The following is a 72089-nucleotide window of genomic DNA, read 5'->3' on the forward strand; positions in this document are numbered from 1 at the left end:
GATCTTCAACAACCAATGATTGTCGTAAGAGGCGACTAACGGGGTCGGGTGGTCAGGCTGGTTGATGCCTATGATGTCCATCACTGGATGGTCTGGTCGAGACTCGATTATTTACAGACCGCAGTCATATATCCGGAATATTGCTTAATGCGGCGTTAAACAACAAACATAAACAAACAAAACCAGAAGTCCCAAAATACAAAGAAGCACCAATGTATATTGGCCCACGATTTCTGCTCTCAGTGGTATTCTTGTACATACATAAATAAGAAACCATTGATTAATATTGTGGATGGAGTCTCGATATGATGTCTTAGCACATGATTACCTTTGGAGATTCATGCTGAGGCTTCACGTTTAGGAATTCTTAAGATACCAGGAATATCTCTGAACGCAGCATTAATCAATAGATTTTCTGGTCCAGCGATGAAGGCAGCCTTAATGCCCTCCAATATTGCTTGTTCCGAAAGTACATGACCGAGGACATGACCGATAGCTTTTCGGGATATTGAGGACTATAATGACTATTGGTATATGATACGCCCACATTAGCATAGGAGAAAGTAGGCGTCCGGACGCCTTCCAGTTAACCTCCTGATCCATAACCAGCCTCCAAATTGATTTGTAATTTTCACGTTCAATTTAGCAATACTAAATATTTACATTCCTTTGAAATGAATGCGGTCCAGAAGTTTTTCAAATCCAAAATGGTAAGGTATACGAAAATCTCACTTTATATGCATGCTGTGCCACACGAATATATCCCAGAGATATTGCCAAAAGTTGCTAAAACCAAATATCCACTCACTCCTTTTCCCAGACATTTGGAATTTCATCAATGATCATATGTAGATTTACAAAATATTTTTTTCCATTTTTTTCAGCCTATGGAATTGATTTACTTCAAGGAAATTGGCCTATACCTGATCTATAACAATGGCAACAGAATATTTAACGAGGCAGAATATTACTGTTCGAAGACATACAATTCCTCCCTATTCCAAGTTGACGATCAGAAGAAACAGGACATCGCAAAGAGACTAGTGGAACACTCTGGTATTAACAACAACAATTAAAGAGTGAGTGAGTGAGTTGGGTTTGACGCCACTTTGAACAGTAGATCAGTCATGTCATGGCGTATCAGCTTGATGTGGGAAGAAAGCCCGAAGGTCTAACATATTTACCCTGGCCACTTGGGTGACACACGATCACAGGTATGGTGCTGACAGACGCAGAAACATAATCAGGGCGAGTCTGCGATTCGAACTCCCTGCCGTATGTTTCTGGCACGCTTAAGGGGCACACTCTTCACATGCAATTGCGGGGCAGTAGAGGTTGCAGGTAGATGTTGTAGGACCTGTATGAAATACCAATCATAACTAGGACACAACTCTTGCTCAAAAGCTTTTTAGTCAGGGTTACAACATTCAAGGTCTGAAGCTTTCAAAACGTTTCATGACAGACATGTTGAGGACATTCCTAATTTGAGGCACCACTGACAAAAATCAATTCCCAATTAACTTGTACCATGTGTTCCCATGTGTTTTCAGTGAACATCTGTCTAGCCTTTGCATGTGTTTATGACGGGTGCCACCGGTGTCTCAGGATATACTCACCATTTCGCGAAAACCTGGTATCATCAATGTTTGAAAGAGGGCAAAAGAAAGTATACACCCATGTTTGATGGTCTATGAAATGAGTAAAAACAAGAGTATGTTATTTAATGATAATGTATTCGCTAATAGGGTCACATGCGATAGTCCATGCACAATTTTAGTGCGAAACTGAAAACAGGTGACTTGTACATGACGTTTACATGAACTTGGGGGTAGGCAGATCACAGTTCACAGGAATGATTAGAGTCAACCAGGTACTGTCTTGATAAGTTCGTGGTCTTTAACGGATACCTGATACGCTCAGTAACGAGTATGACCAACCTGAGCACCAATGCACGCCCAGACTTGCCGCCTCATTGATGTTGTCAGCCGCCTGATGACGTAATCGGGAATCCGATTCCATTCAGTTCTTACAGCGTCGGCAAGCTGTTGCTGGATTGCTGGTGGGTGTGGACGTCATCGGATCTGACGCTTCAGATGATCCCACAAGTGTTCAATTGGGTTCAAGTGAGGGTGCTGGCAACGGAAGAACGTTGACGTTGTTCGTATTCAAGAAGTCCTGGACGAGCCTTGCAGTGTGTGATCTAGCGTTGTCATGCTGCAGGAGTGTTCCCTGTTGCTGTTGGCGAAGAAATGGAACATCATCTCTGTATCGCTGGCCGTTCAGGTTGCCACGGATGATGACAAGTTTCGTCCGTTGGCTGCCACAAATTCCAACCCAAACCATCACACCAGCTCCGCCATAGGGATGAACTTAATGAATGCAATCTGGCGCCAAACGTTCTGCCCCTGCGACGGTATACTCGAGCTCGAGCATCTTTGTGAAACAGCTGAAACCTGCTTTCGTCAGAGAAAAGGACTTTCTGCCATTCACGGACATGCTAACGTCCCACTGTCCTGGCTCATTGCAGTCTTCAACGTCGATGTTCCCGGGTCAATGACATTCCACGGAAGCGACGGTGAGCACTAATACCTGCGTCACGTAGACGTCGTAGCACCGTGCGTCGACTGATAAGGTGTCTTAACGCCTTTTGCTACCATTTCCGTCGTCATGACGTGGCCTGTTAGGTGTCCTGTCTGTATTCAGTTTAGGCTTCTAGCAATCTGCAACTGTTGCTCACTTTGATAGTTTACTGACAAAATCAATCTAAAAGGGAATACTTTCTTTTGTCGGAATTGTACAACGGACCTGCTTTAAGCAGACATATTTTGTTATGATTATGGAAATGGTTTTCGCCATTATTTAATATTATTTAATTATGTAATTTTGACTGACGTTTGTTATTTACGCAATATTCCAGCTGTGTGACGGCTGTTGTAATTTTGAATATGTGTTTTGTGATTATTACAATAACGTTATTTTAATCTACTTTCAAGCACAAGAAAAGATTTTCATTGGTGTGTATAAGAAATTTGGTTCTGGATGGATGTACATGGATAAGTCTCATGTCAACTACACAAATTGGGCGCCCAAGGAACCTCAAATACTTGGATATTATGCGCTACTTGCGAAAACGAGTGGTTACAAGTGGAAGACAGTGGGTATAACTGCAAGAGGAGGTTGGATTTGTCAAAAAAAGAGACTGGACTAACCTGATGTTACCGACAGAGGATGATTGGCTTTGTATGAAGCGACAAACGTTCTAAGATCAGGGTCTTTAGCTGTGCTCCAAATATATAAATATGATACACCCATGTCAACAGGGCAGGTACTCGTGTATGCTCTGAGAATTCCTCGCTAATGTTATTGTATCAAGGTAGTAAAGTGGGCATAATTCATTTGTTGAGTACAGTTGTGGTGTTAAAAATGTTATTTCCCCCAATGTGTTCATCTTAGAAGGTCAAATGCCGGTTCAAATATCTTTTATCAAAGGACTAAATGGTTCTATTTCTTAGGGACCGATCATTTGATATGATGTGGTGGTGGTGGGTGCTGTAATAACTGGAATAAAGTTATTATTATTATCATTATTATTATTGTTATTATTATTATTTACAGATTAAAATAAAAAATGCAGCATAGAGGGTTTGGGGGATCCTGGCACCGTCAGGCTGGTCAGGCTCATCATCAGCCCAGGGCCCTTGCCCCCTCTACACGCAGCCCAGACCACGAATGGGACTTCTCCCAGGAAGAGCTGCCTAGTCAAACCCACCCATAACTTTTCGGAGAATGTGAAGACTCCCCAATACGACAGCTTTCTGCATTACCCAGATTGTCAGAAGGGCTGTATTCCTGGTAGTAAACCCGGGTACTCTCCCGATGTCAGTCAACAGATTGGGAGGTACCAAACCTAAGGCACCGAGAACAATGGGGAGTCGGACAACTTGATACTTGGGATGCAAGCGTGACATTTCGAAAGCGATGTCCGCATATGTGCCATGTTTTTCCTCTATCTTGTCAATCACATCAGTGTCAAATCGGACAGAAAATTCAATGATATAAATGATTTCATTGGATTTATCAAAAAGGACAAGATCAGGTTTGATGGCCTGGATACGTCTAAGGCTGTACCCCATCATGTCGCTTAAAATGCTGTGGCTGTGCCAAAGCTGGGCATCCACTGACAATGTGTTGGACAGTCTCATTAAATTCATTACATAATCTACATTTCATATTCACATTTTGATGTAAAATCACACATTGACGGTTCCGTGGTGGAAGTGGCTGGTCCTGAGCAGCAAACAGAAAGCCTTCTGTTTCACTTCATCCAAGTCTTCTCAACACACTTCACATAAACTCGATGCAGTGGTCGTTCAGAAAGCCTCTCCTTGAAAAACTGAGTCTAAGCCGATTTGATATGGCACTTCGCTTGGTTGACACTCATTTCTGTACCGTCCAGCAGTACAGAACCATCAACAAAATCCCATCCGACATTGAGATTAGTGAGTGAGTGAGTGAGTTATTATTTAAAGTCACATCGGCAATATTGCAGCCATATCGTGACTTGAACAAGTTATGCATTTTTATTGTATATTAAAAACTATCATCGAAGGACAGTATAACAACCAGCAATATATCACAGATATTAATTTTAAAACTAGTTTTAGAACAATAAAAAGATCAGATTATGACAGACGACACCAAATAAAAACAGGCTATATGTCACCAATAACTAAAGTTAGGCCACCATACCAGGGACCATGGGGACTTACAGTACCTTTGCTACCTGCATGGTTCCCCAGTAGGATTTACACCATCCCTCCAGTCATTGGCGATTGTTGATGAGATTAGCCGAAAATTAAAATATACAAATATTCTGCGTTTAAAAACAGTGATAGATAAATTATTTTGAATGAAGCGGTCTTACATACCATCTCAGGGGGACAATAATTTTACACTACTTTAACCCCCCTTCGAGGATATAGCCACTTACAATCTCAGTTAATGATTCAAACTACAAATTTTAAAAGTTATTTATTTATTTACAATACATAGTCATCAAAATTTATCAATCAATTCAATTTCCTTTAAAAAAGCAAGTATAAAATGAGAACTTATCTGATTAAAAAGATCTTTAATGGATGATACTTTGAAATACTTATCCCTTGAGATGGAAAAATCAATACAGTCAAGCAGGACATGCTTGACCGTGATTCTTTCATCACAAGGGATACAGAACGGAGGATCTTCTCCTTTCAAAAGATAATCATGTGTATATCTCGAGTGGCCAATACGACATTGCCGCAAAATGACCTCTTCAAATCTGGACTGACAACCCAAGTAGGTGTAGCCAATAGTTGGTTTAGTTTCATGTAATCTATTGACACCTACTTGGGTGTCCCACTTCTTTTGTATAAAATCCTTGATGTAAGATCTTATAACAGGTTTATAATCAGTGTACGGGATCAGAAGTGGTGTCACAGATTTGTTGAGTGCTGATTTTGCAGCAGCAACTGCCATTGTGTTACCTAACATCCCAACATGGCTCGGTAACCAACAGAAAACGATGTCGTATTGGCCAGTAGCAAGATTATTAAACAATTCAACAATTTCAATTAAAAGTGGATGTGTGCTTGACAAGTTTTTAATAGCCTGAAGGCAAGAAAGAGAATCTGAAAAAAATATGTACTGTTTATGTTTATTTTGGCTGTTTATTTAAGTGATGTTAAAAAAGCATTTGCTTCGGCTGTGAAAATAGAACAGTTATCAGGTAGTCCAGATGACATAGTCCTGGATCCAATGACAGTGGCGTTTGCAACAGTGTCACCATCCTTGGATCCATCTATAAAATATAGATTTGTAAGTGTCATATTTGCTTCGTAATTCATTATATTGCTGTTGATAAATTATTTGATTTGTGTCAGATTTCTTTAGTTTAGTTAAGGTTAGGTCCACCTCTGGCTGTACTAACTGCCATGGTGGAGAAGAGAAAAGCTGAGTAGGTGCTATATTTCCAAGATTTATTTTAGCAGCAGAAATATGAGATTGTATTCTTATTCCTAGAGGTGGAATAAGTGATGATGTTCTATTGTAAAGTTCTTCATAAAATGGATTAAAAACACAGTTGTAAACTTGATTGGATTTTGAAGAATGTAATTTAGAAATGTACTGTAACGACAATTTAATGCAGCCTTGCGTAAGGGACGGCTCATCAGCCTCCACATACAGACTCTGTTGGGTTTTTTTAATTGCTTTTACATGCTCCACCATATATGATGGAGCCATAATCCAATTTTGAGCGTATGAGCGCTCTGTAAAGTTGGAGGAGGATTTTCTGATCTCCTCCCCACTTTGAATTTGAAACGACTTTCAAGAGATCAAGTGCCTTCAGACATTTAGTTTTTAAGTAATTAATATGTGGTAGACAGGTCAAGTGATGGTCAAATATATTACCAAGGAACTTGGCTTCTTTTACTATTTTGATAGGAGATCCATCTAAAACTAAATCGGGGTCCCTATGTGGCTTATATTTTCTACAAAAAATGAATGCAATTCGTTTTTGATTTAGAAAACTTAAAACCATTTTCGAGTGACCATTTATGAATTTTATTTAAACATAACTGGAGTTGCCTTTCAATTGTATGCATGTTTTTACCACGACAGGAAATTAATTTAAAACTTTCGATAAACTATTGATCTTTATGCTGAATAATGTGACAGACAAAATACAGCCCTGTGGGACGCCATTATAATGATCAGACAGGGTAGTACCCACGCGGACTTGAAATTGTCTGTCTGTTAAAAAGTTGGATATAAACTGAGGCAAACGACCTCGCAATCCAAAGTTATGTAAATCTTTTAAAATACCATGCTTCCATGTAGTGTCATATGTTTTTTCGAGATCGAAAAAGATAGACACTGCATGTTGTTTGTTTATTATAGCATTTTTTACAAATGATTCTTTACGTACTAAATGATCGATTGTACTTCTGTTTTTACGGACACCACATTGTTTATTTGTAATGAGATTATTGGTTTCTAAGTACCAAACAAGTCGATTATTTATCATGCGTTCCATGGTTTTGCAAACTCAGCTTGTCAATGAAATTGGTCGATAATTTGATGGATCTGTGTGATCACGTCCTGGTTTAGGTATTGGCACAACAATGGCATCACGCCAAGACGGTGGAAATCGTCCTGACGTCCAAATTTCATCAAAAATATTTAACAGTGATTGTAAACATGATTCTGGTAAGTGCTTCAGGAGTTGATAATGTATGTTATCAGCTCAAGCAGCAGTATCGTGAGATTGTCCGAGGGCAGTATGTAGTTCATGAATAGAAAAGATTTCATTGTAATCTTCCCCATTATCTGAATTAAAATTAATGTTTCTTTTCCTGTTGTTTTTGGTATTTTTGAAATTGAGGCACATAATTGGAAGAGGAAGAATGTTTGGCCAAAATTTCACCCAGTTTATTTGCAATATCAGATTTATCAGTTAACAACTCATTCTCATTCTTAAGATGGTGAATGCCAGATTTAGATTCCTTACCTTTGATTTTCTGGATCATGTTCCATACCTTGGACATCGGCGTTCGTGAATTGATTTTTGAAACGTAAGCTTGCCAAGTCTTGTGTTTATTTTGTTTAAACGTAAGCCGTGCTTTAGCATTTGCAATTTTGAATTTATTTAAATTATGGACCATAGGATGGCGACGGAAAAAATGTTCAGCTTTCTTCCGTGCATGCCTTCCTAGCTTGTTTGCAAGTATCATTAAACCATGGTTTACGGATGTGTGGATTTGCAGAGGACTTGGGAATGCATTCATCAGCTATTTTGTTAAGTTCATCAGAAAACAGTTTTATTGAATCAGAAACATCAATAAAACGATCAGGATTTAATTTGCTCGTACAAAGTAACTCGTACAATGACCAGTTAGCTTTAGTGAAATTCCATCTTGATGATGGGGGAACATCAGATGGAGTTATTGTTTGAAGAATAGTTGGAAAATGGTCACTTCCACACAGGTCGTCGTGGACTGATCATTCGAATTCATTTAGAAGCTCAGAGTTGGTAAGTGACAGATCTAGAGATGAATAGGTGCCTGTACCTGGATGTAAAAAGGTTTTAGAGTTATCATTAAAAATGCATAGAGCGTTGTCAGAAATGGAATCTTCTAATGTCTTCCCTTTGCGGTTTGAATCAGCACTACCCCAAAATGGATTATGTCCATTTAAATCGCCCATAATGATACAAGGCTTGGGGAGCTGGTCATAGAGCGCCTGAAGATCTGTCTGTTGAAGAGTAGAAGATGGCGGGACATAAAGTGAACATAATGTCAATACAAAGTTTAGAGTTAATCGTACAGCAACAGCTTGAAGTGGCGTATTTAGTAGAACAGGGCTATTTATAACACCCTGCCTCAGAAGATCCTCCAGTGGCTTTAGGTCCTGGAGGAGAGAAGTAGTTATATGCATTATATTGTTTTATCTGGATTTGGTCAGTATCTTTATAATACGTTTCCTGTAAACAAATAGCCGATGGTTTAAAATCCTGGATTAATAATTGCAAATCATTGAAATTGTTCCTTAGTCCTCTGCAATTCCACTGGATAATAGTAGAAGAGCAACTCATGGCGGCTCAACTGGAGATCGAGTGCGAGGAGGAGGTCCATTCCCTTGGAATGGGAGTCAGGGACTTACTTCCATTTCCAGAGGTCCAAATGTATTATGTACCTCTACAGGAGTTGTAGTAGGAGAAGGCGCCTCCAAGTGCTGGACAGCCCTGGCCCTTCTCCTCATTTGTTTTTTGTTTGTTTGTTGGACATGTGACCTTTACCTTGAAAATCTTCAATTCTGCTGCTGTGGGTTCAGATGAAGGATTCTCTGTTTGGGAAGCAGATGTAGCTAGTAAGGGGCTATTTTGAGACATCTGGGTGGAATTGTCTAGTGTAATCTGAGTATCCTTTACCCAAGAGATAATAGTTTGAGTGCAGGATGTTGATACTTTTACAACTGGAGATGGAGCAGACACGGCAGCTGAAAATGTTTTGGTGAAGGGTATTTGGGATGGAAGAAATCATTTTTGGGCTTCTGTATACGAAATATTGTTGGTACATTTGATTTTTAATACCTTTGATTCACGATCAAAGACAGGGCAGGATTTTGATGAGGACAAGTGCTGTCCGTCACTGTTAGCACATTTAATGTCATTTGTGCAAACAACTGAACTCTCGTGAGTTCCACCGCAACCTTTCACATTTGTAACACCAGAGTGGATTGGGGACATACACCTCCACTCCGATGTTAAAATTTCCAGCTTTAATGTTTTTTGGGATAGCAGATAGGGAAAAAGTAAAAAGGTAAGTTTGAGTGTTGACAATACTTCCATCCTGTGTTTTTCTGGTAAAGCGTTTTACTGAGGCAACACCTTGGTTGGACTATTCATGAGCTATTTCATCCTCTGTCATGTCTGCGAGACAGCGAGCACGATCTCGTAAAATACCTTTGCTTGAATTAAGTGATTTGTGTGCAGAAACAATAACCTTTGTGTTAACAAATTGCTGGATACTCAGCAGATTAACAGATTGCTGCTTCCGATCACACTCAACAAGGATTGAACCAGAACAAAGACGGGTCACGTTCTTTACTTCCCCACAGATGCTTTGAATTCCCTTAGAAATAACGAAAGGATTGAGTTTGAGAGGAATGTCATCAGCGGATGCGATGACAATGAACCTTGGCCAAGAATCAGTGACATTTGGAAATACTTCTTCATCAGATGATAAAGCATCAACATGACGACGTTTATTCTTTGAAGAACCAGAAGAAGTGATGTGAGACATGGTTGAATTAATTTGATTCGGCACCCCTGCTCCCCACCCGCCATCGAGTGTCAACATGGACGACGTTGCAGCGGAAGCCAGCCTACAACACAGGGTTACAGGGATGATATACTCCAGAAATAAAGACATGAAAAGCTATGATGACTAAAAGAAGAAGTGACAGGCTGGTTCGGCCCATGCCACTTTTCCTAAGAAACACAGAATTCAGAGGTCTGTATACCCAGATTGGCCCATGAGCCACCGCCTTCTGGCATTGGACTCTAGGCAAATTTATAACACAAAAATCATTGATTATAAACAGTGTGAAATAGAATTGTCAGGAATAATTGTCCCAAACTTCACGTTGTCCATGCTCAGGGCATGGCGTGACCAGCCGATTGATAGAATCGGGCCCATTCTACCACCCGTCTAGGTGAAGTAAGGGTCAAAGTGGTGTGTTGGGCAAAAGGAACACTGTTCCTGACTCCAGTGCCCCGCCTTTTACGACCATTTTCGGTCGCCTTTAACGACCAGCAATGGGATGCTGTGGACAATTTCTACCCCGAGTCCACACGGGGGAAGAGCTATTCGCGCTACCGAGCGCTCACCACGAGGAGGTTGCTCTTCACGAGTGCCCATTGAGATTATGTCTCACGTCATTGGCTCGTTTTAGAAAACTGTGGAATGCCTGGTTTTCATCTGAGTCTTGACATGCTTCACAAGAGGAGCATCAGAGGAGCATCAGACAAATAAATGTGTGCAAAAGTGCACAAAGCAATTCTATCATGAAGAGCCCCAACGTTAATCAAACCACGTCCTCCCATAATGATTGGTAAATATAAGCGATTGAGGGAAGAGTGAGTGAGTGAGTATGGTTTTACGCCGCTTTTAGCAATATTCCAGCAATATCACGGCGGGGGACACCCAAAATGGGCTTCACACATTGTGCCCATGTCGGGAATCATCATCATCATCATCAGTTATTGTATTCTGGCCATAGGCCCATATACATATAGTAACATTATATATATACAATTTTGTACATGTAGAAGTATAAACATGCAGACTTATATGCACAGAGATGTGCACGTGTACAATTTTGTGAAAAATAAGTCGCAACACAACACAACAAGAAGAGATAAAAGCATTTGATTAATGAAGGCAAATAACCTAAAGAATAATTAAACATCATTTGTACAAAGACGGTTGCGAAGTCGTAAACCATAATTAATGTATAGGATAGTATTCTTTTGTTGCTCTTTAGATATTTCATCAAAACGGAGGAGCTTGATTAGTGTATTGATGTTTTGGGGTAAACCTTGGAAATATTTTGTTCTGAGCGATTCATAACATGGACAGATAAGCATAAAATGGTATTCGTTTTCAATAAATGTGGGGCAAAAAGGACAAAAACGCATATTTTTTTAAACAGGAAAAACGACCTGTATTACTTACTAAATTGTTCAAACCTAATCTAAAACGTGTAAAACACACTCTAAGTTTTCTGTCTGTTATTTCTGTTAAGTACTGTTCTTGAGATAAGCAGGATTTAAATGTTTTATAAAGGTCGTATCTTGAACTATTTTCCAATGTAGCTCTCCATTCTTGGATAAACATATCAGATGCAACTTGTTTAAATACACTAAGAAATGCTGTCTTATCTCCAACACCTTGGTAAATCCAAACATATCCAAATCCATGAAGAAATAAAAGTTGTCTGATTTTAGTGACCCATGTTATATAACCAACATTGTCGCGGTATTTCAGCATTTCATAACATTTACGTGGAATACGATCAGGTGACATTTCTATAATCTTTAACCAATATTTTAGACCGCGTACATAAGAACAGATATATAAGGGATGTTTTCCACATTCACTATACACCATACACTTTGGGGTAGATTTGCCAACATTTAAGAATCGTTTACAAGCAGTTAAGTGATTTTTTTCCAAGATGTGATATTTTTCGAGACCCCAAATCTCTGAACCATATAACAGAATTGGTTTAACTTGAGAATCAAAAGGTTTGAAGAAAACAGACGGGGAAGACACACCGAGTTAATCAAGAACAACAAATAAGGTAATGAGGGCTCTCTTAGCTCGTAGCGCAAGATCGTTGACGAGGTGATTTAGTTTCAGATTAAAAGGAAAAATGACACCAAGGTATTTATTAGTTTTTTCAACATTAATTTTTTGCCCATTTATATACCATTTTTCCATGGATGCAAGAGGATCATTTTATACATTTTACCCCCAACGCCCGTTTTTCTCAAACAATCCCAAAGTTAACAACGATTAACGCTATCAAAAGCTTTTTTGAAGTACACAAATGCAACATACAGTTTTCGTTTCCGGCATCCAATATATTTTTGTACAATAGAATAAAGTGTAAAAATATGGTCGAGAGGTGAATATGATCGTCTGAAGCCTGCCTGATTTTCTGGAATTTTATCATAAACATTAGACCAGAGCGTTAAACGCTTGTTTAAAACTATAGCAAAAACTTTACCTAAAATACTTGTCAATGAAATTGCTCTATAATTATCAGGATCGCTTGTATCGCCCTTCTTAAATAGAGGAACAATGATAGATTTTGACCAAATTGACGGAAATATACCTTTGTTGAATATGTCGTTAAAGAGAGAATGCAAAAATGGAACAAGAATGTGTTTGGAACTCTTCAGCATATCCGCTAAGATATTGTCAGGGCCTGGAGATTTTCCATGTTTAGGTGAGTCAATAGCATCGAGAATTTCCTTTCTTGTTATTTCGGACTCAAGAATGTCAAACTCAACATCTGATGGGTTATAAACAGCAATATCGTCATGCTCATTTTCAATAACATCATGGAATATAAGATCATTGCCAAACACATGCTTAAAATGCGTCAGCCACTCTGTGCCTGTGATATTATTCTGAACAGATGATGGACTGTGTAGAGAATTAATTTCTCTCCAGAACCGTTTTGGGTTTGATAATGAGGCATTTAGACGATTTAATTTGGTAAGTTTAAGGGATTTTAAATAGCTTTTACATTTTGTTTTATATTTGTTGCGTAACTGACAATAAGTTTTCCTATTAGATTCAGATCTATTTTTACGGAACTTTCTTAGCGCTCGTCTTGCTGATCTCCTATGTTCTCTACACTCGCGTGGTTTATTTCCAAGAACTGGTTTTTTCATACACTGCCCTGACTCAAGTAGTAGATTTACAAAAAGATCAACTGCATCGTTTATGTGTGTGTTTAGCGTAGTCAGAAGAGTCTGTGAAGTTTCAGCCAAACGATCACTAAGACAGTGTACAAATTCATCTTTATGCAATTCATTCCATACAAATCTATCTGCCGAGTTAGTGCTATTACATTGTGCAAATCTATTTGTGTTCTCTCTCGGAAATGAACATCTCAGTTCAAGAGGGCAGTGGTCCGAGTCAAGACTCTCGCCAACTGTAAGATTATAAACAAACTCGTAGAAATCAGATGAGGGAATAAAATAATCAATAGTACTACTACCATTACCACTAATGAATGTATATTCACCATTCATGTCGCCATTAACTCTGCCATTTAGTATGAACAAGTTGAAAACATAACAGAAATTGATTAGAAATCGTCCAAACTTATTAATAACATTGTCAAGCAAAGACCGTCGTGATATACATGCATCTACAATGTCAACTTCAGGGAAAATATCGGGATCATTTGTGGTCGATTCTTGATCAACTAAATTATTTTCACAACCTGTTCTAGAGTTAAAATCTCCGCAAAGAAGCACAGTGTAATCAGAGAGACGGTCTGCTCTATCAAGAAAGAATTCATCGAGTTTATCATATATGTTTATATTTTGATGTTTGTCATAGTATGTAGAATTTTCTGATGGTATGTACAAGGGGCAAAACAATACATCTTTTGGCGTTCCAAAGAGGTTTTCCTTCAATATAATTGACAAGAAATTATCAATACCCGAATTACTATTAAATACATTACAAAACTGAGCAAACTCATTTCTAATGGCAAAACAAACACCACCACATTTTCTCCCACGACCGGACAGCTTTACCGCCGGGGAGTAGAAGACTTTAAAACCAGGTAACCAATCGAAGTCGACTGAGTCAAGAAACGTTTCAAATAAACAAATAATGTCAAATGTTTCCAAATACGAATTAAACTTGTCATTTGACAGCTTACTAAACAACCCATGAACATTCCAGCATAAAAAACGAGAAAAACGGGAATCGAACCCGGGTCTTCGGCGTGACGAACTAACGCTTTAAACACTAGGCTACCCGACCGCCCGATTGAGGGAAGAGCGGGGGTGGTGGGATCTATTGTCTGACATGATTCTTCGTCTGAGGGTGTCAATACCCAGAATTTCTTGTTTCGTCCAATCAACAACACCAAAAGAATACGAAAGGACGGGCACAGCATACGTATTTGTGGCTTTGACTTAATTGCGAGCGTTCAACTCTGAACTCCAGATTTTCGTCAGTCTACATTTGTACTCTGCCCCAAGTTTGCCCTTGATATGGGCATTCTGGATTTTGTCCATAATCTGCATCCCTAATTATTATTATTATTATTATTATTATTATTATTATTATTATTATATACTTTCTAATAATGGCTGATGCGTGTCATCGTATCTTAATTGCGAGGATCAATGCTCATGGACTGCCTGTTTGGGACTCAATTATCTACAGACCGTCGCCATATATCTGAAATGCTGCTGAGGGTTGCGTTAAACAACAAACAAATAAACAAACAAAAAATCATCACTAAACCGTGATGTACAAATATGAGGATTTGCAGAGGACCGCAAAGAATTGTTTGTTCAGTAAGTCTGAAAGAAACTTTGTTGGATAATGAATAGTCTTGAAAAATAGTTTCGACTGATTTGAAAATGCGTGCCATTAATTTTTTGGTTTCAGAGTTAAGTCCCTTGCTACACGTGTTTTAGATTTTGTACATACTATCTTCCATGGGCGGCAAGTTTCCTGATATATTTTTGTCATATTCTCTGTCATGTACATTCACATTTATGTAGTTGTCGTCGGTGCCGACAATTAATATTTCTGAATGCAGTCGAGACACAGTAGCCAGGAATAGTTGTAAAAGTGAGTGAGTATGGTTTTACGCCGCTTTTAGCAATATTCCAGCAATATCACGGCGGGGGACACCAGAAATGGGCTTCACACATTGTACCCATGTCGGGAATCGAACCCGGGTCTTCAGCGTGGCGAGCGAACGCTTTAACCACTAGGCTACCCGACCGCCCCAGTTGTAAAAGACTGACATCAAATATCTCAATCCTCGGTAATGATGGTACTGCTCATGTTGAGTTTCCTTCTACCTTTTGAGCGCCCAGTTCAACTTCTTTGCTTCAAGAAGCAGATGTCATGGAAGGTGACGGCTATTTGGAAAACAACTTATTTGGCGCCATTAAATGGAAGGTGTTTGCTGCACGTGAGTGTGAAGTTGAATGTTATTCTCATTTTGGTTGTTCCTCATTCGGATTCGAAGATAGACTTGACTTATGCCACCTTCACAAGAAAGATAGTTCAGCAGCTAAAACGGACTTCGTGGTGAACCCACAGTGGAAACACAGTGACATTTCTTACTGGCCGAAGGTAAGAGTGTTATATTATCTATAAGAATCATAGTTTCGAGCTCAGACATAGTCCAACCTCAGGGCGTTTTGTCCGAGATACATATCTTGCTCTCGGTTTTCCGTGAACAAGCAGTTGGAATACCAAATTACCTGGAGAACTACATGAAGGTAGACATTTGACACAGTTACATCATGTTATCAGCGGACATACACGTACATATTATAATTGGTGCGGATTAAGAATATGTTTGATAGGGATTAAAGACTGAAAAATGAAGAGACTCTCTATTGACTTGAGCTGTTGTAAAGTAAGGGTTGGGTCATACAGGGCTGATTGACAACCGTTTAAGTTTGACACCTAAATTACACCATATAAATTACAGTAATTACAATGCTTACATAGCAGACTTAAGGAATACTTAATAGGTGTATGAGTTTGCCATGAACTTGAACTATGAGTGAGTGAGTGAGTTGGGTTTAACGCCGCTTTTAACAGCATTCCAGTCATATCGCGGCGTGTCAGCTTAATCCGGGAGGAAAGCCCGAAGTGATGCAGGTCTCAGACGTTTACCACTTCGGTGAAACCCACGAGCACGGGTATGGTGCTGACAAACCTAGAAACATAATCGGGCGAACCGGGATTCGAACCCACAATCATAGGTTTCTGGCGTGCCCAAGGGACGCAACTCTGCACAGCGAATCGCGGCGCCTTAGACGACTGGGCCCCCCATATGAACAATGATCCTGAGACGTCAGAGAGAGATGTCAATTTACAGAAGCACTTCCTGTTCTTGAGTATCATTAGGGATTCATGTTGGTGTTCCTGGATCGAATGAACCCATTAACCCATGTTGGGGGAAATGCGACTTTATGGGTCTCGTGACATGGGATGACAGCGCGTCATTATACCCAGATGGCGAAGATCGTTGCTCATTATGTGAACAGTTATTTACTGGCTTCCGTCAAAGGAGCTCGATTACTGCTAACTGCAACATTAAAGGACTGACAGATAGTCCACCCATGACGAGGAGGGGGATACATGCATGGATGATGTCCCTAAGGTGCTTATTTCGGAGCATAACTCAACGATTTTATAACTATATACTGAGTGCACTGAAAAACATGGCTATTGATCGCCAGAACAGAAAATAGGCTACGATAACCTACGATTTCCTTACGATACATTTACGATAAGTTTAGGGATACGATCGTTTCGAAAATCTAGGCCCAGATCACCAGATGATTGGTGCTGTGCGTTTTAGTAAACCTTTTGTTGACCCCTGCTCTCAATGATCTCTAAGTAATGTGAGAACTCCCTTAGTTCTCTGATTATTGTTTACGTAATAACACAACTCATTACAAATACAGTAACGTATTCTCTCATAAACTGCAGATTGCAAGAAACACCAGTAATAACTGTTTTAGTGCTTGCAATTAGGCCATTTTCAAAAAGGTCCAGTGAACATAGTTCAAAGGAGCTAAAGCCGTGCACACTACCTGACAGGTCATATTTGCGTAGGATATGAGTATTTCATGCTTATTTGTATTAATATTGAACTTCTTACATTTTTTTCAACTTAAACAACATCTGTAACATATGTTTCTCTCACATCGGTGTGAGAAAGACAAGCAGAGTCTATCAGTACGTTGGTAAGTTTATTTCCGAACTCAACGCGGATTATGTCTTCTGTTCAAAGGAGCTAATCCGTGCGCAGATCACACGTGTCCGTCAGGGAGGCGATGTCATGTGCATTCGTGTGACACAGGCAGCGATGTGTCTGGAAGGTAGGACTATTTCACATTAACCACCTCATGTATATATGTCATTATGAACACGTATAAATCTGATGTTGTGTTACACCATCTTTTGTTAAAGCAGTTATTTCGAGAGAGTACCATGCTAAATAAGTGAGACTGGTTTATAACCGGTTTGAACAATATTTGTCAGCTTGATGTGGGAGCAAAGGCCGAAGTAATGCACGTCTTAGAGGTTTACCACTTTGGTGAAACCAATGAACACTTATATCGTGATGACAAACCTAGAAACATAATCAGGATGAATATCAGATGACAACCCACAATCACATTAAGCCTGTGACCTTTACGTATTGAATATACAAATTGAATATTCAAGTTTATTGCTTGTCTCTGGACACCAAATAAGGGGGCGTGTGGGGCGAACGAGTCCGTTAACGTTGTGCTCCCTCCAAAGATCTGCCCAGTACTTTGCCCAAGAGTAGTGGATAGTCCGAATCAATCCCGGCTGCCCATCTCAATTTGATTTTCTCAATCTGCCGGTATCCCCGGAGCGGCACAAAATATCCGATCCATGCACGCCAGACGTCTATTGAGACCCCAATTTTGTCAAAATGTTCTTGATAACGTTGGCCAAGGTTCTGGTTTCAATACTTTTCAATTTGTTGTGAGAGTCAAAACGATATGCAACCACTCCCCAAGTGAGATAACTACATTATCAGTTACTTAAACATTTACCTGATTCATGCTAAGAAACATTGTTAAATATATTTCATAACATCTGGACAACGGGAACGTTTCCTTCATCATGGCGAAATGGTGTTATCATTCCTATACCTGGACGGGATCATACTGATTCTTCCAGACTAATAGCGCAAACTGTGTTTGTAATACCAATGAAAGTATGGTCAATAACAGATTATTATGGTACTGAGAAACCAACAATCCTTTAACAAACATCCTATGTGGTTGCAGAAGAAATAGAAGTACAATTGACCGTTTGGTTAGATTGGACACGTTTGTTAAAAATGCTATCATCAATAAACAACACACGATTTAGAAACAGCCTATGATCAACCAGGAAACATGGAATTTTATATGATCTTCATGATATGGGATTGAAAGGCCGTTTGTCTGATTTTATATCACAGTTAGACAGATATAAATATTCAAGTACGTGTGGGGTCCACCTTCCCTGATTATTACGAACAAAAACAGGTTGTCCCACAATGTAGCATGTTATCGGTAACGCTATTTAGTATTAAAATATATAGTTTATCTAAGGTTTAAAATGACTGTTGATTGCTTATTATGTTTCGAGTTTTTTTACGTATCATGTCGAGGCAAAAATATGTGCACGATTGAGAGACAATTGCAGCATTCTCTCAATGAAATCAATGAATGGGCAGATAGTGTTTGTTTGTTGTTTAGCGCCGCACTCAGCAATATTTTAGCTATATGACGGCGGTCTGTAAAATAATCGACAAACCAGACAATCCAGTGATTTACATCATGAGCATCAAACCATGCAATTGGGATCGATGACATGTATTAACCAAGTCAGCGAGCCTGACCACTCAATCCCGCTAGTCGCATTTTACGACAAGCATAGTTGCCTCTTACGGAAAGTATTGGTTACTGAAGACCTATTCTACCCAGGATCTTCACTGGTCTTGGCTTTAGTACATTGATGTGACAGACATGCTCGACAAGTATATACAAGCAGAACGATCTGGGCCTGGCATCTTCATCTTCAGTCTGTACAATACATGTCGTATTTTGCTGCTCCTGGACACAATTTCTTGAAAACATGCAAAATCTAGAAGCAGATCACCCTGAAGGGTACAACTGTTTTGAGTCTGGACACCATGTTCTCAGGAGAAGTGATCGTTTTGGGGCTGGGTTATTTCCAGATCTTGTCATTGAGCAGGTTTTAATGATAAGCATTACCAAAATTTCAGCGATATTAAATCAAGTGTATTAGTCAATGGTTTAGCTGGCCCCTTTTTAAAGATAACAAGAGGTTGTCGTCAGGGGGATCCAGTGTCGCCATATATATTTATTATATGTGCAGAGATACTTGCAATAATGATAAGAAAAAAATAAAATATTAAGGGAATAAAGACTGGCAGTATTGAACATTTACTTGCACAATTTGCAGATGATACGACTTTGATGTTAGATGGATCTGAAAAAGGCCTCTACAATGTGTTAAATACACTCGACTTTTTTTGCTAGGTTTTCAGGATTTAAAGTTAACACTGACAAAACCAAACTGATATGGATTGGTTCAAAAAAGAGATCACGATATAAGCTCTGTAAAGAGTGGAATCATAACTGGACTCCTATAACGTTTAAATTATTGGGAATTAATTTTTCTATTGATTTGGAGGAAATTATTGACTTAAACTATACAGATAAATTAGAAAAAATTGAATGGGAAATGAACGTATGGAAAGCAAGATTATTGACCCCAATAGGTAGAAATACAGTTTTCAAAATCACTTTTGTTATCAAAATTAAATCATTTGTTTACATCTATACCTAGCCCCAATGATGAAGTAATAGACAACTTTTAAAAAAAAGAAGTTTTTCTTTTGTGTGGAAAGGAAAGCCAGATGTAATGTCACAGCCATATCATTTTGGGGGGATCAAAGTACCTATTATTATAGATATGATAGATTCACAAAAACTGTCCTGGGTGAAAAATTACTTTGTAGTAACTCAAAATAGGTATTACTTTCATTGAATTCTATCCCAAACAGTTGTAATAAAGGCAGTAAACTCTTCTATAACACACTCTTACAACCAGCTTTCATAAAATGTCAGGGAATGCTTAAGTGGGAAGACAGGGGGGGGGGGGGGGGGGGATTTAATTTGATGGCAACAAGGTGTACCCACAGTGTAGAACTGAGATGGTTTCAGTTTAGGATTATCCAATACATATTACACATACCAAGTTGCAACTTCTGTGGTATATATAGTGAAACTAGTGTACATGCATTTTATGATTGTGAATAGGTTGCTCACATGTGGGAGCTTGTTCTCAACTGGTTAACGACATCTGTGGAAGCAAGACTTGACTTCTGTAACGAAAATATTTTATGTGGATTTAAGGGAAAGAATAACTCTCTCAATGTAATTATATTACTTATCAAATTTATTGTGTTTAAACAATCACGAAAGGGTTTTTAGCTAAACATATTCAACGTCAAGTTATTACATACTACAATATGACCAAGTTAATTGCATTCTCAAATTGCAATTATACAGCTTTCTTTCAGTTCTGGTCTTCCTTCCACAGACTTTTCAATCCTAGCAAAGAATACTAGTACGATATCATATTTTATGATTGTCCATATTTTCAATATGTTTTGAAAGTTTGATGTAAAGGGATTGGTTTTTGAAAAATGTATAATTGATGAAATGCTACACTTGTATTTTATTTGAAATTTGAATAAAGATTTAAAAAATCTTTCAAAAATCTTAACAAATAAAAAAAACAAAAAAAACAGGTGGACTGACATAAGGACACGGAATGTCAAAATCTCAGAGAGCACAGTGGTTACTCTCAAGACCAGCTTGTTCAGACAACACCAAGACCCTGCAACATATCCAAAAAGTGCTTTGTCCATGGCTCACCGTTGTGGGAGTCCCCCCATGAGGCGGTTGCCCATCCGATACTGACACAGCACTGACCCTGAAGACGTTTTTAATAGCTTGAGTAAAAATATTAAATGATAGTCCAATGTACCATGTAAAGATTTTGATGGCAGGTAAGAACGATGGTTTCCATTGATGCCGTGCACCACTATCGCTTATTGTTGAACTTCGTGTTACACCTTCATAATAAGCAACTTGCCATATACATTACTAAATGTACATAACCACGCACTTATTATTAATCCTGTACTATTATTTAAACTTGGTGAATAGATTAAACTAGAAAAGTAGTCACATGTCGGCATTAATTCTCCATCTTTCTGGTTTGTGTATTTATTTTTGAGGAAGGTAAAAAAGGAAGTATTATAGGATCAAGGTCATTTGTAGTTGGTCAGTTAATCGACGGTGAAGACCAGCAGCCAATGACCAGGCAGGTGTTTTTGACACTGACGGACCCGTGAAGATTCTGGGTAGAATAGGTCTTCAGCAACCCATGCCTGCAGTAAAAAGAGACTATGCTTGTCGTAAAAGGCGACTAACGGGATCGGGTGGTCAGGCTCGCTGACTTGGTTGATACATGTCATCGATCCCAATTGCGTGGATCGATGCTCATGATGTCAATCACTGGATTGTCTGGTCCAGGCTCGATTATTTACAGACCGCCGTCATATGGCTGGAATATTGCTGAGTGCGGCGTTAAACAACAAACCAACCAACCAACCATGATGACATTCTTTGTAAATTTCAGAAACAGAATTTCAGAAGTAGTAAAGCAAGAAGTTATACCCGAGTCAGTTTTAATACATGCTTTGAATGAGGAATACATATTTTAACCCCCCGGCATATAATATTTATTGCGGGGGGGATATAGCGATCAGCCAGTCTGTATGTCCGTCCGTCTGTCCGTCTGTCAATAATCATTTCCTTTTCCGGGGCAGAACTCGAAAACCATTCAGCGTATTTGTTCGAAACTTGGCAAATCTATCAGTCACATACTGAAGTGGTTCTTTTTGATATTTTGTGATTTTTCGAATTTTTATTTTTTTATGGAAAAAAGTTGGACATAGACACAATTGGGGATTGGGTTCGTTTCCGAACAGAATTCGAAAACCATTCAGTATATTTATAAAGATGTATCAGTCTGAAGTGGTGCCTTTTGCTATTTGTAATTTTTTAACATTTTTATTTTTTAATCTTTATGGAAGGAAGTTGACCAAGGACACGATTGCTAGTTTCACAGATAATTTTGCGCGACTTGTTTTTGGTTTCTCGAGCGTAACTCGAAAACCGTTCTATATTTTTCAGCAAAACTTGGAAGATATATCACACAGAATCTGATGTGGTGCCTTTTGGTATTTTCGGATTTTTGGCATTTTTATTTTTCTTGATTACCATGGAAACAATTTGGACTTAGTTTCAAAAGGTAGGGGTAGGTGTCGTTTCCGGAGCACAACTTGAAAACTGTGAAAGACATTTCATCCTTACCTGGTACATGTATTAATTAACCAAGGGCTAAAGTGGTGTTTTCTTTTTGTTTGTTAGAAAATAAGCAACATCGTCTTTGTTGATACTCGATGGCGGGTGGGGAGATGGGTTGCAGAATAAATTCCTTTCACCATAGTACAACAACTATCTGGCTCAATTTAAAACAAAAAAGAGACGTCATGAACATAACAATTCAAATGAAAAGATCAATAAAAAGATCACACAATATTGATTCCTGGTGACTGAGGCTTCTGATCATCAACCAATTACACTCAATCTATTTGCTGTATCTAAAGCTGTATCTGGAACTTTTGGGGAAGTCAAAGAAAGAAATTTGCCAAAGTTGAGGTTGGCAAAAACCTAACCATTTTCATAAGAATTCCCTGCCAAAAGCAGAGACGATTGTACGATTCCAACTCTATCAAAAGCACGCGTTTATGAATCCCAATCAAATAGTTATGATACCAGGTGAGCGTTTCCTGCTCCATCGTTGGTACCCATCGCAAACACATGCAATGGCAAGTAAAGGATTCACCTGAAACAAAACACGAGAACATATGTTTCAAGTCAAAATAGGGAATTGCATCGGACATCATTTTAGTCAGAGATGCTTCAAGTTTCGGAAATGTTCTCCACATGTCTACCATAGCACGTTTTGGACGCTTTACTGATTCCTTGGATGTTGTAACCGTGATCAAACCACTTTTCAACAAGAGCCTTATGACGCACTTGAAATCTTGGAAGAACGAGCATGCTCGAATGCACCTCAAAATTTGTGAAATGTGAACACCAAAGTCAGCGGCTGCATAAACACTAGTTTACACAAATATTGCGTTGAATGCTGTTTGATTCAAACTATCAACAAACAGCAATTGTGGTAGGGAAAGGATGTATGCCTATGGAGTGTTTACAGATAAGGTACGGAATGAATTTCATGAGTGATTTGTCAATACTTTACAAAATGCAACCTTGTACTGTACATGGTGAAGTTGGTAGAAGTTTATGATACTTGTCGCGAACGCCTGGTATCATCCCATTTAAAAATAATTATTCATAAACACATGCTCAATATAGAGTGGGAATTATATACTAAATATCAAAAGTTCCTGTGACATTGAATAAGATTTAATACAAAGTTATGTTTTTTACCAAATCTGAAAAAATTTCGGTTTGCAACAGCTAAAAGACTCCTGTAAGTGTTCAACTGGTTTAATTTGCCATACTCACTTCAGAAAATGCGTGATTTCATAAAAAAAACCACATGAACATGCCAAAATGTCAATTCACAAATCAATTTCGTGTGTGTCCACCTCTGGTTGCGATGCATGCAACACATCTTCGTCTCATGGAATGCACCAGGCGTCGCACAAAGTCCTCTGGGATATCTGCCCATATCTGCTGAAGCATGTTTCGAAGTACCTTGAGTGTCTGTGGAACACGTGGTTGACGTCAAAGGCGCCGATCAATCTCATCCGAAATGTGCTCGATTGGTGAGAGATCAGGGGAGCGAGCCGGCCAGAGGATGACATTCACGTTGTTTTGTTGAAGAGACTCCTGAACAAGCGAGCAATATGTGGCCGGGCGTTGTCATGTTGAAAGGTAATCCCTGGGCCATGACGACGCAAAAACGGTAGAACAACAGGGCCGAAGCGGTAGCGCTGTCCATTGAGATTTCCCTCTACCACTATCAAACGGGTCCTCTGTTTTGCTGTAATCCCACCTCATTCCATAACGCTGCCGCCCCCGAACCGATCTGACATGACACAATGATTGACGTAACGTTCACCTCGATGTCGGTACACTCGAATCCGTCCATCGCTGTGGCTGAGGTGAAAACTAGACTCGTCAGTGAATAGAACTTGTCCCAACTGTATGGCCGTCCAGCGTAGACGCTGTCTGCACGGCTGTAGACGTGCTTGACGGTGGTATCCTGTCAAAATGGGACGTCTGGTGGGTCTTCAATCCATGCACAATCCCTGCACATTTGAGGCGGCGACGTACGGTTTGTGAAGATATTCGTCGAAGGCCAGTGATGCTTCTTGCAGTCACTGTTGCTGGCTGGAATCGATTTCGTAGGTGTCTTGTTCGAATCCAGTTGTCTTGTCGATTATTGGTTACGCGTGGCCTGCCACTCCAGGAATGGTCTCTGACTGAATTCGTCTGTTGCCAACGTTGCCATAAAACACCAAATGGTGTTTCTGTGGACGTTAAATTGTCTTGCAACATCACGTTGACTCGATCATACCAATGGCTCACAGACGCTCATTTTCGGACAGGCGTGGCATTTCGTAATGTTGAATAATTGCGTAATATTTTGCTTTTTTGAGTGGATATTGTCAGCACGATGCTAAACAATGCATATGGAATCCCAGTTGCGTTTTTGTATCTTGATTCCATACATGTACTACTATATTGAAAACCAAACTTTACTTGTTTGAGAAATACACTAAAATATTGGTGTCATAGGAAATATAAAATGCAGCAAGGAGGGTTTGGATGATCCGGCAGTCAGGCTGGTTAGCCTCATCCTCATATCAGGGCCATTTACCACATATTTCCTTGAATTTGGTCAACCACAAGACAAAACAGTGACTATAATGGCTCTTATCGAGCTACATGCCAACACATATGTTTCACAAGGACTGACTGATAAAATGAAATTGTTAATCTCATAGACCTCGTGTAATCTATATTTTTAGTAAATAATGACAATATGACAAATAAATCAAGAAGTATATTTAGGTACGAAAACACACATGGGATAGCAGTGATTGTTGATCACATCATGACCTGGACCAGTGACTTAGTTATATTATCTACGAAACGCACCCAAATTGTAATCATTGGTCTTTCGGTAAACTTGCTCAGTTATCTTCAGGCAAGTGAAGTCAGAAAAAGTCATGGCGGTGAATACTGTTCTGTGGGTGTTGCTTGTTGGAATACATTGTAGTAGGTATATCCTTGACGTATCTTCTTTAGAATAGTATGGGGCTTAGAAAAGGTACCCAACCAGCCATTGCTGGTTTTAAGAGGCAACAAGATTGGGTCGGATTTTCAGGTTCTTTGACTTGGTTAATTTGTGTCTCATGTCCCTATCGTGTAGAATATTGCAGATCCTTCAATAACTGGATTATTTACAGTCTGTATTTACCTGGAATATTGCTGCCTCCGACGTAAAACAACAAACAACCAAACAAAAGAACCTATTTTCACAATGATTGTCTTTCACTGTGTATAATGCTACATTCCATGCAGGTGATCACGGTTCAAATCTACATGTACACACCTACGCGGAACAAATCTACATGCACACACATACACGGTACAAAATTACACATTGTTACATGTCCAGTGATAACGATGTCTATTTGTACACATTTGACTGCTATCACCATCACCAGTATCATACTATGTCAGTTACAAGACACTTGAGTAGTTACTGCTGATATTCTGACAAACTGTCGTATTTACTCTCGCCTAGCTGTAGTACAGATGTCGTTTTACACGACATAATTTTAACTAGCACCACTTTTTATAAATATGGGACTCAGTATAACGTTTTAAAGAAACAGAACGCCCTTAACATGTCATTTAGACAGACAAAACATGTTGTTAAAATTACAATTTACTTTACCCAAATTTTCAACAACCATTAGCCTTCCCAATAGAAAAACTGTTTCAAATCTTTGAACATGTAAGCCTGATCATTGACCAAGTATGACACAAGCTGACATAATGCTTCAACGGTCTACATTTATGCAATGATAAAAACTGCAGACTATATATCTAATACTGAATACAATATGTCTGTATGTAAACTCAAAGGTGTATGTTAGTGCCACTGATATTTTCTATTTACCACACACCACAGCGTTGGCCTACCCGACTACCCTGGGACCACCGACCACCCACCCGACTACCCTTGGGCCACCGACCACACTTGGATGTTCAGAGAATGACGGCCGCGTGAAAAACTGCATGTCTTACTTTTGCTACGAAGGACAGTTGCTGCCATTTGAGTTCACTGCAACGCAGTCGTGTTGTGACAAGATGCATCAAGATGGAGGTGATATGCATCCAAGATGCATTATGATATACCCAGGTACCACTTTCTTATACATTATATCTCAGGCCCTTACAATCTGCTCCTCGTGACATATATCTTCTCTTTCTGAGAAGAGCCATCATCCATTGCCTTGAATTGCTTGGTGTTACTGCCTTCTGTGACCTGGATATGATACTGTCTAATCCAGCTATTTGATTATATGTAAATGAGGTTAAACCCAGGAGAACACAAGATTCTGTCCACATTTATTTAGGTGAGAATACTGAGTGGACGTGTGGGATTTATGTTGCTGCTATCAGTCTGTTAAGTCATAGAAGTTTTGTGTCTTTACTTGACATTATTGTTTGAAAGCGTTTAACCCTATTCATAGGAATACAATAAACACTATATACATGCAGAGTATATAACGTATGTCTTTGTTTACTTTCAGAACGCTACGGAACCACACCACCATCCCTCATAGGAAAATGATTGAACACAAAGTTTCATCAATGCAAAATAAGGAGCATTTCCCCAACATGATGATTTTATAATAATAATCATCGATGTTTATACCCACATAGTGGTGTGAATGGTCCAAGTGTAATAACGCGCTGTATAGGTAATAAAACAGGTAGAATAATTGCTTCTTTTGGATAGACTGGAGAACCACGTGTTTCGTCTCTGACCCGGCTGTTTGCATGTTATCGTTCTCCGGTGGCATTGATCGAAGATTTAGGTTATTTACAGGCGGCGGCGGCGTAAATAAATAGTCATGTGAAACTCGAGTGAGTGAGCCTGAGTTTCTATTTAACGTTGCTATGTCTCAACCACATAGCAACGAGAACCAATTATACATTTTTATGAAGCTCACAACGATGACTGTAAAACAGTCAGGTACATATCACAGATCACACTTGGTTGGTTGGTTGGTTTGTTGTTTAACGCAATATTCCAGCTATATGACGGCGGTCTGTAAATAATAGAGTCTGGACCAGACAATCCAGTGATTGATATCATGAGCATCGATCCACACAATTGGGATCGATGACATGCATCAACCAAGTCAGCGAGCCTGACCACCCGATCCCGTTAGTCGCCTTTTACGACAAGCATAGTCACCTTTTACGGCAAGCATGGGTTGCTGAAGACCTATTCTACCCCGGAATCTTCACGGGTCCAGATCACACTTGGAATCAAGAGTGACCGCCTATTGTGTATACACAGCTAACAATTTTCTGAGATACACCCTGTGGCGGAAACCCAAAGGATAGTCTTTGAATTGCGAGTATAGTTCGGTGTTTTATGTAGAGTGTGTGTGTGGGTGAGCTGTGTTTTACAATGATCTGAACAGTATGTTAGTTCTATCAGCTTGAAAAAGTTCGAATGAGTGAGTGAGTTTGTTTTCGGTGGTTTGCGTTGGTGGGTAAGTGCGTGAGTTGTCTTTTACACCTATTTGAACAGAATTTCATTGTATCAGCTGGACATTGGAGGAAAGAGCGAAGTGAGGGAACGGATATGGTACAGGAAGACCAACAATAGCCTGATAAGACTGAAACATTCTCAAGCAAGAATGGTAGGGTCGGTAAGGGTGATCGAGAGTCCAATGAAGTCAGTAAAGGAACAACTGATTTTAAATTTGATAAGATTGTCAAAGTTTGTTGAAAACAGTGGTAGGATCGGTAAATGGACTTCTGTGGAGCTTCAATATCCAGTTGATGGTCACTTAATCTAATTCTGTTTGTCAAAGATTTCATAAAGGACTAAATCATATCATTTTGTTCATAATCAAGAATAACACATGTATCACCTCTCAGTAAACAAAAAGACGTCAACACATGAATGACCAGTCTACAGTATCTGCCGAAATGGATTCCATGATATGACTGTATATTTTCACAGGTGTTTGACTGTTTTTATCTTAATCATTATGTGTCCTCGTTGTGGGTCTACGTGTTGAGAAACATAAAGTGAATTGTGTTTTCGCAATGGTCAGCAATATTCCAAACATACACCACACTGGGCATCAGGAGTGCGGAGTTCAACATGCAGAATTTCCTAGAGATGAAAAAAACACCCTATTATTGTAATCCAATATGTCTCACAAATAGACAAAGATTCACTCGTGAATGTCCCAATTCAATTTGTTATGGTCGGGCTTTTGAATTACACACGTTTCACCCATGTTTCAATCCTGGTTTACCTCCCCCTTTTCACACGTCTCAACCTCAGTATCTAAGGGCGCTTCTGTCAGATTAGCTGCACGCAGACGATTTCGAATCGTCTGGTCAGTAACGTGAACACCGCCGGGCTGGTACAGGTGGACAGCAATATGATTGGCTGTTGGGCTCGATTTCCTCAAGCTAATTTCTTGGACTTGTGTTATTGATCATTGACATGTTTTCGACTGAAGAAACCTAGTCCAAAAGTCTGCAATTTTCAGACTGACGCACATTGAACATATTTGCTACCTCTCGCTGATTTCTACAAGTTTAACGCATGCCAATAGCTCTTTGGTGTTCATCACATTGTAGACGTCGCATTCCAACTGCACACTGCAATGAAGCAACCGTAGAGAGATTACGTGTTACTGTAGGTAATGAAAATACTGATGGCTGATCGCGATTTGACGCCCTTTCCATGAAGTGTCAAAATCAAGAATAGCCCTCTACACATGGTTTATATCGTGCAATGTTTAGGGTTTTTTGGGACGTTGGTTTGGTACACAAAACGTTCAATCTCTGTCGGTCATTATTCATAACTGAGCTTTCTTCTCACGACCTCTCTTCAAATTTTTATTTCATGATCCCCTACTTTTTGGGAAGAGTATGTTCACTGTTAAAACAGCGAAAATCCCAATTTCAGCCATGTTCAGCCATTCGGCATGCCTGTATTAAATGGTGTATGTTAACATTTGTAATGTCTCGAGTTTTATCACAACCTATTGTGACAAAACGTATATTTAACATTCATAATTCATCAACACTCAATGGGTATTAATATAATCAAAGTCCCTAGTATGGTGATCTCCGTTCAGTGGCTGCCGAGCTATAGCTAATATTTATCTTGCATTGTTACGTATGGTGTTATAGGTTTATGGTTTTAAATAATATCTGTGATAACTCTAGATAATTTACTGTTCTTCGACGAGAGATAAATATGTCTATTTTGAATGTATTACTTTTTTCTCGTCACGATATGGCTGAAATAGTGCCGATGTGACGTTAGCTTTTAACTAACTCACTCACTAATATAATAAAAAAACTGCCCGATAAATGTGTTCGGAGTTGACTTGCGGGAAGGAATTTTGTTTACACTGAACAGTTTTACTTTCTTTGTGTACGCCAATCTTCGCATTTTATTACTTTTACAATGGATATCATTAAAAAGAGGTACATCTGTGATGTATCCGTCGAAAAATACACTCGATTAGACAGTGGATCCATATGAATGTCCTTCTCCTGGACCAGACAATCCAGTGACATGACAGCGCGTTTATTGATTTTGTTGAAACTAAAACGGTATGCTAATTTTGAATGACGTCTGCTGCATACAAGTGCCAAGTAATTAAGAAACGCCCAACATGTAGGAATTAACAACAAAAGAACTGAAGTTTTAGGTTGTTCTGAAGTATTTATTGAATATATGATATAGGTTAATCAATAATTATACATGCTTACATGGTGTAACTGATGTGTAATTGAATGTGTTGTTTTCGGTTACTGAAGACACACCGAGTAATACCCATTGAAGGACATTTGTTGTCTTACTCCGAAATCAGCAACATTCCAGCTATAATATAGTCCTTGGAATAAATTCAAATACATAATTACGATAATACTATATGTGCTAAAAAACTTGAGACATATAATAAAGAATAAACAATTACATCCAACACGACCAATGATGATATGTAGACATTCTTGATATTCATATGTTGTCAACTTAATGGAACCCTGCCATCTGTGCTAGTGGTCTAAATTAGTATAATACAATGATATTTGAACTACAAATTGGTTTATGGACAATTAGCAAAACTTAGACACTTTTGAGAAACGTTATTTTGAAAGGATATACATGAATGTTTGACATTTGACTGAAACCTTTTGCTATTTTAATTGTTTTCAAGTTTATTTTTTTATATCACCAAAGAAATAACTTCGACTTAATGTCAAGCAAAGGTAGGGTCCGTTACATTAAAATAGCAAAAGGTTCCAGTTCCGCTTATGAGCAATGCAGATGCCAAGTTTCGTTGAAAATCATTGAACAGTTTGCAAGTTATGTATATAATCGTAATCTTCGACCAACGCCACCGGGTACGATAACACCAGGAACGCGAAGAGAAGAAATTATGTTACTTTTTTATTGCCTTTACATCGCGTTATTACTCTTGGAGTATTTACACCATTATGTGTGTTTGAACATCAAGGATTATTAGAATAAAAACATCATGTTGTGGAAAGGCTTGACGCACTCTATTTTATGCATTGGTGAAACTTTGTGTTTCATCATTTTCCTATGAGGGATGGTGGTGTGGTCCCGTAGCGTTCTGAAAGTGCACAAAGACATACGTAATATACTCTGAATATATATAAGCTTTTAACAATTCTTATGAATGGGATTCAATGCTTTCAAACAAGAATGTCAGGTGAAGACACACCTTCTATGACTTAACTGACCGTTAGCTGCTACATAATTCCCACACGTCCACTCAATATTCACACCTAAGTAAATGTGGACTGTTACCAACCTTGTCCTCTCCTGAGTTTAATCTCATTTGCATATAATCTAAAGGCTAGATTAGGCAGTGACATATGCAGGTCACACAAGGTGTTAACACCAAGCAACTCAAGGCAACGGATATTGGCTCTGCTCAGGAAGATATATAACGTGTGTCACGAGAAACAAATTGGGTCTGAGATATGGGTGGTAAGAATGTGGTACCTGGGTACATCATGATGCATCTTGGATGCATACCACCTCCACCTTGATGCATCTTGTCACAGCACGACTGCGTTGCAGTGAACTCAAATGGCTGCAACTTTCCTTCGTAGCAAAAGTAAGACATGCAGTTTTTGACGCTGCCGCTATTGTCTGTACATTCAGGAGTGGTGGTCGGTGGCCCCCTGGTAGTCGGGTAGGTGGTCGGTGGCCCCAGAGTAGTCGGGTAGGCCAACGCTGTGGTGTTTGGTAAATAGAAAATATCAGTCTATCAGTGGTACTCACATACACCTTTGTGTTCTCTAAATAAAATTTTCGTTTCTGTCACAGATCAAAACTAAATACCAGAGTTGACCGATTGTATTCAGTATAAGATACATTGTCTGCAGTTATTATTATTGCATAGATGTAGATAGGTGAAGCATAATGTCAGCTTGTGTCATACTTGGTCAATGATGTGGTTTACATGTTTCAGAAGCAGGCAAAGTTGGGAAACAGTTTCTCTAATGGGAGGGCTTATGGTAGTTGAAAATTTGGGTAAGGTAAACTTTTACAAAATGCATACACATGTTATTCGAGAGTTTGTCATCATCTGAACAAAATTACTTAAATATCCGACACTATCTGTCTAAATGACATATGATAGGAGTTTGTTTCATGAAAGAGTCCCATATACAAAAAGAAGAAGTGCTAGTTAAAATTATGTCGTGTTAATTGACATCTGCATTACAGATAGTTCAAAGTAAATACGACAGTTTGTCAGAATATCAGCAGTAACTACTCAAGTGTCTTGTACCTGACATAGTATGATACTGGTGATGGTGATAGCAGTCAAATGTGTACAAATAGACATCGTTATCACTGGACATGTAACTATGTGTAGATCTGTACCGTGTAGGAGTGTACATGTAGATTTGTTCCGTGAAGGTGTGTACATGTAGATTTGTACCGTGTACTTTTTTACATGTAGATTTGTACCGTGTAGGTATGTACATGTAGATATGTAACGTGAAGGTGTGTACATGTAGATCTGTACCGTGAAGGTGTGTACATGTAGATCTGTACCGTGAAGGTGTGTACATGTAGATCTGTACCGTGTAGGTGTGTACATGTAGATCTGTACCGTGAAGGTGTGTACATGTAGATCTGTACCGTGAAGGTGTGTACATGTAGATCTGTACCGTGTAGGTGTGTACATGTAGATCTGTACCGTGAAGGTGTGTACATGTAGATCTGTACCGTGAAGGTGTGTACATGTATATTTGTACCGTGTAGGTGTGTACATGTAGTGTTGTACCGTGTAGTTGTGTACATGTAGATTTGAACCGTGTAGGTGTGTACATGTAGATTTGTACCGTGTAGGTGTGTACATGTAGATTTGTACCGTGTAGGTGTTTACATGTAGATTTGTGTACATGTAGATTTGTACCGTGTAGGTGTGTACATGTAGATTTGTACCGTGTAGGTGTGTACATGTAGATTTGTACCGTGTAGGTGTGTACATGTAGATCTGTACCGTGTAGGTGTGTACATGTAGATCTGTACCGTGTTGGTGTGTACATGTAGATCTGTACCGTGAAGGTCTGTACATGTAGATTTGTACCGTGTAGGTGTGTACATGTAGATTTGTACCGTGTAGGTGTGTACATGTAGATCTGTACCGTGAAGGTGTGTACATGTATATTTGTACCGTGTAGGTGTGTACATGTAGTGTTGTACCGTGTAGTTGTGTACATGTAGATTTGAACCGTGTAGGTGTGTACATGTAGATTTGTACCGTGTAGGTGTGTACATGTAGATTTGTACCGTGTAGGTGTGTACATGTAGATTTGTGTACATGTAGATTTGTACCGTGTAGGTGTGTACATGTAGATTTGTACCGTGTAGGTGTGTACATGTAGATTTGTACCGTGTAGGTGTGTACATGTAGATCTGTACCGTGTAGGTGTGTACATGTAGATCTGTACCGTGTTGGTGTGTACATGTAGATCTGTACCGTGAAGGTGTGTACATGTAGATTTGTACCGTGAAGGTGTGTACATGTAGATTTGTACCGTGTAGGTGCGTACATGTAGATTTGTACCGTGTAGGTGTGTACATGTAGATTTGTACCGTGTAGGTGTGTACATGTAGATCTGTACCTTGTAGGTGTCTACATGTAGATTTGTACCGTGTAGGTGTGTACATGTAGATTTGTACCGTGAAGGTGTGTACATGTAGATTTGTACCGTGAAGGTGTGTACATGTAGTGTTGTACCATGTAGGTGTGTACATGTAGATTTGTACCGTGTAGGTGTGTACATGTAGATTTGTACCGTGTAGGTGTGTACATGTAGATTTGTACCGTGTTGGTGTGTACATGTAGAATTGTACCGTGTAGGTGTGTACATGTAGATTTGTACCTTGTAGGTGTGTACATGTAGATTTGTACCGTGTAGGTGTGTACATGTAGATTTGTACCGTGAAGGTGTGTACATGTAGTGTTGTACCGTGTAGGTGTGTACATGTAGTGTTGTACCGTGTAGGTGTGTACATGTAGATTTGTACCGTGTAGGTGTGTTCATGTAGATTTGTACCGTGTAGGTGTGTACATGTAGATCTGTACCGTGAAGGTGTGTACATGTAGTGTTGTACCATGTAGGTGTGTACATGTAGATTTGTACCGTGTAGGTGTCTACATGTAGATTTGTACCGTGTAGGTGTGTACATGTAGATCTGTACCGTGAAGGTGTGTACATGTAGTGTTGTACCATGTAGGTGTGTACATGTATAGTTGTACCGTGAAGGTGTGTACATGTAGATTTGTACCGTGAAGGTGTGTACATGTAGATCTGTACCGTGTAGGTGTGTACATGTAGATTTGTACCGTGTTGGTGTGTACATGTAGATTTGTACCGTGTAGGTGTGTACATGTAGATTTGTACAATGTAGGTGCGTACATGTAGATTTGTACCGTGTAGGTGTGTACATGTAGATTTGAACCGTGAAGGTGTGTACATGTAGATCTGTACCGTGTAGGTGTCTACATGTAGATTTGTACCGTGTAGGTGTTTACATGTAGATTTGTACCGTGTAGGTGTGTACATGTAGTTTTGTACCGTGTAGGTGTGTACATGTAGATTTGTACCGTGAAGGTCTGTACATGTAGTGTTGTACCATGTAGGTGTGTACATGTAGATTTGTACCGTGTAGGTGTGTACATGTAGATTTGTACCGTGTAGGTGTGTACATGTAGATTTGTACCGTGTTGGTGTGTACATGTAGAATTGTACCGTGTAGGTGTGTACATGTAGATTTGTACCGTGTAGGTGTGTACATGTAGATTTGTACCGTGTAGGTGTGTACATGTAGATTTGTACCGTGAAGGTGTGTACATGTAGATTTGTACCGTGTAGGTGTGTACATGTAGATTTGTACCGTGAGCACCTGCATGGAATGTAGCATTACACACTTGACAGTGTAAGACAATAATTTTAAAGATAAGCTTAAGATAAACCAGTTATTGAAGGATCTGCAATATTCTACACGATAGGGACATGAGACACACAAGTAACCAAGTCAAAGAACCTGAATAGCCGACCCAATCTATCTTACAGCCAGCAATAGCTGGTTTGGTATTTTTTCTAAGCCACATGCTATTCTAAAGAAGATACGTCAAGGATATACCTACCACAATGTATTCCAAGAAGCAACGCCACGAGAACAGTATTCATAGCCATGATTATGTCTGACTTCACTTGCCTGAAGATATTTGAGCACGTTTTCTGAGTGACCAAAGATTACAATTTGGGTGCGTTTCGCAGATAAATTAACGAAGGCTACAGGTCAAGGTCATGGTGTGATCAAGAATAACTGCTATCTTTACGTACCTAAATATACTTCCTGATTTATTGTTTATATGTATATCTACTGAAATGGTTATCTCCCAAAACCCCTACATCCCATTTCCCCTACAACCCAATTCCCCTACAATTAGATAAAACAACACACGGCATTTACCTGTCTGGCATTATGAACTCACCTCAAGTAGAGATTAAGGTCTGGAGGGGATTAGGGGACTTAAAGGAAAGTTTTTAAAAAAAAGAATTGATGTAAGTGTAATGTAAGATGCCTGTATGATGAGATGATTTTGAAAAATGAACATTTTGTTATAATGTATTATGAATTTTGAAAAATGAACATTTTATAATAATGTAGTATGAATTTTGAATAATATCGTAATCGTAATTAAATATTTATCTCAATTTAGACTCTATTCGTGTTTCTTTGGTTGTTCCATTGTATGAAATAGGTAACAGACTAGGGATTACCAGTGCCATGGACCGTGAACTTTGTTATCTTAAGCTGTAGGGGAAATGGGATGTAGGGGTTTTGGGAGGTTACCACTGAAATAGAGAATACGTAAGCTCTATGAGATTAACACTTTCATAATATCAGTCAGTCCTTGTGAAACATATATGTTGGCGTGTAGTACGATACAAGCTCTGAGGTATTTCCATGCAAGAAAGCATGGTGTACTGCCAGCATTTTTGGAACCCTGTCCAGGCCTTTGTAATGAGCGAAGTTTTACGACTGAACACACATTTAACGAAACAGAAATTGAATTTCTTTTGACATGTACCATATGTTCCCGTGTTTTTTCATGTGAACAATAGCCTTGCCTTCACATGTGTTTGGACGGGTGCCAACGGTGGGGTAGGATTCGCTCACCTTTTTGCGAACACTTGGTGTCATGGCTATTTGATAGTGATTCATAAACACATGCTCATGATTAAGTCAGAATCGTAAAATCGACTCTGCTTTTAGCAGATATTTGTTTTTATGAATATGTAAGGGTTTTGTCGCTTTTATTTCACGTTTTATTTCACGTGTTTGGCTCGACATTTGGTATGTCAGATAAATACAACTGACATTGAATTATTCACTGAAAAGAGTTTATGTATTTGTTTTCTTATCTGATATAATCTCAATGTGAACACTCTTGAATATAAAATAACTTGACGTCCATTAATTAACTCTTACATAAAAGGCGAATGGTCATCATCACACAAACCTGATCACCTGTATACTTGAAGGAAATGAGTCTAAAAAGTACGTACAAATTACCGACAAATTTCATTACTGTCAGTTTTCAAGTTGCGTCTCTGTCAGTATGTTGGTGGCTCAAGTCTGTATTGAAAGGTTGTATGTCTGACAGATACGTATACGTTGGTGAGATAACACGACAAATCTATGATTTGATAGTATCTACTGACACAAACCACGTGCCTGGCCTTTTATTCTTAGTAGATTTAAAAAAACTTTTGACACTGTCAAGAGGACGTTTATTGCTTTCTATCACCTTTGGATTTTAGAAAAATGGATATTTGAAATATAATTTATAAGCAAACCTACAAATGAAAACTGACAGACTGCAATAAAAAATCTGTCATATGTTTACAATACAGACTGTCGAGTCTGCAAAAACATGTCTCTCGTACGGTTGGTAAGTCAAGTGTGCGTCATTCGTCTAGCACTGTGAGTGAGTGAGTGAGTATGGTTTTACGCCGCTTTTAGCAATATTCCAGCAATATCACGGCGGGGGATACCAGAAATGGGCTTCACACATTGTACCTATGTCGGGAATCGAACCTGGGTCTTCGGCGTGACGAGCGAACGCTTTAACCACTAGGCTTCCCGACCGCCCTTAGCACTGTAAGAAGTATGATGATCGCGACATGACGGTCATCTTCATGCTGCTCGGCGCCTGCCTACTTCGGAAGATTGCGTTGTGGTTTTTTTTTGCAATTTGTATGTTAAAATAATTAAGTGTAAACCTGTTTACAACCAAAATATACTAAAACAGAAACATCGCAAGGAAGTTGATTATTGAAAGTTTGAGATTGGTTGCCGAAAATGTGTTTTTAAACACGAGCAATGACGATATGCTTGTCAATGTTCAATGCAGCCGACGTTGGGATTCCTGTCCTTATACATGAGACTGATATTGAACTCAGTGTCTTTGTAAGTGTCAGCAAAATTAGCCTTGCGGAATTGGCAAAACCACGCATCGTAAGATCTACAGAAATAAGTACAAAGAAAGCGATCAAAGTTTTTAGAGAAGCCATTTCAACTATCAATGTACAGTTTTTATTGGCTAAATCTAAGAACTCTTTTTCGTAATTGTATCTTTGATATGCCATAATCATACCTCTAAACTGAACACCCATCCTAATTGAACCAATATAACATCAAAGATTTAACTATAATAGTTCAAAATAAAACTATACTTCCTTATACTACACATGGGAGAAGAGCAAACTTTCAATCTTAATTCATGCACATAACGTTAATATATCCACGTTCGTTCGTCAAGCCGGGTTCGATTCACCACATGGGTACAATGCGTGAAGCACATTGCGTTTGTCCCCTGCCGTGATATTGGTGGAATATTGTTTAAAGTGCTTAAAGTGGCGTAAAACAATATTCACTCACTCGTGCACACCCCATGGTGTACTGTCTTCCGATGTTCTGTTAGTGTTGTCTGTTACTGTTTGATTACAGTCTTATGGGGTTACATATATTAAGTCCATGTATGTGTATTTCATCATTTCAATTCGCCAATCCGTCTGAAGCAGCCAGGACTGTATTTGGTGTACATAACTAGTTCAATGTATAGTTGCATCCATGATGTGGGCGAACATCTCTGGCCATGAGAATGATTAAATGAAGCAGGTTTCTGAGGAGTTTATGATTGAATGTTTCACTGTGTGAAATATACGATGCGTGCCTTGATGGTAAGAATGGTGTTGATAGTGAGTCCAGAAATAAAAGCAGCAAAACCAAAAGTTTCTGTAAACGTGTCATTTGCATGCCTTTGCATGTGTTTGTGACTGGTGCTATCGGTGAGACATGCTACTTACACCTTTTCGCGAACACCTAGTTTCATCTACTTGATAGTGATCGATAAACACATGCTCATTATCTAGGCGGAATCGGTCAATCGCCTCTGCCTTTTTTCAGCGATGCCTCATGTGTGTGTGCCCGTGTGTGCCCGAGCCATGGTTTATTGGCGATTAAAGTATAATGTTATGAAATATAAGGGTTTGAGCATATACAAACTATGTCTAATGGCTATTATTGATGTTTCCTAAATGCACATAGCCAACCCAAAAAAGCAATGGATTCAATCCATGCCGATTCACTCAACATCTTTGCTAACACCGAAGAGTTCGAATGTATTTTGTCATGGTAGAATGTAGATAAACATACTGTGTTCACAATATTGCCCAGCAGATATGTGAACAATATCAAAGGATGGAGCATTTGTCATAACAGCATGAAATTTGTTATAAGATAGACCAGCCTAAAGAACAATTCCAGATTTGGCGCCACCAGAAAAAGTCGCTGTGTCCATCAAGCATTGCAATATGAGACGAGGTCAATATCATTCATTGTGTAATTCATCAAGGCACTGCATAAACCACTGAAGCAACAAGACTTATCATTTTCTTATAATATTCTTCAGATGGCTGGAGTGGGTGGAGAAGACTTATCTGTTGGATGTCCACAGTGACAGTAATAAATCCTGGGCCGCCCATCATGCCAGTCACCAGCCAGCACAGGAGTGCACCCCTGCTATCACTGCACTGCTACCTCTGTTTCCTGATGACTCAAAGTCTGTTGCAATGGTACGGCACACAATGGATGTAATAAAGCAAGCCGTGCAGAAAATCAACCCAGGGCAAGTACCAGTGATCACTGTGGATCAACCACTCTACGCAATTGCGAAGCAGATACAGTGGCACTGGCCAGCGGAATATGGACAATTTCATCATTATCCTGGGAGGCCTTCACATTGAGATGGCAGCACTCAAGGTGATTGGAGACTGGCTAGAAGACAGTGGATGGGTAGAGGCCCATGTCTATGCAAAGGTGGCATCTGCTGGAACTGCAGATTCCTTCCTGAAAGGCATACCATGTCATAAGACCAAGACACGCACATCAAGTGACTGCCAGCAGCTTGTATATCCTACTGAGGAAGGCTTACACCCAGTACACAGACTCCCTGGAACCCGGAAGCCAAGCTGATCAATTTGATGACTGGTTCACTCGGCAGTGTGATGCAACCCCCCAATTCAAGTTCTGGTACACCGCTCTCCAGCTGGAATTGCTGGTCCTGACATACATCAGATCACTGCGAACAGCAGACTTCTCTCTTTATGTGGACAGCCTGACAAAGATTGCACCATGGTTCTACAGCATGGACCACATTAACTATGCACGGTGGGTACCAGTCTACATTCGAGAGATGGCAAGTCTGAAGAAAGCTCACCCACAAATAGAAGCAAAGTTCAACAATGGAAACTTTACGGTTCACAAGTCAAAACGGGTCTTCTAATCAATGGCTATGGACCAGGTCAATGAAAAGAATAATGCTGCTGTGAAGAGTGATGGTGGGGCTGTTACCCAAACTCCTGCGGCACTCAGACGTTGGATGCGTGCTGGACCAGGAGTGATGCGAATGACTGCTGAATTTGAAGCATCCTTGGAGACAGAACTCAAAGGACAAGAGACACACCACTATGAGCAGAAAAAGAGCTCCCAAGTGATCTTTGCCCAACATGTGCAAAGTCTTGTTGAAGTCTTGGTGGAAATGGGCAACCCATTCATTGTAGATAAGAGTGACCTTCTGAGACTGAACACAAGAGACATTGTTGATCCTGCTGTTGCGTCTGCAGTTGGCCAGGCTGAAGAGATAGGTCAGCAGCAGTATCAGTCCTATGTAGATGACCGATTGCTGCAACGATTAGTATCTATTATGGAGCCAATCAAGACGAACAAGCTGGCTCTATTCAGTCGACCCCCTACAAGGGAGATATCCAAGAGCACTTTGCAAGTTGCTTCCTTGAAGAGTGACTGTTCTCTGTTCTCACGACTCTACATTGCCTGCCAGTCCCGCGATGGCAACCTGGAGGACTTCTTCCGTCACGAGAATCAAGTATGTCCCCCATCATTATCTCAGGATGGCAAGCTCAGATCTGGTACAAAGTCTGATCTGCTTGTGTGCCTGGAACGTTGCTGTGCACAACCCAAACCCGATGTGCCAGAAACCAAACTGGCAACAGTTTCTACACGTTGATGCAAACAAAGAAGAGCTGTTTGCATTCTTGGCAGGGCACAATTCACAACTGGCAACTGACGAGCAGGTTCTTACCACATACGGCTCACAGGTTCTGTGTCATCCTTCACAAGACACGAGCCTACTTGCCCCTTCCAGTCACGAGGAGGCGGATACACGGATGATCTTGCATCTAGCAGATGAGTGCACCATATCTACCAAAAGATTCTCCTCAGGACAGTCGATACAGACATTGTTGTCTTAGCAGTGGCAGCTGTACATGTAGTCCAGGAGGTATGGGTTGCCTTTGGAACTGGTCAGCACTTTCGCTATATACCTGCACACGAGATCTCTGCTTCGATTGGACCTGACAAATCCAAGGCTCTCCCACTATCGCCTACACTGGCTGTGATACTGTTTCATCTTTCAGCACGATGGGAAAGAAGACTGGGTGGGATACATGGCAGGCTTTTGAGGAGGTGACCCCAACATTCTTAGCTTTGTCAGAAGGACCAGATGATGTACCTGAAGCTCAAGTGCTGGAACGTTTCGTTATCCTGCTCTATGACCGCACGAGCAGTAGGGAGAACATCAATGATGCTCGAGAAGAGTTATTTGCTAAGAAAGGACGTGCTATGGATGCCATCCCTCCCACTCAGGCAGCACTCTTGCAGCAGATCAAGAGGGTTGTGTACCAGGGTGGACATTGCTGGGGAAAAGCTCTTGAAGTGGCCCCAGAATTGCCATCTCCAAGCGACCGGGAATGGGTCGACTCATTCTGGACAACCCTGCCCGAGGCCAGCTCAGCATCAAGCGAGCTGGTGAGCCGTGATCGCAAGAAGGGATGTAAAGGACGCTGCAAATGCAAGCAAGCAGGACTGAAATGCACTGCTTTGTGTGACTGCGGTGGCAAGGACTGCAATGTGTAGACCGGAAATCAGACCTATATGTAATGGTCAAGCCTATACATAAACTGATACAGTATATAGCAACTATTGTAACAGTCAATGATGTGTTCTTCAAGGTATCAAGGGTAGATCATTAACATGGCTTAACTTTTTTCTGAGTTAGTTCGGAGCATTAATGAAGTTTGTAGCTGAGAACCGATTACTTTGACATTTTTGCTGATTCAGCAATAGTTCTGACCCCCTTAAATCTCAAGTTTTCAATGTTACCATCCTCTGACATCCTGTGTATCATATTCTGTTAAATTGGCCTGTGAAATATATCTTTCTTACAAGTAAAACCATAATATCTTCTTGTGATAATATTTTCTGGGCGGCCATTTTTAAAATGGCTGCAAGGGCTGTCACAGACATTATTTTGGATGGCGTCAATTCTAGAATTATTTGTTGGACCATGATCCTTAACTCTGCCAAGTTTCATGCTTTTATGATAAAATGCACAATTGTTTCACACATCTGCTGGACTATCAGTGAATGCAATGGCCAAAGAAACAGTATGTTCGTGATCCAAAACGGTTTGGCTTTACTTTACTTTCAATCAAAAGCCTGAAATGACTGACAAGCTAGATGCGAAACAGTTGGGCGTAAAATGGAGAAAAAAAGAGTTAAAATTGTATGCATGGATCATTGAAAGTCAATGATGACACCCGGTGCCGGCCTAAAGGGTAGGCATGTACTGCCGTGACGGTCACACCCATATGTTTTACCCCAGGAGTATGGCCAGCGTCAGGGAAGGTGTAAATTCCGCTGGGGTACCATCCCAGCCAGCACACCTACATCGGGCCGACGTTGTCTCTGCATCGGCCACCGCTGACAATTGCTGCTGGTAATGGCACTGACACATTGAACCTGATACATAATTTGATTTTGTTATCATAACGTAAAAGAAAACTTAACATTTGTCGATGACAATGTGACAAATATTACATCTAATATATTTACGAATGATACAATAATTCTATTCGAAATCAAAATATTTACTTTATTTGGGATTTTGAAATGAAATAGATAAAGCACATTCACTGACCATTTTGGCAGATATACAACAGACAGAAAAGATACAGACGGGATTCGTCACATCTTACAATTCATTCAGCAAATTACAATATGTTGGCACAAGTTTGAAATATCGCCATCGGTTTTGTTACGTTGTTTCAACGTTTTCACAACATGCTTCAACGTACGAAGCGTTAGAAGAAAAAAATTAAGTTTGGAAGTTTTTGACCTTTTTGAAAATATCGATAATTCTAAATGATTATTGCAAGTTATTTGCCATTTGTTTCATACTTTATGCATTTATTGGGAAGAAAATAAAGAACTGCCATCACATATTATGAAAGGTTAAAATAATGAACATCCTATCTGCCATTGTAAATGAGCAAAGAAGAGAAACGGTGATGACGTCTGAATGACCGAGTTTGCCGATGTTGGGCCAATGTCGATCCCATGAAGTTTGCCGACGTTGGGCCGATGATGTAGCCGACGTTGGGCCGATGATGTAGCCGACGTTTGGCCGATGATGTAGCCGACGTTGGGCCGATGCAGGGCCGATGGATGATGGCATGCTACCTGGGATGCACGTGGCAGAGGTATTGTAAGTCCCCATGATCCCTAGTATGGTTATATCCTTTTTGTTAATGGCGATCTAGAGCCCAGTTATATATTGTACCTTGTAATAATAGTTATTACATTTTAACGTTTTAAATACTAGTTTTCAATACATTCTGTGATAAGCAACGTATTGTACTGTCAATCGCCGACAGGTTTGTATTCAGTCTTTATGTATTTATTCCCGTCATGGCTGGAATATTGTCAAACTATAACTCACCCATTCACTCACTATCATCAAGGAAGTACAACGTGACCCTCAAAACTGACTGGATTACATAACGACCATACAAATATCTATACCAGCCAATGAAATGCCTAATATGACTGTCAAAGCGATGTGCGCACACTCTCGAAATATAACAAAATCTCCACCCATGTTTTACCCAATGAGAACCATCACGGAAGTTCAACCTGACCCTCAAAACTGACTGGATTACATATCGACCATACTGATATCTATACCAGCCAATGAAATGCCTAACATTACTGTCAAAGCGATGTGCGCACACTCTCGATTTGTAACAAAAATCTCCACCCATATGTTTTACCCAATCACGGAAGTTCAACCTGACCCTCAAAACTAATTGGATTACATATCGACAACAGAAACACGACTTGACATAGCGGCTGAATATAGGCAAATCACAAAGGACGCGGTGAGAGAAAAAGCAAAGTGTATTTGAAATACAAGCACGTTGAGACGAGTACAAAGGACAAGGACGCTCTGCTAGTTGGCTTTCACCAACGCGCAATTCATCTAAGACATGAACTCCTGAAGTTCACATCACACTGACATGCCGTGATGTGACCGAAATACTGCTGAGCGTTTAATAAAACTCACTAAATCACTACTGGTAAAAAAATGAAGGATTTTTTTCATTCCGCACTCGGAAATTTCCAGGCGTGGGAAGGTGGCCTGTGGATCATCGACTTCGAGCTCAGCTGGGCAATGTTTTAAGGTTGTCCATAAGGGACATGTGTGTTTCAATATTTTGATATTTCGCTACTTTTATCACAACCTTTAGCAAATTAACACATTTGTCATGCAAATATGTGATAAATCATGTATTAAAACAACCGAAAACGTGGAAAATGTACTTTCAAGTAACTACTGAATCGCTAATTCGCGAAAATGTCAAAAACTAAAATGGAAATGTCCAAAACAAAAACGAAAAGGTCAAAAACAAAATGAAAATGTCAAAAACGAAAATGTCAAAAACAAAAGCGAAAATGTCAAAAACTTAAATGAAAATACAAAATATTTGTATGACAAATCGTGTTAATTTGCAAAAGGTTACGATAACAGTAGGTGAAATATCAAAATATTGAAGAACAGACTCCATGTCCCTTATGGGCCACCGTAGTGTTTGACTTAGCAAATATCGGTGTCCGAATACAAACAATCAGCAACATCATTGTAACGGTCGGTAAAGTGGCCACGTGTAAACGTGTTCGATCGTCACACTGAAGACCTGGGTACGACTCCCCACGTGGAATTCACAATGGTCAGATCAGAGATAGTGACTCAATATCTTAAACACATGAGGTTACGGCTGCAAATGAGTTATTGACAAATAAATACATAAAATACAAAACCCATTAGATTGTGCTTTGTTCGCGCATTCGTTGTGTCACGTAATGAACTCCCACCTTATATTCCTGCTATAGAATCCTGGCAAACGGTACTCACGACAGACAACGTATACATTTATTATTTAATTTTATTCCGCATATCATGTCCTGATAATAATAAGTACCTGTCTTCAGCCTACCCTACAAGTGATGAATACACAATTATGGGGTGAATGGAATGTAGCTGCGTTTACTGATGGTGACGTTGATGTTACACCGATCTCCATTCTCCACGTTTCCACAAATGAAACCAGTGCAGTTGAACTGCAAACACAGCAAAGCACATTCGATGCATATTCCAGGTCTTGGAAAGCCTTTCGCCATGTTTTCATCGTAACTCTTGTAGTAAGACCATAACATTGTACCTACCAATAAAAGACCCACAACAAATTAAATACATGTTCTTTTATTATTTACATTCAGAACTGAACATTTAATTTGAAATACAGGAACTTAGATAGTCATACCTGAATGCTTCGCCCACTCTAAACATGACTGATTAGAAAGTTTACCTGACGCGATTTCCTACGGAAATGAAAGATTCTCACACTGACAGGTACATGTATCGTATCAGAGTAAAATATTTGATTTTAATGTTTCGATTGTCTACATGTTCTTAACTACCGTATGATCTTGATAATTGACTGCCATTGTATATAGCCTTTTATTTGTTGCATGTAACTGCTTGTTGATTTTTTCCTTTGCTTGTTTAACGCCGCACTCAGCAATATTCCAGCTATATGACGGCGGTCTGTAAATAATCGAGTCTGGACCAGACAATCCAGTGATGGACATCATGAGCATCGTTCCACGCAAGTGGGATACGATGACATGCATCAACCACCTGATCCTGTTAGTCGCCTCTTACGACAAGCATGTCGCCTCTTACGGCAAGCATGGGTTGCTGAAGACCTATTCCACCCCGGATCTTCACGGGTCTGCTGTGTATGAACGAATAACTTACCTGTAGTCGTCTTTATGATTGAGGTCGTAGTCTTGACAGTAGTCGGAAGTATGGTAGACAGAACTGTCTTAGGTTCAACTGGGAAAAATATGTCAATAGTGGGGATTGTTAATCATTAATATTGCTATTTAAATGTAAAGTGACTTGATATGTGAAAAGTAAAACGTTTGGTGCTTAATGAAGGACAAATTAAGGTTGTCTGATTGTATGAAATTGCGATCACTGAAGTCGAACTATCATTTATCGTAAAACGATGAAGCCGAGAATCATAAACATTCTGATGTACGGCGTAATGTATCAAAACAATGTGGGAATTAAGTCCTATTTATGATAGGTCGCGTCCCGTGAATGAGAGTTGCACCGAAACGTTCTTTGAAGTATGGCGTCTATCACTGCATGACGTCACTGAATTGTTTGACCTCATTATGACACGTTGTTGCACGTTAACTCTCTGGGAAAGAAGTAAGTGCCAATGGTTGTCTTCAAGATCGTAGGCTCTGGTGGTTGTCACAGATGAAAGTGTTATGAATATGTGGCTAAATATTTGTAAAATTTAAAACACTATTAATTATACTTCTATGCAAAGCTGATAAGACGGTAATATATTTATCCATATGCAAATTTATCCATATGCATCTTAAGTATGCATCGCAATCAAAATATATCTAAAGCTCGACGCGATTGGCCCTTTAGAATATTCACCTGACGCGATTAGAGAGGTTGTAAGATGTTTTCACTGACAGGCATCGGAATAAAATATCTAATCTTAATCAGATTGGTTATGTAGGATGTCTATATTCTCTTAGCCTCAGCAATCGTATGATTTTGATTATTGACTGCCATTTTATACTCTTTAATTTCTTACATGTAACTGCTGAGTATGACCGAATAACTTACCCGTAGTCGTCTTTATGATTGAGGTCGTAGTCTTGACAGCAGTCGGAAGTATGGTAGACAGAACTGTCTTCGGTTCAACTGCGAAAAATATGTCAATAGTGGTGAGTGTTAATCATTGCTATTTATAATGTAAAGTGATCATGGCTTTATTCAGAAGAGGTTAAATTGTGAGTATCCCCATATCCTAATCTGTGAATGAAATGGTCACTATGGCCCGTATCCTTGCTAAAAGTGACAAAACCCGTTCCATATTCATAATAAATGTCAGCGAAAAGCAGAGACGATTCCGAGTTCATCTTGAGCATGAGTCTTTGAATTACCATTAAATAATGTTCGTGAGGTGAGCGTGAACTGCCCCACCCGTGGCACCCGTCACAAGAACATATTGTACAAATCAAAATCGGGAAATGCATCGGACACCATTGTTATAACCGATGCGTCAAATTTAGAAATATCCTCCACATGTCTACAATAAACACTTTTTGAAAGCTTTACTTAGGCCTTGAATACTGTAACATTAATCAAACAACTTTTGAGTAAGAGTCCACTGTGCCCCTGTGAAACCGTGTGACCGCCGGAACTGCTGGCATATTGCTCGTCATACAGGGAGAGTTGACTATTGGAGGTTGAACTTATCCCCTTTGTCATACAGTCTTGTGGAGATGTCTTTGCCATTCTGAATCTTTAACCATACATCTAAATATGAAACAGATGAGGCGGTCCCGCTGGTCTCCTTTTTTACTAGTTTAGGTGGGTAACTTCTCAGTTGAAGGGAATTAGCTACTTGGTGGTTATTGCATGATATCAGATCATCGATATATTTGAAGCTGAAGTTCATGGCCAATCCGAGCAAAAATCCGATTAATGTGTATAAAGAACTAGATCAGCAAAATTGGTGCAGATGGAATTGCCTTCTTCTTGGCTAAATTTCAACACCCAATTTAAGGTAGATGTTATAAATGAAGAAGTTCAGAATGTCACATATCGTTCTCTCAGTACACTTCCGGTGACATTTGCTGATAAATTGTCCTGACCCTCTGAGTGAGTTCAAATTTAACGTCGCATCGGCATTATTTCAACCATGTAGTGACCGTGACCCTGTGAAGATACATGTAGATATGTAACTTTATATATGGTCACCACGTTTCGTTCACGATGCCCCGTGGATCACTGAATGCAGTTTTTTCTTATGTTTTTGAGTGGGATAGTGGTGTACAATACAGAAAATTAAATATAACTGGATAATTAAAACTGGGTTACCACATGATGCGACCTGGCTGAATGTATCATCGTTGCACGAAGACCAGAGAGAAAGTCACACTTTCGATTAATCGCGTGTCTGGCTCAGGTTGAATTATTTTCATTCCCCAAACTGCAATATTGTTGATTGTTGTGTAACATAACATTCCGACACATCATTGGCTCACAAACATCAAACTGCTGGCCAAATACATGTCTGTAATACAAAACAATATACTGTATAATTTCTTTAAAATAATAAGCGACGTAAGTGGAAGAAAGATAACAATACCATATAGATAAAAAAATATATTATGCTCACGTTCATTAAATGTATAAAGCGTAAGGTATTGATCCGTAAACGTTGTTTTTTCTTCATGGTGGAAGAAGCAGCTCTGATGACCACTCCCACCTCTCCGATCAAAGTGAACAGCAGCACAGTTCACCACACTCAAGCACAGCTCCTCGCATGCCTCCTCGTTCGTATTTACAATCTGGTATCCTCCAATCATTCCTGTTTTGGGGCGCTTTCTTTTGCGAAAACCTGTGTATAATAAAAAATATCGTATATATCGTAAAATATATGTGTGCCTGCGATCACTGAATGTTCCATTCAAAATGAGGAGGTCCATGTGTGTAAAGAAATAGACACCTGTCCCTATATCTGTCTCGGTCACTTAACAGCACCGTCAACCTTTAAAACAAATAAAACTGGCAACAGTGTTCACTGACTATAGTTTTATCGAAGTGAAAAAGCAATCAGATATATCAAGTTCCCGATCCGATATATGATTAAGTTATGTACTCCACCTTAAACTACTTTTAATAAGCTCCGTGCATGTATCTTGCGATATGGACCTAAATTGACATGAACTGACCCATACCAATCTCTCTCTCTCTCTCTCTCTCTCTCTCTCTCTCTCTCTCTCTCTCTCTCTCTCTCTCTCTCTCATTTGAGCGAAACGGTAGGTCCTTTGAATGGATTGATTGGTTTGTTGTTTGTTTAACGCCGCTCTCAGCAATATTCCAGCTATATGACGGTGGTATGTAGATAATCGAGTCTTGACCAGACAATGCAGTGATTGACATCTTGAGCATCGATCCACGCATTTGGGACACTATGACTCGCATTAACCAAGTCAGCGAGCGATCCCGTTATAATTAGTCGCCTCCTACAACAAGCATAGTCGCCTTTTATGGCAAGCATGGGCTGCTGAAGACGTATTCTTCACGGGTCCTATGAACCGAGACCGCCTCTGTTGTCTAGGTGGTACATCGTCCGCCCGGCCGCGTCATACCAGTTTCAGTTTCAGTTTATTCTCAAAGAAACACAGGTGTAATGAAAACGGCGAAAGATCTTGTGTGGATAAAGGAGTTTTGACAAGCACGAATATCTGGACTCTGTTTTTTCTTTATATATATAGCACCATTTGCCGTCTTTGTGACATTCGAGTGTTCCACCTACGCCATCGCAATGCAACAGCTACGGAGACTGCATGACGCATCCCTGGTTTGAGGAGGATATCGGACCAGACTGTCAGGAACCATCTTCGCTAGGCTGGAATCCGACCCAGAAGACCAGTTGTCGTCCCTGTTTTGCAACAAATCGATCGACAGCGACGCTTGCGTTGGTGCCATACCTTACAGCCTTGGAATTCGACAAACTGGAGACTCGTGTGGTTAAGCGATGAATCATGTTTCCTTCTTCACCGGCGAGATTGAAGACAACGTTTTTATCGTCGTCGAAATGAGCGTTTTGACCCACATTGTGTTTGTGAATTCGACAAATTCGATGGCGGTAGCGTCATGGTGTGGGTGGAAATATCCTACACCACGAGATCTGATTTGGTTGTGGTTCAGGGAGAATTGACAGCAAATCGCTGCATTAATCAAACTCTTCAACCCTACCTTCTTCCAATCATTGACCGCCATTGGGAGCTTATTTCTGTCATTTAGACTACTTGTAAACAATTTCCCGAAGCAACTCAGCAAGGTTATCGGTCTGTACGAATTTGGGTCAGATAGATCACTTTTCTGTTTGTTAATTGGTTTTATTATTCCTGTTAACCATGCTTCAGGGATAATACCAGAGGCGTGTACCAGATTAAAGAATTCAGTATATAAAGGGGCTTATAAATCGACACTGTCAATGATATAGTCGTTTTCTACATTATCCAGACTTGCTGCTTTGTTCCGTTTAATTTTCTTTGCTGCCTTTATAATTTCGTCGGTATTGAAATCATAAATCAAAATATTGAAGTCACTTACATTCCCGTCTAAAATATAATCATTAAAATAATCTTCGTCTTGTTTGTGGTTCTGGTTTATTGTTTTGAAAAATTCGAAGAAGCTAGCAATATCCAGTAGATAATTTTCTTTTCTCATGTACGTTGTTAATTTAACATTTTCTACAATTCTTTTGGCGGTTGTTTGATGATGTCTACGGAAAGTGGGTCACATTGTTGGATACGCGCCGCATGGGCGAACTGTGTGAGTTTATTTATTTGTTCAACGTCTATATTTTGGTGGAATATGTCAGTTTTGTTGCTGTCGTAACGTTTGGGTTTATTCATTTCCTCATGTATGTTATCCTGTTGAGGGGGTCAAGGTTTTCTGAGTTAGATTTTGTCCCAGATGCAGTGAATGTGAGTGGACAATGTACATACGAGAAAAGTAGGGAGAACTCATGTATATCAAACGTTAAAAAAAGGGTAGGCACATTGGGAAGCAATGACATAATTAGTTTTGTCCTTAAATGTTGTTTTTTCCATTAAGTCTATCCGTACTCAGTCGTCCATTTCCTATAAGTAAATTCAGATTTTTTCAAATATCAACCAGTTAATTCCGAAATATATAATTTTGGTTCTATCCTGTGTGTCCCTAACCCTTTGCAAATTCAAATCATCCAGTATAGATACAGCCTCAAACCATTTTCTTGTCTCATTTACAGCTAGATCAAATTCATCAATTATATATTCATCAAATGCATTATAATCACATAAATCACTTGTTCTAGCATTAAAATCGTCGATGATTGTAACATAATCACTATTTGAGAGTACCTCAAGTATAGATTGTTCTATTTCCAAGAACGTATCAGCTGTAGCATAGTTACTTTGATCCCTCGGGAGTTGTAGGCATTACCTAATTTAATCCATTGAATACGCCCATAGTTTACCTCAGTAGGAGTAAAAAAAATTACATGTTTCGCAACACCTAAACCCCCTGATTTTCTAAGAGCCCCTGAGCAACTTTGAAGAGATAGAGTATATACATATATTTGTTAGTCATCCAAGGAATCAGTTTTTTGTCTTTTGAAGGCCTATTATGTCTCCACTTATTGACAGGTTCTTAACTTCTTTATACTCTAATCGTTTTCTAAGTCCACTCACATTTTAGCTTAACTTATTTATAATAATATCATCAGCATTATCACTATCTGTATAATCATCATCATCATCATCATCATCAACAACATCATCATCATCACCTCCGTCATCATCAACCTGATTTGCTTCATTAGTATTACCATTATCACAAGCATTGTCTCCTAGGGAAGATTCACTTTCTGGAATTCAATTCTCTGTAACGTTATTATGCTTAGCATAACATTGACCCTATTATTTACCTGCTTGTTTATGCAGTCAGTTTGGGTGTGATCAGTGGGATCCTCAGACATATGATAAGTTGAACTTACTGAAAGAATATTACTTTGGATGAGAGAGACCATACCACTTGTAACATCAGCTGGTGAAATAATAGGGTACATTTTCAACACATGATTATCAACCTGAGACGTAAGATGGTGTGTGTTGTTACCCTGCTTGATGCTCATGGCGCAGGGGCAACGATTAATAGGGACTGTTAATACTGAAGGCCATGCTACCAATCACTACTAGTGAAGGAGGGTATGTCGTTTAAGGCCACATCAACAATACTAAATCTTTGTGTGTTTCTTGGTGGGTTAATGCTACACTCGGCAATATTCCAGGTGTATGACGGCGGGCAGAAAATAATCATGAGTATCGAGCCAGGGGATACGATGACATGCAACCAACAAAGGCACCCAACCTGAATATCCGTCCAATTTAAATGCCTGTTGCGACAACCTTAGAATCGTCAAACTGTAGCTGTTGTCTGCCGGCTTTCCTATAAAGATAGACTTACCCAAAGACTCTTATGAGACTTTATATGTTGACAAGGATGGTGTAAACCCTGCTGGGGTCCATGCAGGCAGCAAAGGTACTGTAGTGAGTTGGGTTTAACGCCGCTTTTAACAGTGTTCCAGTTATATCACGGCGTGTCAGCTTAATGTGGGAGGAAAGCAGGTCTCAGACGTTTACCACTTCGGTGAAACCCACGAGCACGGGTATGGTGCTGACAAACCTAGAAACATAATCGGAGCGAACCGGGATTCGAACCCACAATCATAGGTTTCTGGCGTGCCCAAGGGACGCAACTCTGCACAGCAAATCGCGGCGCCACCCGTGCCCCCCCCCCCCCCCCCCCCCCCCCAAAGGTACTGTAAGTCCCAATGGACTCAAGTGTGGTGATCTACCTTCAATGGCTAGGGATCTATAGCTCATTTTTATCTTGTATTACGTATGGAGTTATATTTAAATGATTATCTGCTAGTTTTAAACACAATCTGTGATAAATCTTGTTATTTTACTGTCCTTCGACGACAGGTTTTTATGGTCTAAATGTATGTATTTTGAATATAGAACGTTTTCTCGTCACGATATGGCTGAAATAATGCCGATGTGACGTTAAATTTTAACTCACTCACTCACTCAATTATATGTTGACATTTTACAAAAACACATCATTTCTTTGTATTCACAGAATTCGTTTTTCTTACTTTCTTTTGCCATTGTACAGTCCTGGATCTTATATAGTTGAAGAAGAGGGGTGGTTCCCAACATAAAGAAGTCAGCATCCTTGTAATGAAGCCAACAGGTATTCGTCGTGAAATTCCAATCCGCTTTAACAACTGGTCTTTTATTTGGTAAGGACCGGATGCACTCTTGTAGGTCATCAAACTCCTTTTTTCCGCCCGCTGAGCAACCCCCGGCCCTGAACATTGTACACCGCCCTGAAGACACGAATCATACCTTCAAGGGAAACGTCAAGGACATTTCGATAGAAAACATTGCCACATATAAATATCCATAGAGGGAAACAATAAGAGACAGCCAAATATTTTGAGCCAGTAAGTAAAGCCTTAGATTAAAATTCAAAATGTTAAGAATTAGAAGGAAAGTCTTCATATGTGATTGTAAAAGGTTAAGTGTAGAACTATCTTTGGGCTTAATAAGAACATATTTGCTTTGCCATTGAAGCTCGGTAAGTACGTCTTGTCAATGGGGAATGATATAGGTTAAAAACTATAATTAAGGAGAGGTAAATGGGAAATTGGACCACATTCACCATATTCTGTTTTTCCTGACGCTACAATCTGAATGCCTATTCTATGCTCATGTGTCTATGTGGATACTGTCTATTGATACTATGTGGATTTCTCCCGACTATATCATGATGATATTTGACATCTTCGTAGAGAGAAAACTGCCTTCTTAAAGACAGCCTACGAATTTCAACCAAGCCCAATTACAGATATTATTTCCGTCTGTATTGCAATCTATATAATCATGTTCATGTACCCACCTTTTCGTGGAGTGCTTGGTTTCTTTAATTGCATATCTCCCTCTTTGAGACGTTCCCCTGACCGTTTTGGTTCGTCAAGGTGCAGCTTGCACGTAGAGATTCTGTCCAGCCATGTATATGCAAGACATTCTTCGGTTAACACACACATAGTACTACATTCCTTTCCCTCAGACAGCCCCTTCACCTCTTCTCCCCCTTCAAACAGGTTGCCCCCAGTATCTTCCAGGCGGACTCGTTCTGAATAGTAATGGACTGTGTTTATGGAAAGTATTTTTTACAAACGCATGTTTGTTTGTTTGTTACTTCGCACTCAGCAATATTCCAGTTATAAGACGGCGGTCTGTAAATAATCGAGTCTGAACCAGACAATCCAGTGATTGACATCATGTGCATCGAACTACGCAATTGGGACCGATGACAAGCATCAACCAAGTCAGCGAGCCTGATCACCCGATCCCGTTAGTCGCCTTTTACGACAAGCCTAGTCGCCTATTACGGCAAGCATGGGTTGCTGAAGACGTATTCTAACCCGGAATCTTCTCGGGTCTACAAACTCATGTGTCGTAAATACAAAGTTATGGGTAACTGATATTCTCGTTAGGTTATATCTAATATTCCAAAAAAAATTGATCTATCTTGTCCTATCATGAAATGGGCCTTACGATATCTGGTTACATTTTGCTAAAGATGCACCTTGAAATAGCGAGTAAGAATATTTCGTGAGGAGTAGTCACCTTCAAAGATCGGAATTTTCCCCGGTTTCGTTTAACAAAACGCAACATATTTGCAAAACAAAAACATGTAGTAGATTGTTAGCATGAATTTGTTTTACCTAAGCGTCGCTGCATAATGGAAGAAGATTATGGAAAATTGTTGCTTTGTAGCATCGTGCAGACAATGCATAACAGGTTGGTTTTTTGGTTGTTTAACGCCGTATCCAGCAATATTCCAGCTATATGACCGCGGTCTGTAAATAATCGCGTCTGGACCAGACAATCCAGTGATTGACATCATGAGCATCGGTCCATGTACTTGGGACACGATGACATACGTCAACAAAGTCAGCGGGCCTGACTTCCCGTTCCCGTTAGTCGCCTCTTACGACAAGCATAGTCGCTTTTTAAACACATGACCGTAGCGCACAAATGATAAGCGGTTGGTATCATTAATTCTGGGAACTCACTCAAACAGGTCACTTTTGCTCTCAAAACATTAAAAGTTGCTATTTCAAGGTTATGGAAGTTGCTGGTGTGTTAGTTGTATACATAAGAGGATGTGGAGACCGCGAGGAAGGTAAAAAATCGTAAGGCTAAGGTATGGACTCAGATGAGTTATAGACATCAATACTGGGATCTGGACAAAAAATTATCGGGTTATGCATTTTTGTTGGGACAGTTGTATAGGAACTAAGAGGAAATATAGGGTTTTCAATTCTAGTAAAGGAACTAGCGAGGCGTATCAGATATGTAACTGTGGACGCAAAGCTATTGTCATCATATTTCAAGAAACATCATGGGAGGCAGATATTCGCAAAGATGCTGCATCTGTTTCTGAATACTAAGACAACAAAATAACATTTATTTCCAAAGCCTGCATCGAAACATTGTTTGGGGGAAGTTACATCTCCTGAACGTCACCATTCAAGTAGGGCAGTTACAGGACCGTCATTGGTGACAAACATAATTCCATTAAGTACAAATATATGCTAATGTTTCTCGCAGACTTTGTTTTGTAATCTAACAATAAAGTTCAAACTAACGAGGCAAAAAATGTCTTGATGCTATCATCAATATTACCTGTCATGGACGTGCACATTTCCTTCTTCATTGTAATGCAGTCGGTGCCTTCAGCAAAGTTGACTTGCCATGGCTTTCTACCCATGTAACAAGTGTGTGTACGTCGATTCCACTCAATAAAGAAGCAGTTCCCCTCAGATTGTGCAAGGCACATATCGATGCATTGCACGAAGGGAATTTTGTCTGATGACACCTTGTCCGAGCATGCTTCGGAATACGACACGTATTCCATACACTGACACGCTGAACGAAAAATGTGTGGATATTATTATATTCGTTCTTATATTTAACCATAACACAGGAATACTTAGAGACAAAGTTCTTTCCAAACTTTATTTAAGGCTTTTTTTGTATTACTAAGTTTACGATGTTTCTCAAAATTCTTCGGACGTCAGTAACAAATTAAATATGATGTCAGATGCTATTCCCTATTTAGGCTTGCACCATTATTATGTTCCCGTGTTTCAATTGAACAATTGACTTGCCTTTGCATGTGTTTGTGACAGGTGCCACAGGTGGGTATCACTAATATATCATAAAAATTCATGCCCATGCCCATGCAATAGTCGGAATCGTACAATTGACTCATGAATATGGAAAGGGTTTTGTCGCTTTTATTTGCAATAGGGAATTGCTGTATATTAGTAAATATGGGAAATAAACTTCAAAACGTGACAAACTAAGGAATCACGTATTTAGATTTCAACTTTCTTACCTGTAGTGGGCAGGTGGGCAACGATGAAAACAAATATGACCAGCATTGCACAGCGTCCTTTCATCTGAACGCTGTCTCTGTTTTACCACAAGATGACTGTGTTTTAGGCAATAGGGAGATAGTTTCAACAGTAGATTATCATGATAACGTCGTCTAATGTTGCATCTGCTCGGTGTCAACGTTTCCTTCCAGTTTGAATGAGCTAGACACGGGGGAACAAGGATATATTTCATGGTCTTCAATAATTCCGGTGTGTCATTTTGGGTAGAAATATGTTTTATCACACTGTAAGCTGTCATTTCCGTTTGTTCCTGTTTGGGGGTACGGGTGGCCCAGTCGTCTAAGGCGCCGCAATTCGCTGTGCAGGGTTGCGTCCCTTGGGCACGCCTGAAACCTATGATTGTGGGTTCGAATCCCGGTTCGCCCCGATTATGTTTCTAGGTTTGTCAGCACCATACCCGTGCTCGTGGGTTTCACCGAAGTGGTAAACATCTAAGACCTGCATCACTTCGGGCTTTCCTCCCACATTAAGCTGACACGCCGCGATATAACTTGAATACTGTTAAAAGTGGCGTTAAACCCAACTCACTCACTCATTATTCCTGTTTGGTCCATAACGCTGAAGGCATGTTACTAATCAACCGAGAACTGACTGTGTCTGACACCTTGTCCACGCTCACACGTACATGAGTTTTTAATATTAGCCCAACGCGACCAAGGACCAGGTACCCCATTTGTCAGATACCCCAATTGTTAGTCATTGAAACAGAGATGGCTAGTCAACACGTATGAGATGTACTTATTGTGGTAATGGACCAATCCTTACAGATTTAATAGACTTAAATCTGTACAATTCAGATCAAATAAACAAAGACGTTTGATGTTAATGGGTAAAATACTTGATCTGCTCAGATATAACATGGTTGTAAATTGTGTTATTTTCTATCAGTTTAGATTTAACTTATGAACTATTTGATCATGAAAACAACTTAAATTTGTAAATTCTCACCCAAACTCCTCACGAGAATATTGTGTCTCAATTTACATGTTTTGTATATCAGATTCTGCATATAATATCAGAGAAATCAGTTTTTTCACAAACATTCAACATACACCTCTACAGCAAGAACAAGATTAGGTGATTTCTAACACAAGTGGCAATATTGACACATGCTTTGAAAACAAACTTTTCATAGTATTGAAACACAGAATAGCATCTTTTACTCAGTGGCAGTTATTATGAGTCTTATATTCCCATGCGGTGTCTGACAAATGGGGTATGAACTCTCCTTATCCATTTTACCAGGTCGGTAACAAGCACTGGATAGAGGGAGAACTCAACCCTGGCATTTGTGATGTTAAGGTACTTGCATCTGACAAATGGGGTAAGACCCGGTCAAGCGTCCATGTGAAATGATTGTGAGGGACTTTGTCCGTCGTACACTATGGTGAACCGCGTTAGAATGGTTCCCAAACATTCAGTGCTTATACCAAAGCATTATAAACTCATATTGGATTTGAGAAACGATATTAGATATTTGTATAGAATTTTGTATATAATTTAAGGTATTATATCTTACATGTTTTTTTATTATTGGTCGTGTTGAAAGTTTTTTTTAAATCGTATCTCATTGTATTTTATTTTCTTTCAGTCTGAGGTGAGATTGGGATAGCTTGGGTCGTTGGTCATAATATCAACCACTGGTTTGTATGACTCAGTAGATTTGCAGGCCGCCCTAATGTAACCTGACTATTGCTGGCTTCGTGCTGTGTACAAAGAAAATGAAAACAAATAAGTTTCTTTTGGTTAATTGTCGACCTTTTCTCCTTTCCAGTGATTTTGTTTCGATTTCCGATTTTCTTTATTAATCGATTGTTTGCTGTGTTATTTTATTATTAATACCTCGGGGTGGTGGTCTGGAAATATTTGTTTAAAATATATTCTATAATGAATAAAGCGACAAAACACATTTCCATAACCATAATAATACACGTAAAACGCCAATGAAAGATAACAGCCAGGCTGGATTATCTGCCGAAGACACCATAAATGGTCTTTGCACATTGTACCCGTGTGGGGAATCGAACCCGGGCGAAAGCTTTAACCAATAGGCTACCCAACCGCCCCCTTACTGTTCTGACTATATCATGAGCATGTGTTTATGATCGAAAATCAAATGGTCATGGTACCAGGTGTTTGTGGGAATACAACCATACGGTGGCACCCGTCTCAAACACATGCAAAGTATAGCACAATATGGTACAGGTCAAAGTTGGGAATTGCACTTGATATCAGTTTTGACAAACTGCGTCAAATTTGGAAAAGTCGTCCTTTGCTGAATCCTTGATGAACGATGATCAGTGATACAACCCTTGTGTGCAATGGATTTATAATGTCGACATCGGGGAGGTAGAAACTGATAATGAATTTCTGCTGGGACGTCTGTGACATTACCGATTCACTATGGCCTTAATACGGTATTCTGTAGTGATGAGTGACAAGATAACGTTTCAGAAATATTTTTATTTTTATTTCTCTAAAGAGTTTAACACAACACTCTCCAGCAACCCCGGAGAAGGCTTAATGTAGGATCGATTCTGTAAACTGTATTTTATTACTCGTCTAAACGTCACTTGATATGGAACTCATGGACTATCTAGCTTTATAGCTATTTGACTAACCACTGTAGATTCATGCAGTGTGATATTATCATTTTCAAACGATCCTGTCATGAGGCTGTGGACAAAATAATTCCGTACCAACCTTTATTCTTAACCTCATTGCTAGATATTAGCTACTTTCGAAAGCATTCGTCGTGACACAACATCGAGCCAAAAGAAAAGTTACATATATGATGATGCTTTTCAATTATATACTTGTAAGTGATTGTAAGGTGAATTGTGGGTTAACGTCGAGTTCAAGATTATTGCACTTGTTTAGCGTGCGTGCGTGTGCGCGTACTAGTCCGGTTTTATATGCCTAGCCTACATGGATACCATACCATAGCTTAACATGATTACCCAGCCCAGACAGTGTACGGACTCCGAGCCGTCCAATCATTGTTCTATCCCTTTAATGCCGAGCGCCAGGCGGAGAAACAAGTAGCATCAATTGACGTCGTTTGGTATTTGGATAAAACCACCGACCTTACGCAGACGCTCTATCCACTCGACCACGAAGACGGTCTTAAGGTCAAGCCGAATAATAAGACTTACATGTATATTGATTCTTTTCAAAATAAACCTTGAAGGTATATGTAGGCGTACATCTCGGTATATTGTCCGTCATCTGTTAATCCATCTGTCGAACAAGGTTTTAAAATCGAGGTAAGAAGGCTGAATAGAATACTTTAGTGCTAATCAACTGTGCAATATGAATTTTCTTTGGGATAGTAAAGTCTTATGCTGACATGTACACCTGCACACAGTATCACCATGCAAATCAGACAAGCAGTGGAATACTGGAGTATTCCACTCGGCATTCTTGCTCGCTTGCGGACAGAACCTTATAACCTCTTAATGTGAACTAATAGCACTTGGATAAACTGTAAAACTGTCCTTTGCTATTTGCTCAGAATGAGAGTTCTATGAATCACCGAAGGACTTTCGTACACTTTCAGTGAGTTACTGTTTAATGTCGCATCTGTAATACACCTGCCACACAGCGACGAGGATAAATTATATAGTTATTAAAAACATTTACAGAAAAGTATAATAGATATCACAGATGTTAAACATGAAATTAACCAGCTAGATAACAGTAAAAGATAGCAACACAACTACAAGAAGAGCATGCCATTATATACTCTAGCATGCAGATCAATTTCTTTAGATTGGCATCGACTGTTCACCTGGAACACCAACCCCAAACAGACAAAGACAGCGGCTTAGAAAGATACTTTTCATAAGCATGGTAAAGTTAATCAAGAACCGACGTTGTCAACGACATCCTGGTTGAAGATTTGTACCCAGATTCCCTTACCCAAATCACATGATCTGAAACAATTTTGTTCTTCCATGTATAGCAAATTGCTGTCAGCCTTGATTTTCAAATATTGTCTTTACAATGAAATATGATGTCATCATAATATATAAGAAGAAAAATGCCAAAGTTCAGACAGGGAAGTTTACAGAGCCAATATGCCTTTGGGAGAATGTAAGAGCAAAACAAGATCAAAAGGTAACATATCGCAAAATATAGAACATAAATGATGAAGCGAACTAAATAAAACATATATACCAATTGTAGTTCATTTTGTGACGGCGCGGTCGGGCAGTCTAGTGGTAAAAGCGGTCGCCCGTCACGCCAAAGAGTCGGGTTCGATTCCCGACATGGATACAATGTGTTAACCGATTTCTGATGTTCGACGCTGTGGTATTGCTGGAATATTGCTAAAAGCGGCGTAAAACCAAACTAACTAACTCACTCACTCACTCACTCATAACATGTTCATGCACATTCTATTACAGATTGTTCCTGGATGGGTGAAGTGGTGAGGGCTTGCTGTTCAAAGAAGGTCATGTAGATTAACCTACTCATGTTGATTTCTCTCTTGTATGCAATTTTTGTTACTGTTAATGATTATTATTCAGCCTTGCTTGACAACGGCACAAGGACTTATAGATGAACGTCCCCTTAACAGTAAATAAACACGTTGTTATCCATAAATTGTCTCTACTTTATCAAATAGTTGATATATGGCTGAGTGTGGCGTAAGACAAACAACCAACAAGAACGTCAAGGCGCCACACATTTACGTGGCAAACACAGACAGGAAGTAAGATTTTTTTGTTGCTGAACGCAGCACAATATGTCAACTATGTGACGGCGATCTGAAAATGACAAAGAGTACCACACATTCCATTGATTGACATCATGAGCATCTATCCAAGGAAATGTGAAAATATGACATGCTTTCCATCTGAGCCTGACCAACCGATCCATTTGATCACCCTCACAACACGCACATGTCATAAGACCTATGTTCTTACCAGGAATCCCCACGCAGCAGACAAGCACGATTTGCTGGGGACCATTAATCTTACCGGGAATGGTAAGATAAGATACTAAGTCATCCACTAAAGCTATTTTGATGTCCTTGATCATTAATTTTGCAGGGTTGTAGATTCGCGAGGATTGATAGGGTGTGCCAGGAGACGTTACGTTGTTACATGATAAACTATTGACGAAACATGGCTGCCTAGAAACACAGGGGAGGTGTATAGTTCCTATGACGCCTTTATAAGCACAAAGTGAGTGAATATGGTTTTACGCCGCTTTAAGAAATATTCCAGCAATATCACGGCGGGGGACACCAGAAATGGGCTTCACACATTGTACCCATGTCGGGAATCGAACCCGGTTCTTCGGCGTGGCGAGCGAACGCTTTAACCACTAGGCTACCCGATCGCCCCTACAAATACAAAGGGTGGCTTATAAAAATTACCTCTTCTTTGTGCAGAGAAGGATCTTCTTGTTTTATTCTATTTTATTTTATACTTTTATTACCCCTTTTTTATATACATTTCTATTATTTTCTATCTTTATTTTTCGGGGGTGGAGGCGGCGTTAACAAACTATTCTCCGCCTTGACATTCTTAACAGTGTGAAAATAACCACTGCTCAACTGAGTGAGTGAGTATGGATTTGCGCCGATTTTAATAATATTCCAGCAATATCACGGCGGGTGGGGGTGGGGGTACCAGAAATGGGCTTCACACATTGTACCCATGTCAGGAATCGAACCCGGGTCTTCGGCGTGACGAGCGAACACTTTAACCACTACTCTACACCACTACCCCACTGCTTAACTGAAGGGACATGGAGTCATGTGATTTCTTATCACAGGAATCGGTTGCACTACATTTGAGAAAAGTTAACTGTATTTCTTAAATAGTCACTGTAGCGGAGATGACATGTTTTAAGGATCAATTGTGAAAAGACGACGCTCTTTCTTTGCACGGCAACAACGAAACGACAGAAATCGTGCAAGAAGTGGCCTAGAGGAGTCACACTGCTATTGCTGACCACACTAAACACATCCACAAAGTTTCTGAACTGTGGAAAGACACTTTATTGCGGGCCATGCCTCGTGAAAATGAACGTTTGCGTGCAATCTGAATGCTTGAAACAGGAATTGCACAAAACGTTGTTCACGCTGAGGTCGGTACCAACAGACAAGCAACTCCAAGGGCCGATCATGTTCTGAAGTCCACGAGTAACGTCATGACGGTTGGATAATCATATACGTATGCTTCACCTGCAAAATCAGTTTTGAATAGCCGACAACATCCCTGGCTGACTTGCAATTAGTGCATGGACTGTGGGAAACTAATTATGAGAGCAAAACATCGGACCACAGCGTCCTGTTGTATGTCATCCAATTTTTCTATGCTTGTCGTAAGGAGCGACTAAAGGGATCGGGTGGTCAGACTCGCTGACTTGGTTGATGCATGTTATAATATCCAAATTGCGTGGATCGATGCTCACTTCATCAATCACTGGATTTTCTGATCCAGACTCGATTATTTACAGACCGCCGTCATAAAGCTGGAATATTGCATAGTGCGGCGTTAAAGAAAAACAAAACAAAAACAATTTCATTCAACTGCAGGCCCGGCATGGTCAAGGCCACATCTGAGGTTGAGGACTGGAAGTTAGTCCTCTTCACAGATGAGTTGATACAGGTCAGCGTGGTCATCAATTTCGGAGGGAGCGTTACGTTGACCCTTGCGTTGTTCAATGTTCTTCATTCGATCGCTGCACATCACAGGGCCCATGTAGGGGGCATCGATGGACATTTGACAGGTGTACGGTATCGTGACGAAGTTATCCGTCCTCACGTCTTCCGTGCCTTCAGATCCGTTGACGTTACATCATTTTATAGTAGGACAACGTACACACGTCTGGTCACATACTTCATTGGACAACTGAACATTCCACTCTCCCTTGGCCTTGCTGGATCTGTTGGGTTGAACTGACACTGTCGACACTCATATTCAACATAAAGAGTGACGTTGGTCCAGCCGTGTCATGTCTGGATCCAGATCTAGTATGACATGCCACAAGCCTACATCAACCATCTTCTGTCGTTCTGACCCCACGCCACTTCCAGGGTGAGATGACATGTGCAGAGGACATGTTTTGATACTGTCATGATGAATTCATGTTTTATGGACATTAATATGCGCATATTCTTCTGTTGCAAAATCGTTATATTTATGATAGTCGGTGATGCACATGAATGCGTTTCCGAAATATATGTATATGTCACTCAGCATTTCACGGTGATATTCTGAGTGTCCAGGTTGGGAACGGATCCTACTGGTTGTTGGGAGATGTTGTCGTACGAGAAGAATGTGATTTGGACTGGACAGGAAGATGTTACGCTTCCTAATGTTATCCCCAGGCAAAGAGATGGATGTTTCCCTCATCTGGACATTCAAAATCGAACCCAGATCTTCGGCGTGACGAGCGTACGCTTTAACCACTAGGCTACCCCACCGCCCCTCTGGTAGTTAGGTAGGTACTAAAAGGCATTACACATGGAGCACGGTGCTTGGCGCTGTCTTCTGTTATCCACTCACTGCAGGGTGTGTAAATGTTTAAATTGTATGCAACTGCCTTTGAGTACAATGTCGGGCATTACGTGTTTGTATTGTGCATGTCGTTCACAAGGTTGTCCACATGTTTTCACTATTGTGTGACTGGTATGTTTTGTGTTACGATCAAACAAGAATTAATCGTGGATCCGCGTTTTGTGAATGTATATCATCACTTTGGGTCTGGATATTACGATGCGATGTTAAATATTAACTCACTCAGTGTCTAAAGGTACGTGCACTTGGTAACATGCAAACAGTTTAACATGAATAAAAAAGTAAAGACATTTAATCAATTTATTCATTTCAACGAGACGTTATGAAACAAAAGCTACGAAACTCTTTCCTTAATATGTAAGAATGGGCTTGCAATAGAATTATCCGCCTTTGTTGTGTACATGAGTATGACACAGTTTCTAAAAGGCTTTCTGTACTTACATATAGCAACATGATAGCTATGTTTTCAAGGATTCTTTTGACCTGACATTTTACTTTACTACTTGCCAAGTGTGGATGGGGTGCAGGAAACTCTGAATTCCTGCCATCTTCCAACACTATTTAACAACGGAGACAGGTCTGTTTCTAAACATTCGACACTGACAAACTGCCATGAGTGCCCTCACATTATTTATAGGGTATGTAGGCTGCTGCAACTTGTTTGACGTTCTGATTGAACTATCAGAAAAGACATATACATACATATTCTCAAAATAGATTTATTTTTCAACACATTGATTTACACCTTGGATAAATGTAAATGACGCGAAGTGAACGTTTTGTCAGAAGTTGATCTCCGTCGCTGCAGCCTCAATGTAGCGATCAGAAAAGGCCAGCATAAGGAAAAGGCAATATGTATAAAGAATATGTATCCATGATTTGAATAGCTTCGTAAGACGAGTGATGTTTATCTTACGATTACAGCAGTATGAGCGATCATTTGGAATCTTTTTCCAAGAAATCTTGTTTCTACACATTTTAAAATTTCCACCTAATATTCCTGCCATATATTCCTGGGGAGTCTTTCTGACATATTGGCTAACGTTACTCAATAAAAGCCACAAAGCTCTTTACATACTCATAATACATCTGTGATAAAAGCAAAGTATATCTTCCGATTATGACCATATCATAAGCATGTGTTCACCATCAAATAGTGATGACGCCAGGTGTTCGCGAAAAGGTGATGGTATCCTATCCAATCTGGTGGCACCCATCACGAACACATGCAGAGGCAAGTCAATTGTTCACTGAATTAAGACACCTAACATATGATTTAATGTACATGAAACTTGTTGTAAAACCTCAGGTCAAATTTATCCACAAATATTATAAGAAAAAGGAAATCCCGGTTCCCCAGAATATCCAATATCACATCATAAGTGTCCATCTTTACTCAATCCAAAAAGGGATGAATATCTAATTACGGGGTGAATGGAATGTATCTTTGTTTACTAATGTCGTTGATGTTACACCGATCTTCTTGCTCCATGTTTCCACACGTGAAACCAGTGCAGTTGGATCGCAAACACATCCAAGCACATTCAATACAGGCCACCCGACTTGGCAAGCCTTCCGCCATGTCTTCATCGTATCTCTTGTAGTAAGACCACAGCATTGTACCTACCAATGAAAGATCCACAACAATATAATTGCCTTTATTAGTTACATTCAGAACTGAACATTTAAGTTCGTATTTGAGATACAGAACTCAGATATCATTGTCTGGGTCCTTTGCGTAATCGCACAGAGGACTTAGAAGTCTGGGCGCTGATTGTAAACTCACCTGACGCGACCTCCAATGGCTAGATTGTCATATCTGCACACAGACACAGGTATCGTATCGGAGTAAAATAGCAAACTAGAATCGTTATGTATGAGGTGAGTGAGTTAAAATTGTTACATGGCATCGGCAATATTGCAGCCCTATTACGATGAATACAAGCTAATTATTATTCAATACCTGTCGACAAAAGACAATAAAAAACAGAAAGTCATGTATCACAGCTTGGGATGCCCAGACTCAATTCTCTGTGTAGAGTTACGTCCCTTGGGCACGCCAGAATACTAGGATCATGGGTTCGAGTCCAAGTTCGCCCTGATGATATTTCTAAGTTTGTCACCACCACCCGCTCGCGGGTTTCACCAAAGTGTTAAACGCCTAAGACCTGTATCACTTCGGGCTATCCACCCACATCAAGCAGACATGCTGTTCACAGCGGCGTAAAACCAACCCCACTCACTCACTCACTCACTCACTCACTCACTCACTCACTCACTCACAAACAACTCACCAGTTGTCTTGATGATTGGAGCTGTAGTTGTCGTGACAGTCGTTGGAGGTGTAGTTGTAATTACTGTCGTGGTTTCATCTAGGAAACATATGTTAATAGTAGTGGAAGTTAATCTTTGATAGTGACATGTAACGTGGTATATGAAAAGTAAAACGTTTAACGTACGTTAAGGATAAATGTAGGTTGTGGCGGTATGTTGTGCGCAGTTTGAATTATCGTGTAGCGGGGAAGCGATGAAGCAAATCGTCAAACATGCGGCGTAATATACCAAAACAAAAACATAAATAATTAAAGTCGCGTTTCGTGAATGAGATTAGCGCCGCAACGTACTTTGAAATATGACGTCATTGCACAGTATGACGTCATTGCAAATATGTGGCTATAGATTAGAAATTGTGGGAAAAACGAAAATATGTGTATATGTGTAATTTTGATTGCTTCAAGACCCTGATTTCCTCCTCGCTTGGAGGCTGACCAAATTAAACCCCGCGTTATAGACACTGACTGCGCACTGATCCTCTGAAAGGCTACAGACCGAACACTTGCATATTGATATACAATGACATATTTTAACACGGAAATATATATGACCCTATTACTTAATGAATGCACTCACGAAAGTCCACTATGTATCACAGTTGAATTTCTTGAACGATTCCAGGAAACAGTGAAGCCTCAATTAACTACCACCAACAACCGTCAGAAACAAGAAAACAGCGTTATCACTTTCAGCGCCATGGGGCACATTAGAATTTTGTTTGTTTATATGGTAGCAAATACAAACCATAAAAAGTGTCCTATATAGCCTTAAGATGAGATAGGCTCTGAATTGTCATTAAAAAATGATTAAATTGAAATTAAAGGCCCTTTCTTTGGTAAAAATAATTTATGACACCAATTCTCGAACTCAGTCTTGATAAGTATCTACCTTCAGTAGTTTCAGAGAAAACGTTTCCCCATTGCAGACACAATGCACTTTCTAAAATAAGATGGATAAAGGCCCGTAACTGTGAATGCTTAAAATCTAAAAACAAGCAGCAAAGGAAGCAACTCTGGACAAAATAAATTACGGGACCAAATTTCGAAAACAGTCGCGACAAGTACCTCAAAGATAAGCACGCAAAATTTCATTCAAGTACGTTCAGTAGTTGGAGAGAAAACTTCACGGTGAATGCACAAAGTTGAAAAGCACTAGCATGGGCAATAACTATGTCAATAATAATTTTAAGACACCAATTTTGGGACTCATGTACGATCGTGACCAGTAATATCAGGGTGTAAAATTCCATTTCTCAAACTCGAATACTGTTTGAGAAACCTAATATAATGTTTTCCCCTTTGAGAAGATGTTAGACGGACGGTTGGATGAATTTTGTTCCTATATCCACCGCCCTACTTCTTGGAGGGGGATAATAAACTTACAATTGCCATATAACAAAGAATACTCACAAGCGCAATGATCAAATATATAAAGTGTGTGGTGTTCACTCGTAACCGTTGGTTTTTCTTCATGGTGGAAGAAGCAACTCTGTAAATAAAAGTGAACAGCAGCACAGTTCACCATCCTCGAGCACAGCTCCACGCAAGCTTCCTCACTTGCCCTTTTGATTTGGTATCCCCCCATCATTCCTGTATTATAGAGCTTTCTTTGGCGAACACCTGTTTATAAGAATAGAATATTGTACATGAATGTTTGTGAGCTCCCAAAGTCCTAAATTGTCCATTAAAAAAACAAGTTGGTTGGTTGGTTTGTTGTTTAACGCCGCGCTCAGGAATATTCCAGCTATATGACGGCGGTCTGTAAATAATCTGGACCAGACAATTAATTGATTAATGTCATGAGCATCGATCCACGCAATTGGGATCGATGGCATACATCAACCAAGTCAGCGAGCCTGACAACCCGATCCCGTCAGTCGCCTTTTACGACAAGCATAGTCACCTTTTACGGCAAGCATGGGTAGCTGAAGACCTATTCTACCCCGGAATCTTCACGGGAATGAAAACAAGTAGACATTTGACTCCGTCACAGTCTCTGTGACATAACATCATCTACCGTTGAAATATAACAGCAATGGAAGGTTTCATTAATGCGATAAACATCCGATACATAAACAGATCATGTGCTATGACAGGAACTACTTTATATATATAATCAAGTCTGGACCAGGCAATTTGCAAACCAGCATGGTCAACGATTTTCTCACGCAGCTGATACAGGAAGCGCAATCAATGCATACCAATAAATGTTGTTTTTTATTTGTTTTTTTGTTGTTTAACGCCCCGCTCAGCAATATATCCAGCTGTAAATAATCGAGTCTGGATCAGACAATCCAATGATTGATATCATGAGCATCGATCCACGCAATTGGGATTCCTACCCCGGATCTTCACAGTGTATGAGTGAATGCCACAATCAACAATACTGTACCTAAACGTGTTTGTTTCCTGAATTTTAGCGACATTCAGCCATATTCAAGCTATATGACGGTGAACTTTAAGTAATCGATTCTGGACCAGATAAGTCAGTGACTGACATTAGTGAGTGAGTGATTGAGTTGGGTTTAACGCCGCTTTTAACAGTATTCCAGTTATATCACGGCGTGTCAGCTTAATGTGGGAGGAAAGCCCGAAGTGATACAGGTCTCAGACGTTTACCACTTCGGTGAAACCCACGAGCACGGGTATGGTGCTGACAAACCTAGAAACATAATCAGGGCGAACCGGGATTCGAACCCACAATCATAGGTTTCTGGCGTGCCAAAGGGACGCAACTCTGCACAGCGAATCTCGGCGCCTTAGATGACTGGGCCACCCGTGCCCCCGTGACTGACATTATGAGCATCTATCAACGCAATTGGGATACGAAGACATGCAATCAGCAAAGGCATCCAGTCTGACGATCCGATCCATTTGGTCTTCACAAGCATACGTGTAGGTTGTTGGCGACGTATTTGCCTACCCGGGTCTGTGTATCTGTAGTCGGCTTTCCTAAGATGTATTTAATCAAAGTGACTGAAGCATGTGAATGAGTGAGTGAGCGAGTGAGTATGGTTTTACGCCGCGTTTAGCAATATTCGTGCAATATCACGGCAGAGGACACCCGAAATTGGCTTCACACATATTACCCATTGGGAATTGACCCCCAGTGGTCGCTTTAACCACAAGGCTGCCCAACCGCCTCTGAAGTAAGTAAGAATATGCTGCCATTATAACTAATTACAATCTTTCCTTGCAAACGTATGATTCTTTTTTACTTTTTGCCTCCAATATACAGTTCTCCATCTTGTGAAGTTGAAGGTTAGATGTGGTTCCCCTCATATTAACGGCATCATTCCTGTGATGATACCAACACTCATTCGACCAGAAATCCCAGTCCGCTTTAACGATGTCTTTTCTATAGGACACGGCCCGGATGCAGTCTTGTAGGTTTTTGGTCGCCCTGTATCCGTTCCCTGAATTTACCCCAGCCCTGAATATTGAACATCGACCTGGAGACAGGAATCATACACTCAAATCAAACTCAAGTAAATTTCGATAGATGGCATTGCTTCTTATGAAATAAAAAGAGAAACAATGTGTGATAACATCTAAAATACATACAAAAAGGTGTTCGTCGTGTTAAGAAATACTAACACTTTCATATCTACAAGCAGATCCACAGCCTAATCCTTTGAAAAATAGTCATTCATTACAGCCTTAGATATAGACTCAAAAAGTCCCTTTCTATAATCATTAGAAATCCATTTACGATTCCATACATATACATCACAAAACCCTTTCCATAATAATTAGAATTCTCTGCTAACTGTAGAGTCAATTGCGTGGTTCCGCCTTTTCCATGGGCATGTGTTTATTCTCTTGCCTTAAGGTTTATATTTATGAATCACCATCAGATATGATGATAATTTATAAGTGTGATGTTCTTCTGCCCCACCGATGACACCAGTTACAAACACATGCAAAGGCAAGTCAATTGTTCACCTAACAAATAAACGGGACCACATGGTGCAATTCAAAAAAGGGAATTGCAACGGACACAAATTTTGTCACTGATATGGAAATTTGCCCTGAATGTATATTACCATGATGCTTTTTCACATCTTCGTAGAAAGATAACGGCCTTCGTAGACACAGCCTACGAATTTCAACCAAGCCCAATTACAGCTATTATTTCCGTCTGTGTTGCAATCTATATAATCATGTTCATGTACCCACCTTTTCGTGGAGTTCTTGGTTTCTTTAATTGCATATCTCCCTCTTTGAGACGTTCCCCTGACCGTTTTGGATCGTCAAGGTGCAGCTTGCATGTTGAGATTCTCTCCAGCCATGTATATGCAAGACATTCTTGGGTTAACACACACATAGTACTACATTCCTTTCCATCAGACAACCCCTTCACCTCTTCTCCCCCTTCAAACAGATTGCCACCGGCATCTTCTAGGCAGACTCGATCTGAATAGTAATTGCAATATCTATACACCAGCTGGATAAAATCCTGTGCACGATAGAGTGAGTGAGTGAGTCACATCGGCAATATGTCGGCAATATCCTGACGAGAACATTAATAATACTTAAATATAGACGAGTAAAAACCTGTCATCGACGGACATTTCGATAACTAGATTATCACAGTTTAAAATTAAAACTAGTTGAGAACAATTAAAAGAATAACCTATGATTCAACAATACATTATAATTTTTTTAGATGTGCACGATAGAAATCACATGGAAATATAATTGATTGAATCAAGCATGATATTCACATATATCCATGACGACTGTGCATATGGGTCATTGCTTGCAAAACACCCATGAGTAAGAAATGTGTCACGCATTCACAGTACACATGGGGTGTAAATCGTTGAATTATTGTACTGTGAAAACAACTTTGCCACCGCCTTAGCGCGTAAACACCTATTGGAATTGGAATACGTGAAACGTTGTTACTTGGAGAGGTGAGGTGAAATTGGGTTTAACGTCGCGTCCAAGATTATTGCAGTCATAAAGCGACGTGCATGTACGTGCGTGTGTGTGTGTGTGTGGCTGCTTGTACTAGTCCGGACTAATGCCGATTTATAGTTCTAGCCCACTGAGATACCATGCCGCGGTTTAACATGAATACCCCACTCAGACACAGTATAGTGAATCCGAGCCGACCAGTCCTTGTTTAAGCCCCTTAATGCCGAGCGCCAGACAGGGTAACAACAAGTACCATTTTTTAACGTCTTTTGGTATGACGCGGCCGGGGATCGAACCCCGGACCTTCCGCTCTCCGGGCGGACGCTCTACCACAAGACCACGGAGGCGGCCATGTGTGATGTGAAATGAAACGTAGTTTGCGACAACTTCCATACCAACCACGGACTTTGGTGCAGAATCAACAGGCATCAGGTGAAGTATTTTCACTGGGGACAAGTGAAAACAATGTATCGGTAAGATAGAAATATAGGGTTTCAGTATAGTATGGTCCAGGAGCTAACAAGGCGATACAGATCAGATTGTTAACTGGGGAGGAAGAAGACAAAGCTGGTGTCACCATGGTTCCATAAAACAATGTGAAGCGTGAGTGAGTGGGTGAATGTAGTTGGGCGCCTATTTGATGTGGGGTCGACAGACATTTAGATGCTGCATCTGTTTCCGAATGTTATGACACCAATATAACATTTCTTACCAAACCTTGCAAGGAAACGTTGTTTGTGGGGCGTTACATCTCCCGAACAGTATGCAGCCTTTTTAAAAGCCAAACAGAGGACGTTAATTGCTGGTAAATATAGCTCAATGATTACCATCAAATACGTGAACGTTTCTGGCCGATTTTTTTGGATATTTATTACCTACCCAGGTGTAGAGTAAGATATTTAGTACCAGAGTTTCACACATCAGGAATCTTGCACGCTGATTCTTTGCTGTCACATGATCACTTGGAAACATTTGGAAATATGTGTATGAACGAGGAACAAAATGTCTTCATCTATCCCTAAGATTACCTGTCATGGACGTGCACATTACTTTGTTCATTGTAATGCAGTCGCCGCCTTTACCATAACTTGCAACCCATCGATGTCTTCCCATGTAACAAGTGCGTGTACGTCGATTCCACTCAATAAAGTAGCAGTCCCCGTCAGTTTGCGCAAGACACATATCGATGCATTGCACGATGGGCGTTTCGGCTTGTGACACCTTGTCCGAGCATGTTTCGGAAGACGCCAAGAACTTCATACATTGGCAGGCTGAACAAACAACGTGTGATTATTTACATATATCTTCTACTTGCTTAGCGCCGCACTC

At 39.9% G+C, this 72089-nt stretch overlaps 1 protein-coding gene and 2 long non-coding RNA genes across 3 annotated transcripts; 1 reads left to right on the forward strand and 2 right to left on the reverse strand.

Annotated features, from left to right (window-relative positions):
• The first annotated feature begins 25159 nt into the window (after nt 1–25159).
• LOC124132096 lies at nt 25160–27022 on the forward strand. The gene is made up of 3 exons (XR_007220985.1): nt 25160–25282; nt 26205–26435; nt 26830–27022. It is a non-coding gene; the product is annotated as an uncharacterized LOC124132096 (long non-coding RNA).
• Nucleotides 27023–30727: 3705 nt separating this feature from the next.
• Nucleotides 30728–35124, reverse strand: LOC124132097. Its single transcript, XM_046495729.2, has 3 exons — nt 34990–35124; nt 31323–31556; nt 30728–30927 (listed from the first exon to the last, which is right to left on the reverse strand). Exons 1-3 carry the CDS (start codon nt 35036–35038, stop codon nt 30887–30889), a joined length of 324 nt encoding a protein of 107 aa, XP_046351685.2. The 5' UTR covers nt 35039–35124; the 3' UTR covers nt 30728–30886.
• A 29869-nt stretch (nt 35125–64993) lies between these two features.
• LOC124132098 lies at nt 64994–67524 on the reverse strand. The gene is made up of 3 exons (XR_006860756.2): nt 67248–67524; nt 65799–65876; nt 64994–65127 (listed from the first exon to the last, which is right to left on the reverse strand). It is a non-coding gene; the product is annotated as an uncharacterized LOC124132098 (long non-coding RNA).
• Between the last annotated feature and the right edge of the window lie 4565 nt (nt 67525–72089).

This window comes from Haliotis rufescens, unplaced genomic scaffold, assembly GCF_023055435.1.
Source record: "Haliotis rufescens isolate VD_foot unplaced genomic scaffold, xgHalRufe1.0.p SCAF_15, whole genome shotgun sequence".
Taxonomy (NCBI): Eukaryota; Metazoa; Mollusca; class Gastropoda; order Lepetellida; family Haliotidae; genus Haliotis; species Haliotis rufescens.

Bases quoted from the DNA above. Each gene is read 5' to 3' on its own strand.
- LOC124132097 (XM_046495729.2), bottom strand. From the start codon at position 35,038: ATGGCTATGAATACTGTTCTCGTGGCGTTGCTTCTTGGAATACATTGT. The intron at 31,557-34,989 runs GTAGGTATATCC...CAAACACCACAG, and splicing joins GCTTCTTGGAATACATTGTG to CGTTGGCCTACCCGACTACT. The intron at 30,928-31,322 runs GTACCACATTCT...GTGCACTTTCAG, and splicing joins ATGCATCATGATGTACCCAG to AACGCTACGGGACCACACCA.